The 62,421-nt window shown below is 41.0% G+C and overlaps 2 protein-coding genes and 2 long non-coding RNA genes across 7 annotated transcripts in view; 1 reads left to right on the plus strand and 3 right to left on the minus strand.

Annotated features, from left to right (window-relative positions):
• Positions 1-329: 329 nt before the first annotated feature.
• LOC118560469 lies at positions 330-2,162 on the minus strand. Its single transcript, XR_004929373.1, has 3 exons — positions 2,075-2,162; positions 980-1,107; positions 330-503 (listed from the first exon to the last, which is right to left on the minus strand). It is a non-coding gene; the product is annotated as an uncharacterized LOC118560469 (long non-coding RNA).
• A 1,011-nt stretch (positions 2,163-3,173) lies between these two features.
• On the minus strand, positions 3,174-3,680 carry LOC118560471. The gene is made up of 3 exons (XR_004929375.1): positions 3,640-3,680; positions 3,364-3,457; positions 3,174-3,210 (listed from the first exon to the last, which is right to left on the minus strand). It is a non-coding gene; the product is annotated as an uncharacterized LOC118560471 (long non-coding RNA).
• A 6,921-nt stretch (positions 3,681-10,601) lies between these two features.
• LOC118560425 (NLR family CARD domain-containing protein 3-like) lies at positions 10,602-41,422 on the minus strand (the record flags this gene model as incomplete). The annotated part of the gene is given in 8 exon segments (XM_036131413.1): positions 10,602-11,107; positions 11,256-11,302; positions 35,963-36,136; positions 38,614-38,787; positions 39,032-40,206; positions 40,208-40,827; positions 40,971-41,199; positions 41,351-41,422. Coding segments are annotated over 8 exon segments (2,997 nt in total), but the record flags the coding sequence as incomplete, so codon positions are not given.
• Positions 41,423-57,241: 15,819 nt separating this feature from the next.
• LOC118560437 (kinesin-like protein KIF20B) overlaps positions 57,242-62,421 on the plus strand; it is an 8,322-nt gene continuing 3,142 nt past the window's right edge. For 2 of the 4 annotated variants that reach the window (XM_036131425.1, XM_036131426.1), the window contains exons 1-5: positions 58,777-59,378; positions 60,449-60,561; positions 60,636-60,791; positions 60,870-61,099; positions 61,196-61,280. In XM_036131425.1, coding sequence (XP_035987318.1) covers positions 59,216-59,378; positions 60,449-60,561; positions 60,636-60,791; positions 60,870-61,099; positions 61,196-61,253 — 720 coding nt within the window. In that variant the 5' untranslated portion in view covers positions 58,777-59,215 and the 3' untranslated portion in view covers positions 61,254-61,280. Of the gene's footprint in view, positions 57,403-58,776; positions 59,379-60,448; positions 60,562-60,635; positions 60,792-60,869; positions 61,100-61,195; positions 61,281-62,122 lie in introns of those variants that run through there. The other 2 variants (XR_004929313.1, XR_004929312.1) reach the window with 2 other exon arrangements.

A 62,421-nucleotide genomic window follows, 5' to 3' on the forward strand; every position in this document is an offset into this window, starting at 1 on the left:
ATTGATCTAGACTTTTAGCGCTATGTTTATTATGGAGATGTTTTCTAAAGCCTGAAAAAGTCCAAAATCTCTGGTGGCATCCACTCTGGTCACACATCAATTGAAACTTCTTACCAGGATAAAAGGCATGGAAAACTTTGAGATGACGGATCAACACTTGAACGGTAAAAAAACTAGACTTGCAAACAAAGCATCTGAACATCTGTTTAGTTAAGGAGCTTAGCTCTTAGATCCTTGACTCTGGGAGTTTCGTGAGAATGACCTACATCAATGTTGTAGATGGTGGTCTGCACAAACGTGTACATGCCATCTAAGGCCTGGTCGTAGGAGATGCCGAAAACATAATGTGCTTTGAAAAGTTCATCAAAGGCTGACAGGGAAGACTTGCCCTTGCAGGGAATGAGATGACCATCCAATGCAATGTAGAACTCGTGGATGTGCTTTCTTGACGTCCCAACTGCCAGGATGTAGGGCTGCCTCTGCTGGTTTGGACCAGAGTGCTCCTGAAGGTTGCAACATGACTGTAAGATAACAATAAACTGAAATTCATCTACACTGAACAATACATTTTGATGGATAAGACACACTCTGATAGAAACCTTTGATGGCACAGTTAGCTTCCCATGCAGAATAGCATGTTATAAGGCAACCAAGGTTTTTGTACCACGGTCACACAAAGAGAAAGAATTAAACAGAGAGGTCATCAATGTTGGTTACCTTATCACATATCCCTGCAAACTCCAATACGTTGGCAAGACAAACAGACAACTAAAAATAAGAATGAATGAGCTCAAGACTGCAGTCAAAAGAGGTTAACCCCACTCTCTATTCGCTATGCACTTCAAGGAGGCAAAACATAAATTATCAGACTTAAAATTCTGTGGAGGTGACATTAAAAAGAAACCGATCAATAATCTGGGGGGTTACACAATTGCCTTTTGACAATGGCTATTGCCATGGGAGATCAGGACACACTGACCTTATGAAATTTGACTACATGGTCCACAGCTTCTCGGGTACTGATCTTTACAGCTCCCTTCTTTCCACTTGGAGGTGGTGGCAGTAGGTAGACCAACAGTAGCAGTGAGGCCATGTCACTATCCCAACCTGAGGAGGCAGAAGCACCTGCTTTAAGTATGATATACACCTGAACAAAACCTTTGAAACTACATCAATATTAAAACTCTTTTCAATAACAATACTAGTTCTGCAACTAACAATTTTTTTGATAATCGATTAACCTGTCAATTATTAATCAATTGGTTGGATTAAAAGGCCTGTATTTTATCAGGGAAATTTTATTCTGCACAATGCTCTCCTTCAAACATTGTGCAAACTGAATCTAATGAAAACGCTAGTAAATTAATCTATGTGGACTATACATTGTGAAAAATATTCTTCGTGGACTATACATTATGAGGTGTGTGGTTGAATGTTCTACAGTAACATATATTACATTTTCTGTATTACAGTAAACAGTATTATTATTCAGTAAATGTATGAGATTTTTAACATTTATATACAATTACATAATCTCATTACAGTTACTGCTCTCATAAAAAACAATTAGTTTTGTTTCATGTAGAGTTTAAAGATAAATATAAAATCAAACAACATATTTGATCAAAATTAGTATTTTAGTCAAGGGTCATTGCTCTTCCATTCCGACCACCGTTTGATTGATGCACAGACTTGCGCTTATTCAGTGAAGTTTACCGAAGACTAGATTACTGTCAGGACTTTGCGTAAAATGCTGAGGAAAACACACCTCGAAACACATAAAACATCACACAGTGCAATTTTCCCACAGCAGCAAATTCTGCGATCTCTGCTCTGTTTTTCAGATGCTTTTTATGCATAGAAATGCGTTTTTCACCATTGTGAAGTAACATCACTGACTGGGATTTTCCACAGTGACGTCACAGACCAAACTAATCGATAATGAAATTCTTTTTTGATTATTTTCACTATCGATTTCATTGATTTGTTGTTGCAGCCCTAAAAAATATATTTGTCTACACAGCCATTTGTCGACATTTGAAAGATACACACCAGATTCATGTCAATTATTTACCTGGGACCTCGTCATCCTCTTCAGTGTTCTCCTCTGCAGACTGGATAAGGTGGTCAAGCAGGGGTGTCTTGCTGATGTTCTTGGCTTGCTGTGTTACTTTGGCTTTCAGTAAATCCCATTTCTCAAGGAGTTTTGATGAAGTCTCAACTCCAAACAACAGGTCAAAGTCTTGCATCACCTAAGGGAAGGAAGCAAGCATATGTGTATTGATGATGGTGGTATAGTGGTAGTGGTTTTTATCGTTGAACAGCTGTTCTTGGCATTGCAAAAAAAATGTGCTTACAAAAAAAACTTACCAGGCCTTTTGTGTCTAGAAACCCTGGGAACACAGTAAGCACTGTGCTGCATTGCTCAGAATCATGGATCAACTTTTGCCTGTGCTGGAAGGTTTCTCTCATTTTCATGAAGATCTGTTTGTTGTCTGTGCTGTGTTTCAGTAAAGATATGGCCTCACGACACTGGTCTCCCTCCAACTGCTGCACTTTAGTCACTTCTCTCTCTAAGTTTGGTCCGCTGCTGCCTATAGTGCGAGAGCTCCTTCTCCTACCCCCATTGGTACCGCCATTGCTGAGTTCTCGCTGTGTGTTTTTAATCTTCCAGGCAATGTAGCCTAGCCTCGTGAGACCATCATGATCTCGCGAGCTTTCAAGGTTTCACTCGCAGATCAGTCTGGCTACTCTCCGTTAAAGAAAATTTGGAGCCGTTCACCAAACGAACGTCCAATCAGCGTTGGCTTTGAGGCGGGTTGAGGTGTGACGCAACGAGAAACGCGACAGTTCAGTCTAAAGAACATGGCGGCTTCAGCCGATGAAACTAGCGTTAGCGTGGCTATCGAGCAAGTTTTATCGGCATTACAGAGTATTTCTTTGCTGAGCTAACGAGCCTTTACCTGCAGCAGCAAGAGTAGCTTGGCTTGTGGTTGTGTTTTCGTCGTCGCTCTGTTACGAGCGACGACGAATCTGATTGGTTCATTTGGCCCGTCTATCACCAACATAGGCCAATCAGCTAACCAGTATTTTCGCCCCTCCCCAAAATTACTTCAACGGAAGGTTTCCAGATGGATATGCGGAGCAAATCTATCTGGCGGAGTCAGGTTAAATGTAGCCCTCATTGCTGTCTATGTCAAAAAAGTGTTCCTAAAGACAGTTTCAACAAAGATGGAAATGTATAAAAAAATAGTTTCAGCATGAATTAATAGAGATCTTTGGAAAAGAAGAGTGAGACTTCTAAAATGCACCAGAACATTATTCATTTGTTTATTAAGATTAAGATTTTAAATATGTACTCACATAGCCTTTTTTGGAGTAGGGATCTTTTAGAGAGGGGAACAGTGTTACTATCCCCAATGCATACTGTGCTCTTTTATCCATAGGGGGAGCACGTCTGTGGAATAAATGTTATGTATTAAAACCAACACACCGGAAAATCTATGATCTGTGCAAGGCCACAGCTCAATGGCCACAGTTGTCATTTAATGAGCTTTTTGATTACAACTACCATATATGCAATTGAATACTATGAATATACACTTTACCAAATCATGCACCATAAAGCATTTTACTTACCCATACTTTTCAAACATTTCAGCAACAACGATGCTGACGAGATCATGGCGTGCTCGGTCCTTCATCTCTCCTGTCATTGCATAGTTTTTACATGAGTTTTGGTAGCGTAATGTGGCCAGACTTTAAGCAGTTTAGGCCATGATACAATAACTACTAGATGGCAAGACTGACTGTTTTTTGAGAGGTACTCGGGGCAACAGTCTTACCGGCTAATCCATTTTATCTCAAATGTAGTTTTTCACATCCTAATGTGAACACTGAACAGATAAGAGATAAGGTTAGAAATATGCAAAGAGGTACTTTAACAGAGAAAGCTCAAATCAAGACATTGGTGAGAAGCTACTGTTTTGGTTTTGTGATAGCAAATAAATTACAATGTTAACACATTGGTATTGTAATAGGGCTGTCGCGATAACCGCAATATTGCATTACCGCGCTACTGACAAGCCAACTGCAGAGGAATGCAAGTAATCCCAGCAATCGCGATATTCGCGTGATTTCTTTTTTCATAAGGCAATACCTTTCTTGTTTCGAAATTCATGCATGTGTATTGAATGTTAAATGTGTTAAAAAGGATAATGAGACTGTTTTCATCATGGTGATTTGTAGAGGCTTCGTAGATTTGCACTTAAGCCTAAACAGTGAATGAGATTGATCGATTGAGCGCGTGCGATGACCTGCATCTGTCTTTTAGATCAAGTCATACAGATCCTGTGAAAAGGTTGCAGGAAAGCCAAATATGTTGTGTCATCCTTTTAATCGTTTAAGGGCATTTACCATGAATGGCATCAGCAACATCGCTGGTCAGCATCCACAGCGCGAGGAAGCCACGGAAAACAAAAATCAGAGAGTCACGCATTAAATCGCATCAGCTTCAGCGTTACCCATGCGACGCATTGCTGGTCAGCTGAGCCTTGAAAAGTGAAGCTCAAAGTTAAAAATAATTAACACCTTGTGTTACTATCTTTTAATGAATCAGCATTTTTGAGGGGTTATAATGACTCATTCAAAGACAGTGTGTTCCCATTGTAACTGTGGGCTGAGTGACAGCTTTTCAATGCGCAGAGACGCTGATAGATCCGGTTACATTGGTTACTAAAATGTACTCGTTTTTGTGCATGCTTACCACATCGTAACACTTATTTATAGGCCTATAGCAACAAATAAATCAAACATAAATAAAGAAATGGCGACACTCAAAATTACCCCAAGGGAAAATCCATCACCGCGACAGCCCTATATTGTAACCCTGCAATGTACATTGTAATTGTACAACCACTTACCAGAAACTGAAAGAACATCAACAATGGTCCACAGGATGTCTGCTTTTTCCTCCAGGATGTCGCTGAAGACCTCTTCGTCAACCTCTGTTCCACTGTCATCCAGCACATACATGTTTGTCTCAGTTGGTATGCTGAACTTCTCTTTAGCTTTGAGTACAGAAAAAGTTGTTTAAAAATGCAACAAAGTTGGAGAACAATAATGTTTTTTAGCACTATTTCTATCGTAATGGGCAAAGCTACAGTAGACTAGCATGGTGCTAAGAATAAAATTTCATATAAACATACATCTAAACCAGTGGTTGTGTAACTGTGCGTTCACACCAGACACGAATAGCGTGTCAAATTTGCGCCAACCACGTCTAGTTATACGCTTGACCACTTTGTGTCCATTTGCGTGTCAAGAGCGAAATTGACACGCGTAAAAACAAAAGTTTGAGGTGAAATTTATGCACGTCAGAGGCAAGAGTTTCGAAACCCCTTGGCGGCCATCTTTTTTAGATGTTTATCATTAGCATTAACTGAGAGAGTCACCGCTCGTATATGCTCTGGAGAGCAGAAACAGCTGCATAGGGGACATTGTTGCTGTACTCGGGTCCACCAGACCCTCTGGAGGATTTCAGGAGTTTCACAATTTGCTCCAGGAGCTAGGTTTGGTGGACCTAATGGTGAGGACGCTGACGAGGACAGCGTAGGCCATATAAGGCCTCCTCGTCGAGTGGTCACTGCCTGACGAGCCTGCGCTCTACAGCCCGGCGCAAGGTTCACCCTCGCCCGCACCCACCTAATCTATGATTTATTTTTGTTTTGATAATAAATGGAGCCAGCCTCCAAATGAAACCTGTCCTGTGCACCATAATTTATTACTCTATTTTAATTTTCATATTTTAATTATAAGACTATAAGCTATTAATTATAATAGCTTTCAGTTTAATTCACATTTTCATTTTTAATCATGAACTTACAGGATATAGGAGCATATAGGCTAGATTATGCAGTTTGTAATATATGAAGAGTTCATAGTCAGTGTTTGTACAAATTTTGATTATCTTTTCAATTTTTAAGCACTTTTCAAGCATTTTTAAGGTCCCTAAATCCATTTTTCAAGCAGCAACACAATTAAAGAATATAAATAGTATAAACAGCACCCCTTTAGAAAACTACAAGTTAAAATATTAGAATCTTCAATGAAAATACAACTTATGTATATTAAATCACTCTTTGGATATTTCTTAAAAATGTGGTTATATCTTTGTATATTTGTTGTCGGTTGAGTTTTTTGTAGATGGTTGGAATAATAATAATGATAAAAATTAGTATAATACATGAATATCTTCCTTAAATACCTTAAAATATTATTTTAATAAATAAACATTATTAAGAGTGTTTAAGTGTTATCAATAGACTATTTAACAGAATCTAAACATATTCAGCCAACACTGGCTTGTTTCATTCATTCTTTTTAGTGGCAGCTCTATTAGTATGTATTTACACAGCAAGACATGATGCACAGATCTATATTGTCATATCAGATTTTCTTTGTCACGCCCGTTGCTATGGTTACTATCACGAATATTTACAGAACTCACTCTGGTAAACGTGGTGGTCACTCCCGAAAGTTTAATCTTCTAAGCATCATGAAAAACTAAACTTTCGATTGCATACAATGCTGCAGACGTTACAAATTTAAACTTTTACTTTTGTAAAAAGAAACCAGAGTGCTCACACAAACGTGCACGATGGAAAGACCCTCTCCTCAACATTACAACTATATATATTGATTCGATATGAATTAATGTTTTTAAGGAATTCATTCAAATTCATAATTGTATTTCTATCTTTGTCTCCAATTACCTTTCGAATGGCTGGTGAAGGTTGATTCTCCCATAGCGCTCACATCACATTTATCATCTTCTGGTCAGTTATCGATAAAATGACAGCAAGCAACATTTCTTAATGTAGCTAGGCCTAGATGTTTGCGCGCCAGTCGAATACACAAGGCGCCAAATACATGGAATTACACGAGATGTGCATCGTAACAGAGGCTGCCTCACAAAATTAAACAAAAAATAATGATTACCAGCCAGTTTTATTTATATTTTTAGTTACATCTGACGTCCTGAAGAAATAAATTAAAATCAGGCATTTTCCAAACTTTCTAGACTTTGTAGGAACCCTGATTCGACCTTCAGATGTTTCCATCACTGCTAAAAAAAAATCTGTCAATGACTCGGTTTACACCACCTCTAATCTAAACTTAAATTATAAAGAGAACGAAGTGAAGAATGCCATAAACATTAACTTACCCTCAGTGGTGACTTCCAGGCCAAGGAAGAGGCAGTGGAGAAGATGTCAACCCGGTCAAAGAGGGCCTTCATTCCAGACTGTGAAGAGGAAGAAGTTGAAGAAGCCAATGACCAACAAGGGGCAGTAAGTGGCCATGTTACCGGACAAACCAGAATGTTACCAAATGTATATAAACAGACAAATGGAGTTCTCACCCACTTTGTCACACTCTCCCTGAGAAATGCTGGATATGATGCTCCATTGAGTTTGATGTACTTCTTCTTTCCTTGATACTGCACTTTGAAAAGCATTGCTGTAGTTTTCCTCACAGATTACTACAACATAAAAATGCAATTGGTTTATTGAACATGCACGATTCCAAATGTAGTGCAAATAAACTCAGACTCTATCATTTCAGGGAATCTCTAACTTAACATTAACTTCCAAGGCTAGCTAACGCAGTGTTTCCCCCAGCTAAGGTGAGGCGGTGAGTTGTGGGAGGGGGGGGCACAGGCTTTGCGTGGACGACGTTTTGCCTGTTTTTTCCCTCCAATTCACTATATGCACGCGTGAAAGCAACAACAAAAAAACGCGTATTAATGTCAAATACAAATGCAAGCACATCGAGTTAGGTTCGTTTTTTTTTTTTTTTTTTTTTTTGAAATGTTGGCGAGGCGTTAGCGCGAGTTTCGCCAAGATAGCGCTGCGGGAAACACTGGCTAACGTAAGTCAATTTTGCACAAGGCTGCGGTAGCTATGAGTGCTGAAAAAAAAAACAGTTTTACTAGATTTAACATTCGCAATTACTTTAGCTACCTTTGGTATAGTAAGTTAGCTAGTTAAACTACTTCTACACTGGCGTTTTTAGTGATTTAGTTATGAGAATTAAAACAAGAAGACAAACAGGAATATTCGGCATGATTCACTTGGTGGTTTCTTACCTACAGTCCCGCGGAATCAAAATGTCGGTTTCGGATGTCCGTTGAAAACTGGTGTCCGAGGCTGCGTCATGATTCAACCAATGACAACGCATAGTCGACCTGATGACGTATCGAAACCTAAACTCATATGCGGACGGGAAAGTAACGACTCTCAAAGAGTTCATCATCCCACCATTCACACTACAACAGTTCCACATCAGCACTAAACCAATATACTAACACTTGAGAGCGTTTCTGGTGAAACCTGACAAGTGTACTTTAAGCCCAGTTTACTCCAAAGTGTATGAATTATACTCTGGTCATCAAAACTCTGTGATTTTAACACTCTGACATTTGCTGTGTACTATGAAGAAAAAGAGAGAGAGCAAAAAGTTAAAAGCTGAAATGACGACAGTCATTTCAATGTAATACAATGCAAAACTGGAGAGCAGTAGACTGAAGAACAGTAGAAATCAGTAGAGTGAGAAAATTAGACCCTGATGTCCTCCAGCAGCCTAGGCCTATCACAGCACAACTATAGAGATAGCTCAGGGTAACATGAGCTCTCTAACTATAAGCTTTGTCAAAAAGGAAAGTTTTAACATTAGTCTTAAAAATAGACAGGGTGTCTGCCTCACGGACCAAAACTGGGAGTTGGTTCCACAGGAGAGGAGCCTGATAGCTAAAGGATCTGCCTCCCATTCTACTTTTAGAGACTCTAGGAACCACCAGCAGACCTGCAGTCTGAGAGCGAAGTGCTCTGTTAGGAACATACGGGGTAATCAGAGCTCTGATATATGATGGAGCTTGATTATTAAGGGCTTTATACGTTAGAAGGAGAATTTTAAATTCTATTCTTGATTTAACAGGAAGCCAATGAAGGGAAGCTAAAATTGGAAAAATATGATCCCTCTTGTTGATTTTCATCAGAACTCTTGCCGCAGCATTTTGAATCAGCTGAAGACTTCGAACTGCATTTTGTGGACTTACTGATAGTAAAGAATTACAATAGTCCAGCCTTGAAGTAACAAATGCATGCACTAGTTTTTCAGCATCACTCCTGGACAGAATGTTTCTAATTTTGGCGATAGTTGGTTACAGAAAGATTTATCTATTTTTGGACGTATTCTACTCAAAAATTCCTTTCAATTCAATTCAGTTTTATTTTAATAGTGCCAATTCATGAAACATATCATCTCAAGGCACTTTACAAAGTCAAATTCAATCATATTATACAGATTGGTCAAAAATGTCTCATTTTCACCTTTATAGACATAAATTACCTGACACAGCCGACCAATAGGAGACAAAGACACTTAACCTGAATTGCTGCTGGCGGTGGTCAGATGTGTGGCAGCCTGGCCTTTGTCAGTCTGGCCCAGGGCTAACAGGTACCTGAAGCTGAAAATGTGGGACTGTCCCTTTAAGAGGAGCAGCAGGACGCCGTGCACGCTGCGGCTCTGTGTGCGCGTTCACACGTTTCCTGTGTAAAACTAAAAGTCCAGAATAGGAAGAAGTTGTGATGTGGAAATGTTCCATGTGGTTCTGTTGTTGGTGTTGGTTCAGCTTCTGGTTTGGTGCCGCAGGAGTTTAGCTAGAAAAGGAAAAACTGGTCTTCAGTCTGTCCAAGTCAGCAGTTTGGAAGTAAAGAAGCTGATTTTAGTCCCAGACTGTCAGCGTCGGCTCTTCTTTCATTCTCAATGTGTTTTCAAGGTTTGGAAAGATGGAGCAGAAATATCATTTCATCATTGCTTTGAGTTTCTGCTGCTGATTTATTCAACTAAAGAACAAAATCTGTCATTTAAAACATCTCAGAAAGAAGATGGAAATGTTTTACTGTAAATTAAGACTTTTTAAAAGTCAGTGTTGATAGAAAAAAATCTGTTTTATTGAAACAAGCGTCAGAGTTTTATTGAAATATTGAAAATTGATCAGAGGAACAGAAGAGAATGAGCCCCAAATAAATCAAACACAGGAGAAGAAAATCAGTTTATTACTCATTAAAACACATGAAGTAGAACTGCAGCAAATAAACAAAAGGAAGATTTAACATCTAAATGTAAAAAGTGTTTAGAAAAATAGGAGCCGACAGAAACAGATAATGTCCAGAGATTGAGAAAAACTGGCCAACATTTCAATGAAATCTGAGTGATGGATGAAAGTAAAAAACCAAGTGAGAAAGTCAACATGCTGATATTCAGAGTGAAGCTTTGACTGGAAACAGGCAGAAAAACAACATGTGGATCCTGGAATAATCCCAGCTTCCATCTTTAAAGGACTGGAAGAGGAAGAAGTTTCCAAGGAATCATTTAGAAGAGTTTCACAAAGAAACAGATTGAATCCATGAATGTGAAAACGTGTTTCTGAGTGAAAGAGACAGACATGAACAGACTGAACTATCTGTTCTACAGGGAGAGGCTTTCTCTGACAGGAGGAGACTCTTTAGACTCAATCAGCACAGAAACACTAAGGAACCAGAACTGGACCAGAACCCAAAGCCAGGAAGCAGAGGTTCAGTGAATGTGGTGTTGAAGGTGTGGAGGTGGATCAGTGAGTCAGAGGAGACTCTGTAGAAGGACAGAATACCAGCAGGACAGTCCACATACACTGCTACTCTTTTGGAGACGGAGGAGGAGGAGGAGATGAATGTTTGTCTTTTATTGTGCCAGACAGAGTAACCATCATCAGAGCAGTTCAGACCCCAGGAATGATCATTCCATCCAAACACACAGTCTTCAATGTCTCCTTTCCTCCTGATTCTTCTGTAACTCACTGATATAAAAACCTCTCCTCTCCACTCGACCTCCCAGTAACAGCGACCAGTCAGACCAGTTCTACACAGCAGCTGAGACCAGTAATCAAATCTGTCTGGATGATCAGGATATGACTGAAGCTCCTTCACATATTTCACCTTCCTGTTGTCTTTAGACAGTTTCAGGTATCTGTTCACTGTGTTTGTGTCGATTTTGAGTTGACAGGAATCTGATGGAGAGAACAAAGACAATCCAGCTGCAGTTATTGATCATTTATTGACACTTTGATGATGACTCCTGAATGAGTGATGGACAGTTTGAAGATGGTTGAATGTGAGCTGCTTTGTTGTCATGAATCAAATGAAAAACACACTTACACTTCCTCAGACCTGGTGTCAACCATCGGACTCCAGCAGGCTCCACCCTGAAAGGAGGAGGGGGGGTCAGACCATCAGTCTCTTTCAGCAGCAAACATGGACATTACATGTCTCTCAGACACACATTGTCCTCCACTGAGAAAGGACCAGTCCAACATTTGGACACGTCCACTTGTTGTAAAAATCCAGAGAAAGAAAGAAGAGCTGAGAGCAGACAGACACCTGGGCTCTGATGATGATGATGATGATGATGATGATGATGATGATGATGATGATGATGATGAAACATTACAACCTGCAGTGGATTTAGTGTCGCTGTGGGAAATTCACGTGCTCTGTGCTGCAGCGCTCTGATTGGCTGAGATCAGAAATGGAGCAGGTTTTAAAAGAGAAGGGCCGACCTCTTCATGAACTAAGTGACCCTCTGTGGCTGGCAGACCTGGCATCTTTAGTTGATCTTACACATCGTCTGAATACACTGAACAAGAAGCTACAAGGCAAAGAACAGCTGGTGCCACACCTATATGCACACCTGAAAGCCTTCTGGGTAAAGCTCCGCCTCTTTGAGACACAACTACGAGGCTTTAATGCTGCACACTTCCCTGCTCTGTCTGAAATCACGTCTGCTTTTCCAAAGGCCGACCTTTCTGCTAAAAAGGAGAAATATGTGTCTGTGATTGCATCTCTGCTGACAGAATTCAACCAGCGTCTCCAAGACTTTTCTGTCATTGAAAAACAAATCCAGCTGTTCTCCACCTCCTTCCTGGTGGATGCAGAAGAAGTGGAAGAGAGTCTGCAGTTAGAACTGATTGAAATGCAATGTGATGATTCTCTGCAGAGTCAACATCAGCTTCTCTCCCTCCCTGAATTCTTTCAGAGTTTGGATAATGCCAAGTTTCCTCTGATCAGACGCCACGCAGAAACAATGATGAGCCTGTTGGGCTCAACATCCAGATGTGCACAAAGATTTTCTCTGTTAAATCAGAACAAAAGCAGACTGAGAAGCAGAATGACTGACAGCATCTCTGTGAAGTCCTTTGTGTCTCAACCACCAAACTTTCTGCTGACATGTCAGCCATCCTTCAATCAAAGGACAGCATCACTGCTCCCACTGCCTGCAATGTTCTTCACATTATAGCTGACTTAGAAATACACACAGTATTCATGTGGCAATATGGCACCTCTAATGTGGCCCTTTGGTTAGTTTTCTGGATTTGGCCCTCACTAAAAAAGTTTGGACACCCCTGGTATAAAGTGTTAATGTTCCCCCTTTTATTTAGGAAGATAAAAAAGGTGAATAAATAAATCTACTTTAGGACCTTTAAATGAAATAAAGACAAGTAACAAGTGCTTCTCTGCATAAAACACTAAAATAAAAACACTCAGGGTGTTAATCTAAAATCACAGTTCAATAATATTTGCTTAAATGCTTATTAATTAAAGCTAAAGCCAGCAAACACCAAGCTAACCCTACGTTGCAGGCCTGTTTCCATGCTTGTGAATATGGAGACCAAACTCAGTGGTTGCTTCACTCAAAGAGCAAATAATAAACTAAAAAGGTCCCTTGTGCCAGATGAATAATAATCCTAACAGAAACGCTCTGCTCCGTTTAGTCATCCTCTCCTGTGGAAAAAACTCAGCTCCCACAGTCACGGCTCTGACTCCAATACTAGGCCACCTGCTGTATAAGTTTTGTTTTTATTAATTCTGCATTATTTTAACTACATGCTCTGTGTTTCTGTGCCTCAACGCTCTTACTGCTCCTCTCTCCTCCCTTCCCTCAGACCCAGGTGCTTTTATCAGCGGCCAGCCTTCAAAACGTGAATCTCTACGTTTAATGTCCTTCCACTCGTACCAAAATGTCCCAATTAAAGTAAATAGGAGAGTCAGTAGCTGTGTTTCATGCTATTTTGTTAGGTTAGAACCAGCGGTGCTTCAATGGAATGCTGCCTTGCTCGTTAATTCAGGTGAGCATAATTACGTTAAATGTAATTTAGGTGTGGACTTTTAAGGGTCATTTTAAGGAACTTGTAACATCAGGGGCTTCAGCTCAGACCCAATATTCCTCCTCTTCCCTCTAAAGGACCCTTTACACTATTTATTTATGCATTTTTCCCACTGTTTATTCCTCACGTGCAGAGCACCAATGGGGGTAAAATCTGCCCACCTCACCGCCTCAAACTAATATCATTAGTATAAATTATGCTGATACCAGACGTTACCAATAAAAGTGTTTTTTTCTACCGTCACTTAGGAACCAGAGAGACGCAGAGCTTGAAAATCTGCACCTTTACTCATCAACTCTGGGGTTGCCATGCATAAAAAGTGCTATATTTCCTGTAGGATTCCCCAATAAAGACTATTAGTGGGCTAAAAGCGAAGCAGAAAGTCATTATTCCGTCCGCTCTGACCACAAACAAAACGCTCAGATAACAACTTAAAACTGAGCCTTCAGCTTGGTAATTATGCACCAGAGCGCCCTGAGGAGAGCAATAGAGGAGATTTGTCTGGTCAGAGCAGAGACTGAGATGAGAAACCTGTCGCTGTGAAAGGTGATGATGGTTATAAACTGTAACTAGAAGTTCATGGAGCTGAAAAGAGGGAAACATCGGCAGCTGGATCAGCATAAAGACGCAGCATGAACCCCTGAGTGCTTTAAGTGTTCCTGCTGAGGGGAAAATGTCAGACCATACAGGCTTGATGAAACTCAGCCTGATTCACCAATGAGGTTATAGATCTACATTGATAAACAAACCCATAGATCAATGTGTAACAGTGTAATAATACGGTCAATAAAATAAAGCCTCCCCTTGGAATAGGTAAAGATAACTACGTCAACGTCAAACTGAACTCATGTCAACAGGAGACGTCAACTGAAATAATAATAATAAAAAAAAATACGCTGAATTTAACAGACGTCATCATATTCCATATTGTGATTTACTTTTTAGGTTAATTATACACAATTTAAACCTGTTGCTATTTTAACAACCATGTTCTCAAGCATTCTCAATGTGAACAATGAGGACGCGCCTTTGATGTGCAAAGCTGTTCTATGTTGGGTTGTAGAGAAGAAAGAAACAGCAGCAAGTCATCCTGCATTTATAGCCTTGACCGGTATTAGTTTTTGATCAGGGTGAGAGCGGAAAACCCACATTCACACATGTAAGTGGAGGTGAAGGGCATCAGGACTCATGGCTTTGGTGGACACATGGGGAAACTCGCTCTCAACACTCAACCAGAATTGTGTAATCGTCATTTCCACCAGTCTCTATTTTAAGTCCAGATTTGAGCTGAGCTCAACAAGAGCCTCCTCCTCTTGGATGCTCAGTTCATCACGGACTGTGGGTGGGAAAGAGAAGGGGTTTCTGACCCACTGGTTTTCCAGTGGCTCCTCTCCAAAATACTCTCAGAACTGATCATGCAGCCCGTTCAGATGCTGATGACCAGTTTCACAGAGTTGAGCGGCAGCGCTGTCTTATATTTCTTAGCGCCTCCCCTGCAACTCTTTGGTGCCCCCTAGGGGAGGAGCGCCTCACCTATTGAAAACCGCTGATCTAGGCTACATGGTCCTGATCCAAGCTAGATGAGTTCTGAATGGATCTGAGGCTTCAAAGCAGCTTTTAAAGCCAACATATCACCAGAACCCAGTTCTGCATTGTTGGGTCTCACCTCAGACGGTCAGAGGGACCAGCAAAGTTCTACCTCTTCAATCTGCTGCTCACTGCAGCCTTGAAATGCAGATCAACTGATTGGTTGAAGGCAGAACCTCCATCCTACAACTGGTGGTGCTGAAAGTTTGGGCCAGGTACCAAATGGAGAGAAGAACCAACCTGACCAGACTTTAAATAAATGTATTCTATAGGCGCTGGGAACCTGCAGTAATGTTACTGATGCAATAAAACTAAAGGTAGTAATTAGTAATTGGATCATTGTTAGATGGATGGATATTCCATGTGCATTAAAGTCACCACATATTACTGATTATCTCCACCTTTATTCTGCATTAACTGATTCACATCTAACTTTATACAAGGATTATAATAGTTAAATATAGTTAATTTAACCTTATTTCTTATTCTCTCTATTACTACATATTCTAGATCAGTTCCTCTACTTATTTCTCTGCAAGTTAGATGATCTTTTCTAAATGTTGAACATCCTCCTCCTGTTTCTTCCTGTCACTGAAACATCGTCACTTATTCAGAAAACTAGTTACATTTTTCTTTTTGCATCTTTTAAATGTTATTCTGACATTTGTTTTTGGAGCTCAGAGTCCTGCAGGCTGGAAGTCCTCTCACCATCACCATCATTTCCACCTCAGTGTCTGTTCTAACATCAGGTTTCTTAGTTCATTTTTACACTGCCAGAATCTGGATCCTCTACTCCACTTGTAATGATCATTTCTAAAATTAATGTCAGTCTCACTATGGTGGTGATCACAGGGTGAGCTCTGGTTAAATGCCTGGATGACCCCAGATCCAATGACCAGGCCAAGTGATGCTTTCTGCTTTCTTTAATAAGCAGATTTAGGTCTCTGCATGTGTGTGGTTCTACAAACTATAATAAACTAATGAAAACACAAATTATAATCTGATGTTATCACAACTCTCATAATAGTAGATCACACAAATCATTACAGCCACATGCTGTCTAGTAAACCTAACAGGCCTTTATTTGGAGCCCAAACTAGATCTGGGAACAAATGAAAACTGTTTTATGTTCTTCAATCACTGATAATGTGGAGATTAATCAAACAAGGCAACTAAACATGATCAGAATCACCAACTGAAGGGAAAAAGTTAGCTTAGTTAGCCATATCTGCTGTCAGCTAAATGAGCTGATAGAAAAGATCCAGAACAATAAACATACAAAACAAATTATTCTGATAGGACAAAAAAACAAAACTCAGCAGTCTTAAGGACACACACGGTCAGGAAATACCACAGACTGCTTCTAAAACTCAGCTTGTAAAGATTCTCACTGCTTCCAGAAACACCATTTTTACATCTCTTCTAACATGACTCAAAACGCCTGGGGGAACAGACTATTTTGGAAAATGTTATTGATGTATGTAACTCTGATCAAATTTGGTCTGGATGCACCTGCATAACTTTCCTGTGATAAAGAAGCTCACATGCTCATCTAATTCTGAGCTTTCACACCAACAACAATAACTTCTTTGAATATTTTTGCTTGCTGTTTATATCCATATTTATACAGTTTAAGCCTGGAAAAAGGTTTTAACCTTCCAGGTCATTCCAGTCTTACACTTTGCTTGTAATTGTGTAGGAGCTTAATACCCTTGAAAGAGACTGTTTAGCAACTGTTTAGTAACTCTTTCACATTTCACTGTTTTATTTTTGGTTCATGGTGAGTCATATTGATTTTTATTTGATTTTTACGATTTATTCCCTTTAGATCCGCCTTTGATCTATTCAGTTTTGGCCGTGGGAAAGACACCGTCTCAATAGGATAATGGGTGGGTAACAGTACAGAAGCTGCAGAGAGGAGTGTTAAACTACGGCTCAGCTTCCTGGTCTGGTCCCTGGGTTGTCAGCATTTGGGTGACATTAGAGGACAGAGACATTCAAATGCTTCTCGCCTTTGAATTAAATAACTCACAAAGACACAGATGCATCTTTTCTCTTGATTAAAAATTTGTGGTGTGCTTACTTAATTGAAAATTATTAATATTCACTAAAAGAGCATCATGCTGAGCCTGCCAGGATTTGCATTATCATCTTGAATCTTCCCACTGTGGGACGCTGCATTAAACTATTCCTAATTAACCATTAGATTTATTTAAATAAACTGCAATTATTCTGACTTCAAGTGATAAGAGGAGTAGGAGAGGGATGGCTGGGATTTAATTGAGGAGGTTTTGATTTATGATATGAGGTCATAAATCAGCCCAAACTTTGTCATAAAGTACCTCTATACCGTTATCCCTCCATACCTGAGAGCTTCCAGTCTCCAGTGTGGATCCTTTTGTCCAGCCGACAGCAGCTTCACTCCTGAGTCTCCTGGATGATTATAGCTCAGGTCCAACTCTTTCAGGTGGGAGGGGTTGGAGCTCAGAGCTGATTTCAGAGAAACACAGCCTTCCTCTGAGACCAGACAGCCTGACAAGCTGCAGACACACAATTCAACACATGATGTTAACATGAGAACGTAGTGCTCAAGAAGGTGCTGATTAGCTGGTTTTAATTAAAATAAACTAGAAATCAAACTGTATTTAGTTCTGTGGGTAATAAAAAGTAACGTCTGACATATTCAACCAGATGAATCCTGACTAGAGCTTCACTGGGTTGGAAACTGCAAACTGACACAAACTCTGCAGAAGATTCTGGCTTTAAGCAAACTTTAAACTGGACCTAAAATACCAAAGATACTGGTGGTCCCAGTAGAACCATTGTTCTGGAGTCTAGATCGCTTTAATATCATTGATGGAGCCAAGAATTGAAGCTGAAATAAAGAATAAAGCAGTGGTTTGGATCAGTGGCATTAGCAGTGAATGGTGAGCACATATTTCACACTTGCAGCATCAGCAGAATGTCTTTGAGAAATCTCCCATCTGAAGTCAGATCCAGTCTTTCAGTGCGCTCTCTTTATTAACCTTTTCCCCATATTTTCCCACTTACTGCATCCCATTCTCTTGTTGTCTCATCACTAGTTTCCCTGTCAGTCTGGGCTCTGGCCTGCATGTGTTTGGGATGTGCTGAATCAACTCTGCCGGATGTGATGACCAGGAAACTGAGACATGGAAAGGACAAACTATCTACCACTCATGTTCTGCTTTATTGTGGGAAACTGAGAGATAATTATATTATTTCTCTCACAAAGAAATTCAAGCCCAAAGCAACTTCACCTTCAAAAACATTGGGTCCTGGTTTTTGGGGTAGTTGAGCAGTCGTGGTGTTGCCTGTGCACAAATAATCTTTTTCTTTTGATTCTTTGTCAGGTTATGGTGGAGCAGGTAGTGACTATATGTGATACATTAAGAACTAATCTGATTGTGTTTAAATTAAATACTTAATTTAGTCATTTTGGGGATTAATGCATTTTTAACAAACAACTAAATGTCTTTCTTAACGTATAATGTATATACTTCCAGCGGCACCCTGACGGCTGCAGCTGCTACGTCTCCCGACAACCTGTAAGCATTTCTACAAAAATATGCCGCCTAGAACGCTACAAACTATACAATTGCTCTCGATTGTTTACGCTACTTCGGAGTGCTTCAGGCACAAGTCCCAGAGGCCCACAATGCAGCGGACTCGCCAAGCAGCACACACCAGAGGAGGAGCGAGCGAAGGCGGTGTGACCGGCGGTGGAAGCGCAGCTGTCGAGGTGGGCTAACAGCTAAGCTAAAAGCTAACCCCTACAAACTGCCGCTTCCATCTGTCTTGCTCTCCAACGTCCGCTCACTGGACAACGAAATAGATCATCTACAACTTGAACTCTCTTCAAAGAGTGAGTTGAGTAACTGCTGCGCTTTCATCCTGACGGTGACATGGCTTACTTCATCGATACCGGATGACGGCGTTAGCCTGGAGGAGCTAGCTACATTTTGCGCCGACAGCGGTAAGACCCGAGGGGGTGGGCTGTGTGTTTACATCAACAACAAATGGTGTAAAAATGCCAGATCTGTCACTAGCTTTTGCTCTCCGGACATCAAGCTTTTGACTGTGAACTGCAGACCTTTCTACCTGCCCAGGGAGTTTACTGTTGTTAGCATCACTGCTGTTTATGTTCCTCCCAGCACTCCCAGGATCTTTTCCACGATGCCAGCCACACCAGGAGCACGTGGCAAGGCATATGGACGATTACAGATTACAACACACCCTCCCCCCAGTTGGGTGAAGTTGATGCTGACTTCCTCAATGGACTAAATAACTTCTTTGGGAGGTTTGAGGCACTAAACAGCACTCCAGCAGTGAAAGCTGTTCCCCATCAGGAAGAGGAGCTACTCTGCCTTGACACAGCCGACGAGTAGAGTCTAAGGAGAGTCAACCTGCAGAAGACCCCAACAACATATCAGGGTGGGTGTTCAGAGAGTGTGCAGGTCAGCTGGCTGGTGTCCGGCTTGTTGCTCTGACTCCCATCATGATGAAGTGCTTTGAAAGGCTGGTAAAGGAACACATCGTCTCCAGTCTCCCCCCCAACATTTGACCCTTTCCAGTTTGCCTACCGGCGGAACCGCTCCACTGCGGACGCCATCTCCTCTGCTCTTCACCTGAGCCTGGCACACCTGGAGGAGGAGAACACCCATGTGCGGATGCTGTTCCTGGACTTCAGTTCAGCGTTTAACACCATCATCCCACAGCATCTGGTAGGAAAACTGGAACATCTGGACTTCAGCACAACCCTTCGCAACTGGCTGCTAGACTTCCTCACCAACAGACCTCAGCCAGTCCAGGTCGGTCAGAACACCTGTGATGTCATCACCCTCAGCACGGGCTCCCCTCAGGGCTGCGTCCTGAGCCCCCTGCTGTTCACCCTGATGACAGACGACTGCGTCCCCAGGTTCACCACCAATCACATCGTGAAGTTTGCTGACTACACAAGTGGGCCTGATCAGAGACGACAACGACCAGGACTACAGAGAGAAAGTGGAGCAGCTGGTGGGCTGGTGCAGAGACCTAACAGCTTGACCTTCATCGACTTCAGGAAGAACCGGCCTTGCCACGCTCCACTGCTCATCAACAGCTCAGCTGTGGAGGTGGTCAGCAGCACCGAATTCCTGGGGGTGAAGAGGGAACAGAAGCGCTTGTACTTCCTGCAGAGGACAAGGAGAGCCCACCTGCCCCCGCCCATCCTCACAACCTTCTACAGAAGCACCATAGAGAGCATTCTGACCAGCTGTCTCTCTGTGTGGTGTGGAGGCTGCAGCGCCTCCGACTGGTAGAACATGAGGAGAGTGGTGAGGACAGCAGAAGGGATCATCGGGGCTCCTCTTCCCTGCAATAAGGACATTTCATCCCATCGCTGTGTGTCCTGAGCCCCTAACAGCATCAGAGATCCCTCACACCCCCACCATAAACTGTTCTCCCTGCTGCCTTCTGGAAAAAGGTTCTGCAACACCTTTTCCCTGCTGCTATCAGGCTGTTGAACTGTTGAACTCTAACTCAACTCTGCACCACACTTGCATCATTATTTTGCACTACCAACTTTTTATAATCCATTTAAATAGTACACAACACAACGCTTTGGATACACTCTGTACATACAAAATGACAATACAGTTTGTCTAAGTCTAATGAGATCTGGGGCTGTTCCAGGGCTTCAGACCATTTTGGTAGAATAACAGCTTTTTATTTTCTCTTGCTTTTTCTGCTTCCAGCTCTGCTTTGATAGCTCTGCTTCATCTTTCTCTGTTCTCATCTCTCCTGCTGCTCAGTCAGCACACTGCATTCTGGGATCTTTATGTGCTGCGACAGAATAATCCATTTTAGTAAATGGAAAGGGGAGCAGAAGTTGATGATGCATTATGTTACATTTTTGTTACTTTTGTGATTGTAAATCTTAATTATTTTATTCAAACCTTTTTAACTGTTTTGGCATGGATGTACTTGGACTAATTTTAAAGACTCAACTTATTTATTATCTTATTTAAATGAACCTCCGGTGGCACAGAGGTTTGGGAGTTCGTCCTGGAATTAGCGGGTTGTTGGTTCAATCCCCCGCTCTTTTGGTCTCTGTCGTTGTATCCTTGGCAAGACACTTCACCCACATTGCCTGCTGGCGGTGGTCAGAGGGCCTGATGGTGCTGGTGCATGGCAGCCTGGCCTCTGTCAGTCTGCCCCAGGGCAGCTGTAGCTACTAACATAACTCACCACTGTCAGGGTGTGAATGTGTGTGTGAATGACTGAACTGTAGTGTAAAGCGCTTTGGAGGTTGTCAAGAACAGTTAAAGTGCTATACAAGTACAATCCATTTATTTATGTAATTTATTCACACCATGAATTTATTGCTCTTTTAACAAAAGGCAGGACAATTATTATTATTATTATTATTATTATTATTATTATTTTTTTTTTTAATGCATTAAAACAGAAAACTCTAAAAGTTCCAGGGCTTCAGACCATTTTGGTAGAATAACAGCGTTTTCTTTTCTCTTGCTTTTTCTGCTTCCAGCTCTGCTTTGATAGCTCTGCTTCATCTTTCTCTGTTCTCATCTCTCCTGCTGCTCAATCAGCGCACTGCATTCTGGGATCTTTATGTGCTGAAACAGAATAGTCCATTTTAGTAAATGGAAAGGGGAGCAGAAGTTGATGATGCATTATGTTACATTTTTGTTACTTTTGTGATTGTAAATCTTAATTATTTTATTCAAAACACATAAATAATTAATGGGTAGTGTTAAATGGCTGGGTAACCAGCGGGTCCCCTTACTGGTGGGGGCCCAGGTGGTTGTTTTCAGCTTCTCTGCATTGAAGTAACGTATAGTTGTTTGTAGATGAATAATATAACAGAATCAGAATGTTTATTATTGTGATTGTACATCATGTTCCAAACATGTACAACGAGAATAAAGCCAGCTCCAACCAGTGCGCAAATATCAAAATGTCAGATAATCAAAAATATATACAATATACAGTAGTGTTATGTACATTGCAGATATAATATATGTTGCTGTATAGATTGTTAACTATGTGTGTAAATATCTCACATTGTAGAACAGAAGTATTGTATAGTGTCAAAATTGCATCATGATTAGTGTAAATAAACTTATATTTCCATCATGTTTTTAACAGGTAATGGACATAAATCTGGTTTCAACAGGATGGAGAACTTTGTACCTGAGAGTTTCCAGTCTGCAGTTTGGACTCTCCAGTCCAGCAGAGAGAAGCTTCACTCCTGAATCCTGCAGGTTGTTGTTACTCAGGTCCAGTTCTCTGAGACTGGAGGACTGGGAGCTGAGAACTGAGGACAGAGCTTCACAGCTTCTCTCTGAGAGGTTACAGCCACTCAGTCTGAGGAGACAGGGAGAAAAATCTGATGTTAAACAATTCATCAGAAATATTGTTAATTTAATATAATGTATTTAAATTTTAAATACATTAAAATACATTAAATACATTAAATTTAAATTTTTTTGTGTAGTATACTTTTCGTATATTTCTGTGTTTTTAAAAATTGTTTTTCAAAGCGACTTTGTGTGTCCAAAAAGAACAATATAAGTTTGATGCATTATTATTATTATTATTATTAATAATGCTGCGCCGATGCCATTTTTTCGCCCCGATACCCGATACCTGGCCACTTTTCAGTATTGGAATGAAAACATCCTAGTGCCATAAACCCCATTTCCACTACCCTTGTTAAACCGATCCATGCTGAGCTCGGTCCGAGCTTGGATCAGTTAACCAAGCCAAGCTTGGTTCTGACGACCGTTTACACATCACGCTATCTCGGTTCCTTGGTTTCCTCACCTCCTAGTGGCGATCTGTGGTACTGCTGCTCTCTCGGTTTGAAGGAGGGAATCAAGCAAATAAAAATGGCGGCGCCCGTAACATTCAGGCAGTTATGCTTGGTGAAACGTCGTTGTTTGCGGAGAGTCAGGCGAAGACGGCAACTTTTGGTGAATTTACTTGACAGAGTCGGCTTTTGGGAAGTGGATAAGACAAACGAACGTCTAATAAGGATTTACAGACGCAGGAAACAACGACAGACGCTGAGGTTCATCACGCTGCTAAGCAGAACTAGAATCGTTCAACTTCTGAAGAAGTTGAAGAAGGCGCCCGCCTGGTGGTGCGCGTAACCATCAAAGGCAAAGCTTCCGAGTTCCTTGGTCGTAGGCTCTTATTGTTGGGGATTTTAAATCAAATCTTCTGAGTGTGAAAAGGATTTGTCTTCGTCAAAACCAGCCGACAGGAGAAGATCTGCATCCAAGCAGCGTGGAAAATTGGTGTTATTAAAACATGATTAAATACTTCAATGTGGCATGAAAAAATTAAATATGTGAATAAAAATGTTAAAGGCATTACAAACTACTAAAGGAAGTACAAACTCTGTGAAGCAGAAGTTGGTGAGACCAACTCTCACCAAAGGCCATGGGTCAGATTGGCCTCCTTTAGCAACTAAGCCTGACCAAATCTGGGCCCAGAACTCAACATTTGACCAAAATGGTGTGTAGTGCCATTTCCCACAGGTGGGTGGTGCTCTATAGCCCAAATTATTTCTTCTGGAGATTTTTGTCTAAAGGATGTACAAACTCTGAAGCAGAAGTTGGTGAGACCTTCCTAGAGCTACGTCCGATTAGCAACATGCTAAGCGTTAGCCTCTAACATGGTTGTGTCCAGTATCACCGGGTGATTGTACTCTGTTAGTTTGGTCAAAATCCTGTACTGGGAAGTTCCTCAAAAAGGCTGCCAATACTTAATGTCACCAAAGCTCACCAAAGGCTATGGGTCAGATCGGCCTCCTTTAGCAACTAAGTAATAGTTGTTAAAGGAGTAGTAATAATCCTCCCAGCATTAAGTCCAAGAATGTCCTATAACAAACACAGAAGCTTTTTTATAAGCAGCAGAAGCAACAAACACCACATGCAAAAATGTTAACCAGAAACTGTCTTCTTAGTGGTCGACAAAATCCACGTTTCCAGAGGGATGGATCCACTGTTTCTTTTTTAATCTGTCTAGTGAGGTGAAATATATTGACTGTTCCATATATGTATAGATATTTGCTGTTCCATATATACATACATACATGCATACATACATGAATACATACATATAATACAACAATACATAAAATACTTTAATGTTTTCTTAAAACTTCTGAATACAAAATAAATTAAACAAGTTCCTTTATGATCATTCATTTATATTAGTGGTTCAAGTTATTTAATTGTTACTTGTAAAAAAAAAAAAAAAACATTTTGGGCCACCCCCCATTGCACCAGTGGGCCCAAGCGGCCCCTTAGTACGCCTATGGCTGGACCGGCCCTGGCTGGCTGTCTTCAGCACGGAAAAGTCAACTGCAGCTTACTTGCTCAATTTGGGGAGGGTTTGGGGTTGTTGCCGGTCTGAGGTGATTTGCGAAAAATCTATAAAATCGTACACCAATGATGGTTACAGTTCCTGAATCCAGACGAAAAGACCTACGTTTTGATGTATAATTTGCACATAGAGGGAAAACAATGCACGAAAACCCCGGATCAAAACAATAACAATGAACTGGTCTATTTTCCAAGACGGCGACGACTGGTGCTCTGTACGAAGCAGAGAGTGATGAAGTACTTAGTGACAGTGATGGAAGCTCCGTGGAGCTATCATCTTCTGATAGCGATATGGATTTTTTATTAGAGTTTCTTGACAGAAACCGGACTTTTGACGGAATCCAGCCGTCCCTATTTCCAGGGCAAACTCTGTCGGGTCCTACAGTATATATGTATACGCGCGTGTGTGTGTGTGTGCGCACGCTCCGCCGCAGCACGGCTTTACCGGAGCTGCGTGAAGCTGACACCCCACTCACAGAAAAAACTCAGTTAAATAGACGGAATCGTTAGTGCGTAATCGTTCGTTTGTGCACGTTTGTGCCGTTAAAATTAGCGTTTGTGCTGTTTTGGTTTTGAAGATGTTAAGGTTTATGCTCTGATTTATGTTTTTATTTCACAGATTTGTAAAAGGAAGTAATGTATCAATTGGTTTTGTCACATGGTGTGGTTAATAAAAAGCCGAGTTCAGGTGGGTCGGGTATGCCCCGCCCCTCCTCTCTCAGAGCACAAACGCAACCAAAGTGTGGAGTCCTGTTTCTGATGCCGAAATCTATCTTCTGGATAACGGGTCTAGCTGCTGTGTAGCCACTACTGTCAACAGAAGATATTAAAGCATATTTGTTAAGTTCATCTAGAGTTCACCATCCCCCCATTTTGCTTGGAATCCAACCAAGCTGGTCAACTTCTTTAGTGCTTCGTTTGTGCCGTTAAAATTAGCGTTTATGCTGCTTTGGTTTCGCAGATAATATAAGTTTTAATTTCGGCCGGTGACGTCACCACAGGCCGCCGCTGCAAAATAAAGCGCTACATTGTTATTCCTTTGCTGGTGCTGAACTGGAGCCAAAGCAAGCCAGAGTGGTCAACTTCTTTAGTGCTTTGTGCATGTTTGTGCCGTTAAAATTAACGTTTGTGCTACTTTGGTTTCGGAGATATTATGAATTTTAATTTCAGCCGATGACGTCATCCCAGACCGCCGCTTCAAAATAAAGTGCTACGTTTTTTTTTTCTTTGCTGGTGCTGAGCTGGATCCAAAGCAAACCACAGTGGGCTACTTTTTCAGTGCTTTGTTTGTGCAACAACAACCTTGGAATAAAATAAAATAAAGTTTTCATTAAGATTTGCAGCCCAATAGTTTTTGGGGAGCGTTAAGTTTTTAATATTTTGTGCTGAGCTCAATACACAACAAACCAAATTGGTCTATATTTTTAGGCATTTCTAATTCAATATATATGCTTTATACTTTCAGCTGATAACACAGTCAATATATTCATAGTTGAACAATATTTCCCACTTCATGCATAAAGCCAATAAAAAGTGGAATGGTCCTTCAGCCTAATTAAAGGTTTAGCTTAGGTGGACAAAGGAACGTTTTAGGAGATCATTCCTTACAGTGTTGTTATACTTTATAGGCTGACCAGTGTGATTTATTTGTTGCAGTTTTTCTGTTATTGATTTTAGTTTGGGTATGTTTTCTGCGTTATATAAGCCTGTATACTTTAATTGCCCTTTTGTTAGGTGCAGACACCCCCAAATCTCCCTATAAGGGTTTGCTATTCTAATTAAGTCAGAGGAGTAATGAACTATGACTGCTAAGATCAACTATAAACAAGTTACTGTTTGAAAATGTTATAAACATTATACTCTAGAAGAAAAATAAACCCTTCTGATTAGTGTAACGCTTCTAACTTAACGCAATATATAGGACCACTATATTACCAGAGTTATCAGAGCTAGAATTGGCAACGACCAGTATTTAGATGAAGGAAAAGACAATAACATTTATTATGACACACAAGAAAAGATATTGAACCACAATAGAAAAATGTATAACCCCTTAAAGTCAGTCGCGTAAAGTCAGTCAGTAACAAAATGTTCAATATCATAAAGTTTAACCCCAAAGTTCAATATTTCGATCCCAGAGTTCAATGTTTCAATCCCAAAGTTCAATATTTCAAACCCAAAGTTCAATGTTTCTGTATCAATGTCCATGTATCCTTTAATTCCTCGAAAAAAGGAAAAAAGGTAGAAAAATGCAAAAATATCTTCGTACGTACTTTTGTAAAAAAAGGAAAAAAAAATTAAACAAGTCCTTACTAATCACTACCCGGGTAGGAAATTAGTGATGTGTATCTCAGTCTTATCAGTAATCCAGATCAGATTGCGTCCAGGCCACAGGTAGGCGGACACACACACTGGTCACAGTCCTTGGGATAGGCGGACACACACAATGGTCACAGTCCTTGGGATGGCTCGCCGTATCTCTCTCTCTCTCAATCGTGGCAGAAGATGCACAATAACAAAAAAAAACAATCTGCACACGGCAGTATAAAATACCTCATTAGTGCCATGCAGGATCGTTTCACTTCATACCATAAGTATTAACATTCAACTCAAATATCATTTCTCTGTATAATATAAATCATGTACTGAACAACTGTGCAATACAGTACCAGTTCAGCAAAATGACAGTGTGTCATTTGTATCTCCAGTTAACATGCATGTACATTCACAGTTAACCAAATACAATATCAACAGTAAGCCATTAGTACCTTACTATGTGTATACCACATCATTTTATATTCAAAACATCATTACAATGGCAAGGCAAGGCAAGGCAAGGCAAATTTATTTATATAGCACAATTCAGTACAAGACAATACAAAGTGCTTTACATGATTAAGATATACCAAAATAATAAAATGTAGATAGAAAATTGAATAAAAGCAAGTAGGGATAGAATATAGTAACAAAAAAGAACATTAAAAACAGTAAAACTGTTTAACTAGAACAGTCAAAGGCAATTTTAAACAGATGTGTTTTTAATCTTGATTTAAAAGAACTCAGGCTTTCCGCACTTTTACAGTTTTCTGGAAGTTTGTTCCAGATAAGCGGAGCATAGGAACTAAATGCTGCTTCTCCTTGTTTAGTTCTGGTTCTAGGTATGCAGAGTAGGCTGGAGCCAGAAGACCTTAGTGGTCTGGAGGGTTGATACACTGATAACAAGTCTGTGATGTATTTAGGTGCTAAGCCATTTAAGGATTTATAGACTAACAGAAGTATTTTAAAGTCTATTCTCTGAGATACAGGGAGCCAGTGTAAGGACTTTAGAACTGGGGTTATGTGCTCTACTTTCTTAGTCTTGGTGAGGACGCGGGCAGCCGCGTTCTGGATCAGCTGCAGCTGTCTGACCCACTTTTTAGGAAGTCCTGTGAAAACACCGTTGCAGTAATCAATTCTACTAAATATAAACGCATGGATTAGTTTTTCCAGATCCTGCTGAGACATCAGTCCTTTAATCCTAGAAATGTTCCTCAGGTGATAAAAAGCCGACCTTGTAATTGTCTTTAGATGCTTTTGAAGGTTCAGGTCTGAGTCCATCACTACTCCCAGATTTCGGGCCTGATTGGTGGTTTTTAGCTGAAGCAACTGAAGCTGTGTACTAACTTTTGATCTCTCCTCTATTGGTCCAAAGATTATTACTTCAGTTTTGTTTTTATTCAATTGGAGAAAATTTTGGCACATCCATGCATTGATTTCTTCTAGGCATTTACTCAGTGCCTGAATTGGTTCATAGTCACCTGGTGACATGGTGATGTAAAGCTGTGTGTCGTCTGCATAGTTATGATAGCTGATGTTGTTGTTTTTTATTATCTGGGCTAGAGGGAGCATGTAGATATTGAATAGGAGGGGACCCAGGATGGACCCTTGGGGAACCCCACATGTGATTTTTGTCATCTCTGATGTAAAGTTACCTACTGATACAAAAAATTCCCTGTCCTTTAAGTAGGATTTAAACCAGTTGAGAGCTGTACCAGAGAGACCGACCCAGTTTTCCAGGCGTTCTAACAGGATGGAGTGATCGACTGTATCAAATGCTGCACTGAGGTCCAATAGAACCAGCACGGTGGTTCTTCCACAGTCTGTATTTATATGGATGTCATTAAACACCTTGATAAGGGCGGTCTCTGTACTGTGGTGAGCACGGAAACCTGACTGGAAAACGTCAAAGCAGCTGGTCGTTGTTAAGAAGGAGTTTAATTGTTGAAATACAACTTTTTCAATGATCTTACTGATAAAAGGGAGGTTTGAGATGGGCCTGTAGTTCTGGAGTAGAAGTTTGTCTAAATTGTTCTTTTTCAGCAGTGGTTTGATAATTGCTGTTTTTAGGGACTGGGGAAAAACTCCTGACAGAAGGGACGCGTTTATTATCTGAGTCAAATCAGACGCTATGACAGGTAAAACTTTTTTAAAGAAAGCTGCGGGGAGAACATCAAGGCAGCAGGAGGAGGAACTTAACTGCTGAATTATCTGCTCTAAGCTTTTGGAGTTTATTTGGCTGAATTGGGACATTTGGTCAAAATCAATTCTGGTAGGAGACAACGTTGGTACTGAACTTAGTATGGATGTACAAACAGATCCTCTAATCTTTTGGATTTTTTCAGTAAAGAAGTTTGCAAATTCATTGCAGGCCCTGGTGGAGTGGAGTTCTGAAGCCACGGACACAGGAGGATTTGTTAACCTGTCAACTGTGGAAAATAAGACACGAGCATTATTAATGTTTTTCTTAATGATCTCAGAGAAGAAAGATTCTCTTGCATTTTTCAGTTGTAAGTTATATCTATAAAGTCTCTCTTTATAGATGTCATAGTGAACCTGGAGTGTATTCTTTCTCCACCTGCGTTCAGCTTTTCGACATTCCCTTTTTTCACTTCTAACTGCTGGAGCATTTCTCCAAGGAGATTTTTTCTTCCCGGAAACAACTTTCACTTTAACTGGAGCAATGCAGTTAATGATGTCTGAGACTTTAGACTGAAAGTTATCTACTAGCTCATCTACTGAGTTGCAGCCCAAGGTTGAAGTAGCAGAGTAAGCTTGAATAAAAGTTTCAGTGGGATTGTCCTTAAAGGTGCGTTTTCTTACGATGTCCCTTTGGCTAAATGAGTCACTGGTAATGATACATTCAAAGGTAACGGAGAAGTGATCGGATAAGGCAACATCAGTTACATTGACCTGTGAAATGTTTAGACCTTTAGTGATGATTAAGTCTAAAATATGTCCCTGTTTGTGTGTTGGCTGTTTAACATTCTGAGTTAAACCAAAGTTTCTAAGTGTGTCACACAGTTCTTTTGCACTTCTGTCTTCAGGGTTGTCAACGTGAAAGTTGAAGTCTCCCACAATAATTAAACAGTCATAATCGACACATATCACAGACAAGAGGTCACTAAAATCCTTAAAAAAGTTTGATGTGGACTTAGGAGTCCTGTAAACATTCAGAAACATAGTTCGTACCGGGCTCTTTACCTTGAGAGCCAAATGTTCAAAAGAGTCAAATTTTCCCAAAAACACCTTTTTACACTTTAGTGAATCATTAAACAATGTTGCTACTCCTCCACCTTTCCTTTGCTGTCTGCTCTCACAAAGGAAATTGTAGTTTGGAGGTGTTGACTCCAGCAGTATTACTTCTTCATTAGATTCATGTAACCATGTTTCTGTTAAAAACATAACATCAAGATTGTTGTCAATAATAAAGTCATTAATTAAAAGGGATTTTCCTGACAGAGATCTAATGTTTAATAAACCTAGTTTATATGATTTGGTGGTTGATGATGTCTCTGTGGCAGGTTGCATCTGACAGTTAATGACTTTCAAGTATTTGTTCCTGTTTATCCTTTTGTTTTTCTTTTTTCTGCCACGAATCATCACAGATATTCCGTAATTCCCGGGAAAAGACCCAAGCTGATTCTCGAAACTGTCTTGTCTGATAAACGTGCAGCGAGGGCCCGCTGTGTATCACAGCGAAGTAATCTGAAGGTCTTGAGGACAGGCATGTTCCGTGATACGTAGAGGAGGATCTGGGGCTCTGCGGCCTTTGGAAGATGCTGGTTTAGTCACAGAGCTGTGGCTATATGGAGAGGATGTCATCTGTAGGCCAATCTTAAATACTTTGTTCATGTTGGGAGAAAATTCCAGAAAAGGAACCTCTGGGCTTTGTGGAGAGGAAGGCGAGGCGGGTGTAGTCCGGACCGGTGTTCGTGACGATGGATTTTCTTGGTCCTCTCGTTGTCCTGCTGAGATCTGGGATGAATCCTCCTGTAGCTCTGACGAAGCCTCTTTCTGTGTCATCTTTCTGGCCATGTTTATCTTGGCTTGTTCGGGCTGCACTGGGCTTATCTTTTGTTTAGGCACTGGATGTACTGTGTTTTGGGACAAAGCTGATGACGTATGGTTCACAGAATAGAAGATGTTTGAAATCAGCCGTTTTGCACCTGACCTATTTAGAGAGAAGCCATCTCTGTTGAACAGATGTCTTCTTTCCCAGAAGATGTTAAAGTTGTCTATGAAGGTTACAGTTGTTTGTTTGCATGTTTTTTCCAGCCATTTGTTTAACATCAGAATTCTGGAAAAAATCTCATCTCCACAGTAAACGGGCGAGTGAGGGCCGCTAAGAAACACCTTGACATTAAGGCCATGAACTAGGTTCAACAAACGAATGTAATCCTCTTTCAATACTTCTGATTTTCTTATCCGGGTGATGTCGCCCAGGGCTTCAGCTTGTATTATGAGTTTTTCCAAGGTCGGGCGTTCTTTCAAGATCCTCTGAAGGTTGTCTGATATTTCAGACACCAGGCCAAAGTTCGAAGGGTTATAAATCAACACCTCTGTGTTTTTCTTGTTACAGAAATGTTTAATCCCCCTTACAGATCCATTGCATAATATCAGGGTCCTTGGCCCTGTGGCATGTCCTTTCTGTGATGTCTTAGAACGAAAATCGTTGACATACCTCTGATTGTTGTCGTGATCCTCCCTGGTCACATTTTGGAGCGGAGCGAATCTGTTTCGTAATGGAATTCCTGCATTTCCAGCAGGTTTACTCCTATCATTTGTTTTGAGAACAGCCCGTTGTTGTTTCATTTGTCCTGGGACATCTCTCTGTAGTCTCGGCCAGTTTTCTTTGTCTGGGTGCGGGGTTCGTTTATCCTTTGGTCTTGCACCAAGAGTGATCCAGGGATTCTCATTTTCCTCCGGGTACTGTTTGTTCGCCGAGTCGCTGGGTTGGTGGTCACCATTCAGAATCACAGGCAAGGTTGTTTCATTTCCACGCGTGGCGTTTACATCATAATTCACTTCGAGTCGACAGATTTTCAGTTCCATAACAGCTATCTTCTGTAAAAGCTTGTCAAAGTCCATTGTGGTGAAGGTAGGCATCCTTTGAATCGGGTGGTTCTCCTTCATATCCGCTTCATGTTGAAGTCTTTCCATAAGAGCATTTTTCCTGAGAACTGCCTCCTCTGGGCTGTTGTAAAGAGGCATCTTGTGTGGATTAGCTGAAAACTAAAAGAGTCCACACGGGGAAAAAATCAAAATCAAAAATAAATCACAGAAATTAAATAAAATAAAATAACTAAATCCAACTTTCTGTAATTTTGGTTAAGAGATAAAAAGGAGATAAAAAGGGGAGGAAAATGCAAGCAAGCAGGGAGCAGAGAAAAGAGCGTCCGAGTAGGATGGCCTGAAGCCTGAAAACATTAGCCCTATAGAGTAACATCGTAGCTTAAGAATTGTCTGCACGCGCTCCTACACCGTGTCACAGCATGCAGGCATGCTCACGCAGGGTGCACGTGATCAGAAAAGAAAGCGCCCTTTTAAACTAACACGGCGGGTTTAAAACAATAACATTCATTTTCAATATATCTCCGACTGGTTTTTTTACCGCTATATACATCAAATTAGTTTGTTTTACCTCAAAAGTAAAAAGAAGCTAACCAACGCCTAACACACTGGCTTGCTTAACAGAAACACACACACTCACCGGAGATTCGATGATTTAAGACACAAACGATCTTCAGGAATAATAATCCAACCAGAAACGTCTTCTTGAAAAAGTTAAACAAAGATTTAGTTAAAAAATAACGGTGAAGTGTCGGAACGTTGATAAATTTTAATATTTCTTTCACTCGCAATATCTCTATGAGCTTCAGGAAAAAAGAAACGCAGCTGTGGACTCTTCTTCTATGTGCACTGCACTTGTTCACATGCAGAACAGCGACCCCTAATGGACAGGGGGCAACACTACAACTACATTCAATAACCCAGTGCAATTTATGTGGGTTACATTAGGAAAAATAGACTTTATGAAAACAGTTGAACATTCTAATAAATGAAATGCCTTTTTTGGTGGCTCACTTGACATTGCTATCTAAAGTAAAGTTCTTTAAATGAGACAAAATAAATCGTAATATTTATTCAGGAATAAAGTACAAAACAATATAACACACATTTTACAATTGCAGCTTAAACAACTTGCATGATAAAAGAAAAATATAAAATTAATAACTGCTTTCTTGAGAAAAGACCAAACGGTAGATCTGACCACATCTTTTTACACAAATGAGGAACATCATTAAGGACGCCAGCCATCCTGCACAGAGACTGTTCCAGCCTCTCCCCTCAGTCAGGAAACTAAAAAACAAACAAAAACATGTTTCCCAAGAGATCTTTGCCAATAAGCAGGAATATATAAATCATTTTATAAGAATGCTGTGGGGGGGGGGGGGTGGCTCGGTAGATTAATTATTCTTTCAACTAGCAGTTTTTGAGTATGACTAAAATTCGAGGCAGTGAAGGAGGGTAACTGATAAGTGATGGCTGATGGTGGAGAGCTTGCAGGCCTGGCTTCGGTGGAGAAGCAGCAAACAACTGTGGCAGGAAATGTGACTTTCATTTCAATGCAATGCAATGCAAAACTGGAGAACAGTAGAAATCACTAGAGTGAGAAAAACTGGCCCTGATGTCCTCCAGTAGGATGTCCCTGAACTCTCGTTAAATTACAAAGTTTACAATAATAAGGAGAGCCAGCGAAATGCTTGAGGCAGGATTTGACAGGAAAAGGAGGAGATTAAGTATTAATATAAAACAAATTAATAAACAATACATAAAATACTTTAATGTTTTCTTAAAACGTCTGAATACAAACTGTCCCAAAACATGTCAAATAAATTCCTTTATCATCATTCATTTATACCAGTTGTTCAAGTTATTTATTTGTTACTTGCAAAAAAAAAAAATATTATTGTAAATTAGAAATGTCCCATGCTCCTGAATGCACCATAGCTTTCTGACGCTCGGGAATGCATCACACTGGTCTGAGAACGCAGCGCGGAGTAGAGGCACGTTTCTGCTTAAGACAAAGCTTTGCCGTTTGTAAAACTCATGTCGGCTGGCACGGTTTATTGTTCTGTGTGAATGACAAGAGACCACAACAAATGAGGCTGCTAATGAGCCAACAGCCAACAGGAGAAGGTCTGCATCGAAGCAGCATGGAAAATTGGTGTTATTAAAACATGATTAAATACTTCAATGTAGCATGAAAAAATAAAATATGTGAATAAAAAAGTTAAAGGCATGAGGTGAACTGTATTGATTTAAATTGAAAAATCGTTTTTTAAAGCCAAAGGGAAATGAAATATTGGGTGAAAATGTAATTCTCTAAAATTGGCACAGCTTGGATTCGAACTTACGATCTTCTGCTTCGCAGCCCGACACCTAACCCACTCGACCAAAACACCAGTGTCGTGCTCAGCCGTGCATTATTGAGAGGTAATTTGTGTTAAGAAGTGTTTTTTGCGAATTTTGTTCCAACTGTAAGTTGAAACGGCATCAAGTACAAAAAGCCCTGATCGCGGCGTCGAGACGCATGTTTTGATATATAGTTTGTGGGGGTACAGCCAACGGTTCGGGCTGTATTAACGGTGACGGAAGATTAATAAACAAAGAAACCCTTATTAGGTGCATAACATAAGGCCTCCGCCATGCATTTTCAATGCATAGGCGGGCGCCTAATCATCACTGGAAACCGTGTCACAATAGGGAAGCTAGTATTTTTATGAATGTTTGAAATGTCAGCTGATCGCACAGAGATGACGCGGTCTGCTCATGCGCTCTTTGTTATTAGAGAACCGGGCCAGAGAAAAACCGGGCCGAGCCCACACACGGAACCGGTCTGCATTTAGCGCGGTCCGGTTGTGTCTAGCTCGGTTCAGTTCAGTTTGTGTTCCATTTACACTCGATAGTTATCTCGGTAACTGAGCTCTGACTGGTCTCGGCACGGTTAAAAAGGGGTAGTGTAAATGGGGTAAATGACTCGATGCCATCTTCTGGGGTATATAATATGTTAAACTCTGGCCTATAATGGCTAAATAACTTGTCATGACGCTCTGATTTTTACACAATGTATAAACTAATGTGTAAATAAATACCTGTTTTCATGCCGATATATTTTTTCACCTTTTCAACAAAGATAGACATGGTATTATGCAAATACAAAAAAATTTATAAAAATTAAATTTCAATAAAGTCATGTTTTGTTTTTTGTAAAAAAAAAAAGAAATTCACTCTCTCACACACATCTGAGCTTTCACACCAACAACAATAACTTCTTTGAATATTTTTGCTTGCTGTTTATATCCATATTCAAACAGTTTAAGCATGGAAAAAGGTTTTAAATTTGCAGGTGATTCCAGTCTTACACTTTGCTTGTAACTGTGCAGGAGCTTAATACCCTTGAAAGAGACTGTTTAGCAACTGTTTAGTAACTCCAGGTACTTCGTTTGGCACCGTGATTCAGCCTTAGTTTGTAAAATACAGAGACAACTAATTAATAAGCATTAAAGTACGGTTTATGGGTTGGGTTTCTGCAATGTTACCTTCTGAACCAATCTCTGCACTGCCTACTACTTTCAGCAGTTATCACACTTTATTGCAACAGTAAGCTGCAGAAAATACGGGCAGAGTTGCTCTCTCTGCGTTTACGCCCTCGGCTCCTATGGCGGAGGGATATTTAGTGCAAGCAGGTCTCTTAATAACCAATGTTTCGTCACTTATTTTAGAGCCCAAATAAGCGATTTCACTTTCAGAAACATGCCCAAAAAACACACAACCCCCGACTCATTAAATTTACAAGTGACTTTAGAAAAAAGAAGCCCAAAGTATCATGAAATAAACAGTCTTGGCAACAGTGAGCAGGTCTGTTTTGCTACAGTCTCTAGCAACCTTGAAACTACGGAAAGCGCCGAGGGTAAAACAAACACAGTCCAGAGAGCGCGGCGGGTAATTACATAATTACAAAACATTAGGGAACGGTGTGTGTGTTTTGACACGAGATTAATGGCGACAAAAAAAAAATTGTCGGCGTTATGGTCTAACAAAGTTAACGTGTTAATAACATGCTAAAACTGACATCCCTAATTCTAACACATTCTGATGGGATGGGCGTCCTGAATATATTTCATTCTTCAAAGTGATCACAAAATAAAACCTTTGAGAATCACTCCTATACGGTGTGTCCTATACTGTGTCTAGTTTGTATTTATGGGAAAAAAGGTCAGACGAAAGTTAATAAATCTGTCACTGAACTAACATTTCCATCATGTTTTAACAGGTAATGGACATAAATCTGGTTTTAACAGGATGGAGAACTTTGTACCTGAGAGTTTCCAGTCTGCAGTTTGGACTCTCCAGTCCAGCAGAGAGAAGCTTCACTCCTGAATCCTGGAGGTTGTTGTTACTCAGGTCCAGTTCTCTGAGACTGGAGGACTGGGAGCTGAGAACTGAGGACAGAGCTTCACAGCTTCTCTCTGAGAGGTTACAGCCACTCAGTCTGAGGAGACAGGGAGAAAAATCTGCTATTAAACAATTCATCAGAAATATTGTTAATTTAATATAATTTATTTAAATTTTAAATGGATTCTGAGTAATCATCAGATCAATGGCTTTTGGGGAGCAGAATTTTGCTGCTGCCACCCCAAACCATCAAGAACTCAGACTCATTACAGAACTACAAATCCCACATTTTTAAACTTGCTTTTGTGTAGTATACTTTTCGTATATTTCTGTGTTTTTAAAAATTGTTTTTCAAAGCGACTTTGTGTGTCCAAAAAGAATAATATAAGTTTGATGCATTATTATTATTATTATTATTATTATTATTATTATTATTAATGTTGAGCCAATGCCATGTTTTTGCCCCGATACCCAATACCTGGCCACTTTTCAGTATTGGAATGAAAACATCCTAGTGCCATAAACCCCATTTCCACTACCCTTGTTAAACCGATCCATGCTGCGCTCGGTCCGAGCTTGAATCAATTAACCAAGTCAAGCTTGGTTTTGACGACCGTTTACACATCATACTATCTCTGTTCCTTGGTTTCCTCGCCTCCTAGTGGCGATCTGTGGTACTACTGCTCCCTCGGTTTGAAGGAGGGAATCAAGCAAATAAAAATGGCGGCGCCCGTAACATTCAGGCAGTTATGCTTGGTGAAACGTCGTTGTTTGCGGAGAGTCAGGCGAAGACGGCAACTTTTGGTGAATTTACTTGACAGAGTCGGCTTTTGGGAAGTGGATAAGACAAACGAACGTCTAATAAGGATTTACAGACACAGGAAACAACGACAGACGCTGAGGTTCATCACGCTGCTAAGCAGAATCATCACTGGAAACCGTGTCACAGTAGGGAAGCTAGTATTTTTATGAATGTTTGAAATGTCAGCTGATCGCACGGAGATGACGCGGTCTGCTCATGCGCTCTTTGTTATTAGAGAACCGGGCCAGAGAAAAACCGGGCCGAGCCCACACATGGAACCGGTCTGCATTTAGAGCAGTCCGGTTGTGTCTAGCTCGGTTCAGTTCAGTTTGTGTTCCATTTACACTCGATAGTTATCTCGGTAACTGAGCTCTGACTGGTCTCGGCACGGTTAAAAAGGGGTAGTGTAAACGGGGTAAATGACTCGATGCCATCTTCTGGGGTATATAATATGTTAAACTCTGGCCTATAATGGCTAAATAACTTGTCATGACGCTCTGATTTTTACACAATGTATAAACTAATGTGTAAATAAATACCTGTTTTCATGCCGATATATTTTTTCACCTTTTCAACAAAGATAGACATGGTATTATGCATATACATAAAAATTAATAAAAATTACATTTCAATAAAGTCATGTTTTGTTTTTTGTAAAAAAAAAAAAAAAAAGAAATTCACTCTCTCACACACATCTGAGCTTTCACACCAACAACAATAACTTCTTTGAATATTTTTGCTCGCTGTTTATATCCATATTCAAACAGTTTAAGCCTGGAAAAAGGTTTTAAATTTCCAGGTCATTCCAGTCTTACACTTTGCTTGTAACTGTGCAGGAGCTTAATACCCTTGAAAGAGACTGTTTAGCAACTGTTTAGTAACTCCAGGTACTTCGTTTGGCACCGTGATTCAGCCTTAGTTTGTAAAATACAGAGACAACTATTTAATAAGCATTAAAGTATGGTTTATGGGTAAGGTTTCTGCAATGTTACCTTCAGAACCAATCTCTGCACCGCCTAATCTACTTTCAGCAGTTATCACACTTTATTGCAACAGTAAACTGCAGAAAATACGGGCAGAGTTGCTCTCTCTGCGTTTACTCCCTCGGCTCCAATGGCGGAGGGATATTTAGTGCAAGCAGGTCTCTTAATAACCAATGTTTCGTCACTTATTTTAGAGCCCAAATAAGCGATTTCACTTTCAGAAACATGCCCAAAAAACACACTACCCCCGACTCATTAAATTTACAAGTGACTTTAGAAAAAAGAAGCCCAAAGTATCATGAAATAAGCAGTCTTGGCAACAGTGAGCGGGTCTGTTTTGCTACAGTCTCTAGCAACCTTGAAACTACGGAAAGCGCCGAGGGTAAAACAAACACAGTCCAGAGAGCGCGGCGGGTAATTACATAATTACAAAACATTAGGGAACGGTGTGCGTGTGTTGACACGAGATTAATGGCGACAAAAAAAGTAAAATTTGTCGGCGTTATAGTCTAACAAAGGTAACGTGTGAATAACGTGCTAAAACTGACAGCCCTAATTCTAACACATTCTGATGGGATGGGCGTCCTGAATATATTTCATTCTTCAAAGTGTTCACAAAATAAAACCTTTGAGAATCACTCCTATACGGTTAATCTCTGCCTGGTTTCTATTCATAGGGAATAAAGGTCAGACAAAAGTTAACAAATCTATCACTGAACTAACATCTCCATCATGTTTTAGCAGGTAATGGACAGAAATCTGGTTTCAACAGGATGGAGAACTTTGTACCTGAGAGTTTCCAGTCTGCAGTTTGGACTCTCCAGTCCAGCAGAGAGAAGCTTCACTCCTGAATCCTGCAGGTTGTTGTTACTCAGGTCCAGTTCTCTGAGACTGGAGGACTGGGAGCTGAGAACTGAGGACAGAGCTTCACAGCTTCTCTCTGAGAGGTTACAGCCACTCAGTCTGAGGAGACAGGGAGAAAAATCTGCTATTAAACAATTCATCAGAAATATTGTTGATTTCTTTACAGTCACCAATGTTCTCCTTGGAAAGATTGATGGATCTGTCTGATTTTACACGTCTTTATGTTGCCTTTTGTTGTGAACTGGTTCATTATAAATAAACTGAAGCAACATGAATCAATATTTACCTCATTAGCAGATTTCTCACTATCAGAAATAAAAGCAGCAACAATCTGTGTCCTTACAGAGCTTTGTTGGAGGCTTTAACCACTGGCAGCAGCCTCAGGAGAACCTCCTCTGAAGCAGAGTATTTCTTCAGGTCAAACACATCCAGATCTTCTGCTGATGACACTAAGATGAAACCCAGAGCTGACCACTGAGCAGGAGACAGTTTATCTGTGGAGAGACTTCCTGAACTCAGAGACTGTTGGATCTCCTCCACTAGAGAACGATCATTCAGTTCATTCAGACAGTGGAACAGATTGATGCTTTTCTCTGCAGACACATTCTCACTGATCTTCTCCTTGATGTACTGAACTGTTTCCTGATTGGTCTGTGAGCTACTTCCTGTCTGTGTCAGCAGACCTTGTAGGAGTCTCTGATTGGTCTGCAGTGAAAGTCCCAGGAGGAACCGGAGGAACAAGTCCAGGTGTCCATTTGGACTCTGTAAGGCCTGATCAACAGCTGTCTGGTGAAGAGACTTTGGTTTAGGTTTCTTAGAAAATAAAGACTTCTTAGATGTTTGTGTTTCTTCCATCAGGTTGACACCAGAGTTGATGAAGGTCAGATGAACATGAAGAGCAGCCAGAAACTCCTGAACACTCAGATGGATGAAGCAGAACACCTTGTCCTGGTACAGCCCTCCTCTCTCCTCTCTAAAGATCTGTGTGAACACTCCTGAGTACACTGAGGCTGCTCTGATATCGATGCCACACTCTGTCAGGTCTGATTCATAGAAGATCAGGTTTCCTTTCTGCAGCTGATCAAAAGCCAGTTTTCCCAGAGACTCAATCATCTTCCTGCTCTCTGGACTCCAGTGTGGATCTGTTTCAGCTCCTCCATCATACTTGACCTTCTTCACTTTGGTCTGAACCACCAGGAAGTGGATGTACATCTCAGTCAGGGTGCTGGGCAGCTCTCCTCCCTCTCTGGTCTCCAACACGTCCTCCAGAACCGTAGCAGTGATCCAGCAGAAGACTGGGATGTGGCACATGATGTGGAGGCTTCTTGATGTCTTCATGTGGGAGATGATCCTCCTGGCCTGCTCCTCATCTCTGAATCTCTTCCTGAAGTACTCCTCCTTCTGTGGGTCAGTGAACCCTCTGACCTCTGTCACCATGCCAACACACTCAGGAGGGATCTGATTGGCTGCTGCAGGTCGTGTGGTTATCCAGAGGCGAGCAGAGGGAAGCAGTTTCCCCCCTGATGAGGTTTGTCAGCAGAACATCCACTGAGGTGGACTCTGTAGCATCAGTCAGGATCTCCTGGTTCTGGAAGTCCAGAGGAAGTCGACTCTCATCCAGACCATCAAAGATGAACAGAACCTGGAAGTGTTCAAAGCTGCAGATTCCTTTGGTTTCAGTAAAGAAGTGATGAACAAGGTCCACCAAGCTGAACTTTTTCTCTTTCAGCACATTCAGCTCTCTGAAGGTGAATGGAAATATGAAGTGGATGTTCTGGTGGGCTTTGTCTTCAGCCCAGTCCAGAGTGAACTTCTGGGTTAAGACTGTTTTCCCAATGCCAGCCACTCCCTTTGTCATCACTGTTCTGATTGGTTGATCTCTTCCAGGTGGGACTTTAAAGATGTCTTCTTGTCTGATGGTTGTTTCTGGTCTGTGTGGTTTCCTGGATGCTGTTTCAATCTGTCTGACCTCATGTTCCTCATTGACCTCTCCAGTCCCTCCCTCTGTGATGTAGAGCTCTGTGTAGATCTGGTTCAGAAGGGTTGGACTTCCTGCTTTAGCGATCCCCTCAAACACACACTGGAACTTCTCCTTTAGACCAGATTTAAGTTGATGTTGACAAACTGCAGCAAGTTGTTCTAAATGAACACAAAAAGTGAAATCAGGAAGGAAACCAAATGATCTTCTGAAGATGATGTGAATAAATGTGATTCCATCTCTTCAGACATCAGTAAATGTGTGATTTATCCATCAGGTTAAATCTTTGTAGAAATCCTCTTACTGCTCTGCAGACGGTCAGCCAGCTCCTCCTGCTTCATCCTCCTCAGGAAGTTCAGAGTGATCTTCATCAGTGCCTCTCTGCTACTCCTCCTCTGCTCTTCATCCTCACCTTCCAACACCTCCTCATCATCTCTCTGACTCTCTGAGCAGTCTGGGTCATCTGGACTCAGAACCTTCTGGATCTTCTTCAGCTCCTTCTTCACAAAAGTGACAATGTTGTCCTCCAGCAGCTGGAACAGAATAATATATGAAGGACACATCAGACTGAGATCATGGATCCAAACATCAGAACCATGTTGGACAGACTGACAGTCCACAAAGTCCAGCATGGAGACGACTGAACAGAACCGATGTAAAAGTAGTTTTTGTACATGTACAGACCATAAATATGGAGTCCAGCTGGGTTTGATGCTGCCGGGCAGACGGACCTCTGGGAACCTCTGAGTTCTGCTGGTCCACTCTGTGGAGGAACCAGAACAATTAGGAAGGAAGGAAATATTCATCCAGCAGTTTTCACAGATGAAATCACCAAGAGTTTCACAGTAAAAGTCCTTAAAACAGAAAAACTGAGAATCAAATGAACGAGATACAAATAAGTTGAAAAGAGGAAGATGAGATAAAAGGATGAAGACCAGAACCACCCAGTAGACATTTTAAAAAGTGGGTCTTGAACTGGGACTTCAAACTGTCCACACTGTCAGCAGATCTGATGCTGGTGGGGACAGTGACCCAGAGCTTGGAGACAGTGGAGGTGAAGGTTCTGTCCACACAGGTCTTCAGGACAGTGTGTGGGACATCCAGCAGCTTCTGATGACTAGATCTGAGGTGGTGTGGACCTGGAGGAGGTCTGAGATATGTGGCTGTGTGTCCATGTAAGGTTCTGTCCTGGATGTGATGGTGAGTATTTTAAAATGGATCCTGTAGGTCCCTGGAAGCCAGTGAGCTCACATTATATCTGTGCACACACAGACAATCAGAAGGTAAAGGTCCATGAAGAACATCTGGATGTGAGCAGAGAACCAGAGGATCCAGGTAGCTGGAGATGTTTAATGTTCCTGCTGATCCACTAAGAACTAGCAGAACCTCTGATGGTCCACTTCAGCTCAGCTTGGTTCCACCAACCACATGATGAAGCTTTCCTTCCCTGCTGAACTGCTCTCACAACGCACACAGGAACCAAGTCTTGATGGGTCAGACTGGCTCTACCAGCTATTTCCCAGCGGGTCGTGGAAATGTGATCCACTGTTAGTCTGACATGGAGCCAGGAAGCAGCAGAACCTCCTGATCAGCATCAACACTCCAGACATGAAGACATGAAGGTGTTTTCATCAGAACAGGGCAGCTGATTTCTGGAGATAACGGATCAAACCTCTGTCTGCAAATAGAACTGGAACATCTGAGAGCTCACTGGGAGGAACTGGGTTTCTGTTCTTGGCTCTTAAAGAAATGGAACGGGTCATTTCCAGAACCTCAGACCCCGACTGAGGAGACCGGTCCATACTAGGGGTGGTGATTGGCTAAAATATCACAACATGATTCTTTGCAGTGAAATCAGGATTTTATTAGTTTCCCAAAGTAACAATAAAGCTGTTGAAGAAAAATCTAGAGAAGCATTTAGACCAGAGCATTTCTGACACATTTTAATGAGTTGCTGCAGTTCTGCTAACTTGACTGAAGCTCAACTGAAATGTAATAAATCCATTGAGATCTTTAAGAGCTGAAGAACAGCTGCAGCTCTAAACTCCTGTGAGGGAACAACACCAAGTCTCTGGTTCTGATCCCAGTGATTGTTCCAGCTCCAGCTGAGAAGAACTGAAACTCTTCAGTCACTAAAACTGAGGAAGACTTTCAGATACGATGACAAAACGGTCCAGGAACAAAGAAAGAAAGTCCAGTTGGTTCCATGTTGGATTTGATTCAATCACTATGAATATGGGAGAGGGACTAAAGAGTCCAGTTAGCTCATTAACATGGAACAGAACCAATCAGAGTGAGCTCCAGTCCAAACTAAATCTTTGACTTTAAGCAGAGAAAAGTGTTTAATGATGGCGACTAATCAATGAGGCCCAAAAGCAAACAGATCAGAGCTGTTAAACATGATGTAGCAGCATCCAGGACGCCTCCAACAACATCCATTCTTTCCACTTTCACTGCTGTGGTTCTGGAGAACATCCAACACACACCGCTTCACATATGAACATAGAAATGTGGGGAAAAGAGCTGAGCTCACGTTAAACACATGTTGGAATAAAAACATTTCAGACTGACTCAGTTTCCACAGTTACAGCAGTTAGAAACAGCTCACCTCTCTGAGGATGCAGGTCCAGGAGATTTGAAGTTAATGATGTAATCCTTTGACCTGTCGCTCTTAAAGGACACACAGCTGGGTTCTGGTTCTGGTTGATGTTTATGTGTCAGTGTCTTAGGAATCCTGTCAGAAGAAAATGCAATTTAACACATTTTGTAGAGTTTTGTTTAAAAACTTCTTAAAATATAAGTTATAAAAATGAGTCTGATGAATTCTGACAGAAACATTATAACAATAACGACTCCATGATGATTGTCTATTTAGGTTTGATGCAGAAGAACGCTGGATAAAAACTGGAATTTATACCAGAGATTCTGGTACATTTAAACTGATATACCTGAGACCCATGTGTGACCCAGTCACTACCTATATACAGGGACCAGCTGGTTCTGTTGTTCTGGGTCGTATTTAAACAGAAAATAAATGTAAAGATTCTTCCATAAATGTCTGATCAGCCGTCCTTCTTTTTAGGATGAATAATGTTGAACACATGTTGGTCATCTAGGTCCAGGAAATGTTCTGGAAGTTGGTGAGTTTTTCCAGATGTGTCCTGCTGGAACCCAGAGCTCTAAACAACAGGCTGGTGTCACTCAGCTGGTTCTGCAACACTGACTTGCTGTTTGTCAGAACCCACTGGTACCATGCTGAGCTGCTCTGTTCAGTCTGGATGAAGCAGCAAAGAGGAACAGCAGCAGCTTCAGGACCACTTGGTCTCTTCTGGCCTGATATAGTGAGAACGCTGTGTGAAAAGGGCTCTGGACACTTAGAGATGCTGATCTCACCTCTGAGCGTGGCTCTGGCTCTTAGCTTCCCCACACAGAGTGGTTTTAGAGGGAGGGACTCCCTCCTCTCTGTCCTCACACTGATCCATGCTGCTGAATTCACATCCACATCAGCTCACACACACTTTCTACCTTCACCTGCAGAGGAAACACAAATCATTCATCTGCACATCAACTCTGATCATCCTTTACATCATTAGTGCTGGAAAAAGATCAGCTGCTCCTCCTCTGATTGGCTCTTCTTCTCTGCTTCATATCAGTGTCAGTTGAATGCAGTCAGACAGCAGTGAGAGGCAGAGGAAGCTGCCATCAGCTGCTGTACTTCTACTATCAGTCCACTAGATGGAGCCATGGAGCAACATTTCATCCACTGATACTGATTCACTCTGACTGAACATCAGCAACTATTTTATTTCACAATCATCAAACTCTACAAGTGGATTATCTGCTGCATCAAAGCTGAACTACTTAATAATCTGACAGAATTAAACACATTTTAACATCGATGTCATTTTATTTTGAAAATACTCACAGGAAGCAGCAGGAAGCTGTTGTGTCTGACTTTAATGGGAGACCAGAGTTTGATTCCAGGAAATAAAAACATGAAGCAGTTTGTTGAGTGCAGAAAACAAAGAAACATCAGCTGTTCATCATGTTGTTTGGTTCCAGTTTATCAATAATCTAATAATCCTGTAGATTAGTCTTCAGACAGCAGAGATGAAACTTTGTGCTGAAATCAGAAGTGAACATGTTCTCCAGACATCAGAGAGCAGAAACAAAGAGGAAAGTTCCTCAAGACAAAGTTCTGGTAGGAAACAAAGCAAACTTACAGTTTGTTCAGACGGTCCAAAGTGCTGAAGAACAAGATCTGAACAACAGACTGGGACCAAACAGAACCACCGTAGAACCAGACTGGGTGCCTCACCTGAACAGGTGAGTTCAAACTGAAAGTAACTGAGGAACGTTGCATAACTGCTGACGTCACAGCTTACCTGGTTTGTAGTTTTGAAAATGTTTCCTGATGATGATTTTCTGCTCCAAACAGAGCAGGGTTCATGATATATCTACCTTTTCTAAATCTGCTTTGAAATATTCTTTTGTTATTCATTCATTTATCATTCTCTCCATCACTTCACATACATGAGAAGTTAAAGCTGTGGATCTATAACTTCCTGGATCAGATCTCTTTTTCCCTGTTTTCAGGATTGGTCCAATGATCGCTGCTTTCCAAGCTTTAGGTAAATTACCTTCTTCCCAGCTTCTGTTATTCCAATAAAACCGGGTTAGATGATTTACTGAACTGACTGATCATAATGGAGATGATTTGATCTTTACTTGGAGAAGAGTTTATTTTCCTGAGAGATTTCTTCAGTTCTGATGGTATGTAAACACAGATTAATTTGTCCAAAACTAACATTTCACAACCCAGAAAAAAAGCAAAACAAAATTAAAACAGGAATAGATAATAAACAATATTTGAGACCAATCTATGGCTTCAAGAACACAAGATATAGACTGAAAACAGCATAGTTGGAACAGGAACTAAGCTTTTAATACTTTGAACAGTTCTTTTAACAAAAACTTGTAACCTTTCATATTCAATAAATTCTGAAAGTTTAGATTTTTCTTTAACTATCTAAAAGCTTTATTTCAAGATTTTATAACGTCACAATCATTTGTCCACCAGTAATGTTTTTTTCCTACATTTACTTTTTTTGCTTTGGATGGATTGTCGTGTTGCACCTAAAATGGCTTCACAGATATAAACATTTAAAGAATCAAGATCCAAGTCAAGATTAATCTTTTGCATTTCTTCATGACTAATTATTTTCTATTTTCTCAATCAGCACATTGAAATATTGATCTTTCTACACCTTTATTATCATATCGTCCTATCTCTTAACTCACTTCACTAGTATTGGATATTGATCACGTTGTATGGTTGATTCTCTGAAATCTTTCTAACTGCCAATGTTTTCATATATGAGACTGAGGTCTATAGATGATTCAGATCCATTTCTGATCTTAAGTCTGGTACCACTTCCATCATTAAAGTTCCTAAAATCATTTATTTCTACCACCACCTCTCATTACCAAACCACAGTGACTGTAAGCATTAAAATTTCCACAACAATTTACTTTTCCTTCTACATTTTCCATCAGTCAATCGCAAATGTTGCTGGAACAAAAATAATTAAGTTTTTAGTGGAGATCACTCTGGTGGTGAAAAGATAAACTGCATGATGTCTGATTATTAAACCCATTTGCTGCGTTTGTAAATGATCCAAACATGTCAGTGATGGTAAAAAGTGAGCAGAACCACAGTCAGTTCTAAGCTTTCATTTATCAGGACATGAATAAAAGATCATCTGTTCCTCAGCAGCTCTTAAAATGAGGGAAATACAACAGCAGCACAGATTCCATTGGGTCATTATTTAGTGAACAGAACCAGAAGCAGAACCCTGAAGCAGTGAGTGAAAAACTAAGTCCATCCTTTCTGCTTCCACAGCAGGTCAGAGGATCAGTAGCTGCAAGGAGCTGCTGATCACATGACAATCTGCACTTTAACCATTTTTAGCCCTTTAACACTAAACAACAATTAGTTGATGCTTTGGTGGAATTATGGCATCAAAACAGAAACAGAAAAACAAGATAAAAACCAAGAATCGGGGGCGCTTGTGAGCACCTGATGGAGTAGACACATTTTTCCTGAGCTCCTCTCCATGTTATAGAATAACTCGGTATTTAATTAAAAATTCACCAGTTTACCCGACCTCTTGTTAATTTAACCTTAGACTAAAATCGAGGAGATGCGAAAAACGAAGACTGAGCGTGGAAAACAGCAGGATAAGAGCCCTGTCGAGACTAGAACGCCTGCATCGCTGAGGTTATCACTAGCACCAGAACGTGCCATGGCAGATCTCGAGACTAGCAAGGACACTAAGGCGGAGTCGAGCAGCATTCTTCTGGCAATAGAAAGTATGAACAAGACGATGACTGATCGATTTGATTCATTAGAGGCAACGCTAGCATCTACTCAAGCATCTTTGGTGAGTCTGGAAAACCGTATGGCAGAAATTGAAGAAGCTAACTCCAACTACGACCACCACCTCTCACAAGTTGAACAAGTCTGCGTGAAAATGCGGGCGGAAAACCAAGCACTCTGTTCAAAAGTAATTGACCTGGAGGCTCGCTCTAGGCGTCAGAATATAAAAATTGTTGGTCTGCCCGAAAAGATAGAGAAAAGAAGCCCTGTTGAATTTCTGGAGAAGTTTATCCCTGAACTGCTAGGCGCTAGCAATTTTTCCAGCCCTGTTGTTGTGGATCAAGCACACCGTCTAGGGGGACTATCTTCGGAGGAAAAAGCACGACCGCGTGTGATGATAGCTCGGATTCATCACTTCCAAATCAAGGAGAAAATACTAAAGCTTTCTCGTCAACAATTCCCCCTGACATACAACGAGGCGGCGATCCATTTCTTCCCCGATTTGCCAGTGGAGGTGATTAAACAGCGCCAGGCTTTTGAAGATGTCCGAAAGAGGTTTAAGGAGGCAGGCGCAAGGGTCGGCTTCATCTACCCAGCTCGACTCCGGGTCGCTTTGGGGAACTCAGAGCAAGTATTTTCTTCATTACAAGAAGCCGAGGTGTTTGCAGGGACTTTGTCTTGAACATTGCATGCGCTTGGGATGGCGTATATTATCTGGTATGTGACTTTGTTTTCTGCCAGTACGCTGGTCGGGACATTCTCATGACCGTGGTTTAAATTTACTTGTGTTTTTTTTTTTTTTTTTTTTGCATATTTGGAGAGAGAGCATAGGGCTCTTTTTGTTAGCTTAGCTAAACCAGTCTTTCCTATGGTCCGGCAGCCTCTATGCCTGTTTGAGGAGAGCGTGTTCTCACTTTGTTTGGGAAAGTGGGACGGGGGGAGGGAGGGTAAGTTCTTAGGTGTGTGTTCTTTATTTTTCTGTTTTCCTCTGTGCTGCTATCAGTGTTGTTTAAGGGCGTCACATTTTTGCATTACTGTACTTAGATATGCATCTTTCTTCAAGAGGTGGTGGCATCACCTTTACTAGTTGGAATGTCCGTGGATTGGGACATGCCATTAAGAGGGCAAAAGTCTTCTCTCATTTAAAATCCTTAGCGGCAGACATTATATTCCTACAGGAAACTCATATTAAGCCCACAAGAGCAAACTTGCTTAGGTGCAGCTGGGTAAATCAAATTTTTTAGTCTACATTCTCCATTAAAGCTAGAGGAGTGGCTATTATGATTAGCAAGACTATTCCATTTAGGCATATTTCCACCGTGTGTGATCCTAATGGAAGATATATTCTGGTGACAGGCTACATTTACTCATATCATGTCACACTTTTAAACATATATGGTCTCAATTTTGAAGACCCACATTTTTTCATTAAGGTCTTTAATTTACTGCCCACTCTCTCAGACACACATGTGATTATAGGTGGTGACTTGAATTGTGTGCTTGACAATTTTTTGGATAGATCAGCCCAAACAAACCAGTTGCCCTCTGCTGCCTCCACAACCTTGAATAATTTAAAGCTATCCACACATCTAGTTGACATATGGAGGCTTCAGCACCCCACTGTCATGGTTTAAGTTGTCTGGCTCCTCTTGTTTTGTAGTTCACCCAGCTCTCCCTCCCACAGCCGTTAGTCACACCTACTCTAATTAGTTTTCATTCCCGTCACCTGTCAGGCTCCCTTTATAAACTCACCTCTGTTGTCTCCTCGTCACTGGCTCGTAGTGTTTGTTGCTCTCCTTCGTGTCTGCCTGCACCTGTTCCCCTGTCTTGGTTCCCGGTCCGTCAAGTTTTGGTTTTGTTGGCTGCGCTGCTGGCTTCAGTCTCTCCGTCTTCGTCTTGGTCTCGTCCCTGGTCCTGCAGCAGCCCAGCTCCTCTCTGTCTCGTGGACTCTGTACCTGCCAGTCAGCTCCTGCATCATTCACCTCCGTCTGGTAACAACTCTGGTTCGTCATGTCACTACCATCCACCTGCAATGAACTCTCTTAAATCCTACTATGTGTGTGTGTGCTGTGTCCGGGTTCACCCTCGACAAAATCATGACACCCACACATAGGGATTATTCTTTTTTTCTCACAGAGACACACATCTTTCTCTAGAATCGATTATTTTTTGCTTGACTCCAATTTGATATCAAATGTAATCTCCACCACACATCATAATATTTTAATTTCCGATCACTCTCCCATATCATTGGTACTTGACCTCAACCATAACAAACAGCAATATAGTTTCCATCCCTCACTTCTCTCCGACTCCTCGTTTACTCAGTTCATTTCTTGTAGAATCTCAGATTTTCTGGAAACAAACGATAACCTAGAGGTTACAGACTCCACCTTATGGGAAGCTTTTAAGGCTGTGACTAGAGGGCACATCATCTCTTTTGAAAGCTCAATGAGAAAATAAAAGAAAAAACGTCTTTTAGAAATTGAAAAAGATCTAACACAACTAGAAACTGCCTATAAATCTTCTGCTAACTCCACCACCTTACAGAATATTCTTAAACTGAAGTATGAATATAATGACATTTTGTCTGCTCAGGTACAGGACCAACTGTTTAGACTGAAACAAAAACAATTTGAACTAGGGGACAAGCTCCAGAAGTTATTGGCCCGACAACTGAGAAGTTTGCAGGCTAGGAGAGCTATACATAAAATCAAATCAAAATCTGGGGACATTATCACTGACCCCAGCAATATAAACAAGCGCTTCAGGGAATATTATCAACAGTTATATACATCTAAAGCTGGGGGGGATGCCTCTGTGTGGCTGGAGAATCTGAATCTCCCTAAATTGAGTGACACAGCCTGTTAGGCACTTAATGCTGACATCACCACCCAAGAGATTCTAAGATCATCTGATTCTAAGATAATTTTTACAACAGAATGATGCTAAAAGTGCCAGTAATATTTAATTCTAAATCAATATTTTTTCATTATGTTGGAAACTATGATTTTTTTTTTTTACATCATCATCCACAAATATCAACATCCCATCCATTCAATTTTTTCACACCTCAAAATAGACATAAAATGGCGTTTCTTTAACAATGACAACATATTTCCTACAGTAGATCTTTATCACAAATTATAACTTGTCTTTTTTTCAAAACCCACTCAACTTTTGTGGCTCTGAACGAGTTTAATTCAAGTGGACCGTAGGCAAAACGGCTCTTTAGACTGTAAACGTTGCAGACCCCTGTTCTAGATGCTATAAAGTCACAAAAGTGATGGCTAATAGGTTAAACAAACATATTGCCTCCATTATCCATGCTGACCAAACGGGTTTCATTCCTGGAAGGTTTTCCTTTTTTAATGTTAGAAGACTAATGAACAAAATGTACCATGACTATAAGAAGGATCAGAAGGTGGCTGTGCTCTGCTTAGACGCAGAGAAAGCTTTTGATCAGATTGAGTGGGCATACATGTGGAGGGTGTTGGAGGACTTTGAATTTGGTAGCCGTTTTATTTCATGGATTAAAATTCTATATACCCAGCCTTCTTCTTCCATTCTAACAAATCAACAGAGGTCAGATCCATTTCCATTACATCGTGGAACGCTGTCCCCTCAGCCCTCTCCTGTTTGCGATTGGTATTGAACCTCTTGCTATTGGTATTAGGCAACACAGCTCTCTCAAACCTATTCGTTTAGGTGATGTGGACCACCATCTATCTTTATATGCAGATGATGTGGCTATCTTTATGTCACAGCCTGAGCAGTCTATCCCCATTCTGTTAGACCTTTATAAAGTCATTTGGTGAGGTTTCTGGGAACACAATTAACTGGCAATAAAGTGAATTTCTGCCGCTTGGGGATAACCATAAAGCGGAATTTCTGCATAAACTCCCATTTAAAGTTACAGACAAATTGAAGTATCTTGGAGTAACCTTACCAAAAGATCCTAAATTCATATTTAAACTGAATTTTCATGAAAAGGTAGAAAGATTAAAAGAAGATATTGGCAGGTGGCGCACACTCCCGCTTTCTATGGTGGGTCGTATAAATGCTATCAAGATCGTCTCACTGGCTAGATTCTTATATCTCTTTCCTAACAAAATCATTTTTTAAACTACTAGACTCAATAGTCATGCCTTTTGTCTGGAGTTTTAAAGCTCATAGAATCTCCAAAGCTCATTTACAAAAACCCAGAGAGAAGGGGGGATTTGGGTTACCGTGCTTTCAGCATTATTATTGGGCAGCAAATCTTAGAGCTCTTGCCTATTGGCGTGAAGGCTACAGCCTGGAAATTTCAACGACCACCCCTGCGTGGGTGGCCATTGAAAAGAAAGATGTTAAAGGCAGTTCACTTCCAGCTCTACTTTTCTTAACACCTGTACTGTCTGTAAAGACTAAAGTAAATAACCGAATAGTTCTTAATTGTTTGAAAATATGGCAGCCAATTAAGAGGTACTGCAAGCTGCCTAGCACATCTGTGCATGCTCCACTGTGTCATAACCATGCATTCCCCCCCCCCCCTCACTCTCAGATGCAACTTTTTGTAGTTGGAGGCTAAAAGGCATAGTAGTTTTGAAAGATCTGTACATTGACAAACATTTTGCCGCATTTACTCAACTAAAAGACAAGTTTTCCTTGCCGTCAATACACTTCTTTAGATATCTTCAAGTTAGAAACTATGTCCGCCAAAACCTGCCTAACCTTGAATCCCTCCCTGAGGAAAGCAGGGTTTACAGTCTTTTGCTTGGCCCACCAGATTCAAAACACTTGATCTCAGATTTTGTCAAGATATTTTCTGAACAGCTGAACTATGCCACCCACTCTTTGAAGAAAGCTTGGGAAGAGGAACTGGGACTCCAGATTAATGATATTGTTTAGGAGGAGAGTCTAGGTAGAATCCAACACTGTTCTATTAATGCCAGACATCATTTAATCCAGTTTAAGGTCATGCACAGACTTCATTATTCAAAAACTAAATTACATAGAATATACCCTACTGTTTCCCCTTTGTGTGATCGATGTAAGTTAGCTGATGGTTCTCTAACCCACCTCTTTTGGACATGTCCAAAACTGTATGACTTCTGGTGTGGAGTATTCCATTGGTTTTCTGAAATGTATGGTTGTGTGCTCAAGCCCGAGCTAGAGGTGGCACTGTTTGGCTACTCCCTGTCTCTATTGACTCACAGTCCTCTTGTACAGCACACCATTATGTATGGAATGTTAATTGCAAAGAGACTGATTTTAAGGCTTTGGAAGTCAGAAGCAGTGCCACTCTTCAAGACGTGGCTAACAGATCTTGCCTCTGTATTACACATGGAGAAAATCCGATATGCCATGACGGACAGTCTTAAAAAATTCTACAAGATTTGGCAGCCATTCTTGGACCATCTTGCTCAATTTGATGGAGATCTTGAACGATTTTGAGACTCATAACGAGCCATTCACCTCTTCCTTGATAAATTCTGTTTTGATTTAAAGTACCAGTGATGCAACAGTACATGTCATGATCTTGAGTAATACGCCCTGTACTTCTTTGTTGTTTTGTGTCTGTTGATCTATTTGTTTTTCTCCTCTTTTCTTTTCTTATTATATAGACATGTGTTACTCCTAATTTATGTTCCATTGTACTAAACTACTTGGAAAACTCTTAATAAACATATTGTTAAAAAAAAAAAGAATCCACTAAAAATACAAACCAACACCAAATAATGATAAAAATCCATCAAAGTAACAAAGTAAACTGTAGTCCTTAATATCAGCACACTGCTGCTGCTAAAATGAGCCGTTGTTCTAATGCAGATTATTACTAGAGCTCCTAGAGAATTATTTCTCCTTATTTTAGTGCTGCTGAGCAGAGTGTCGACAGTCTCTGGTTAAAATCAGCATCAGCTGAGGATGTTCTGAAGATCCAGGTTGAAACCCTGATTTCATTTCAAACCATCAAAGTGAATTTAAAGTCAGAGTCAGAGAAAAGAGCAGAGAGGAGGCAGCTTGGTCCAAACTCCTTCTTTCCACCTGCAGCTGTTTTCCAGCTGTTCTCCACAGGTGGAGGCTGGATGTTTGGGAGGAGAGAAGCGGCACATTAAAGCTCCAGATGTTCACAGCTGGATTCTTCCCACAGCAGCTGGAACAATTGCACAGATGAAATGATTGAGTCCTGAAAAATGGGATGTTTGGATGTGATCAGGTCTGCAGATGCCACTGACTGGGATTTGTGAAGAAAATGTCTCTCAGAGCTGTGAAGAGCTGTGCTTCTTTAGAGGGAAAGCTCTGAAATCTTCACTCCTCCCATCCAGTGGTGTTCAGGTGGGCTCAATGGAGCGCACCCAGCAGGACTTGATCTGAATCAACTCCATTTGATTTCTAAGCACAAAGAAAAAGCCTCTAACAGTTCTGTGTGTATTGATGGAAAATGGCTTTTAGTAAAAAGCTCCAAGTGTGGATCAGATTTCTGAGCTTCAGCAGCAACCAGAACTGTTGCTTAAAGCTGAAGTTAGAAGTCAGAGAAAAGCTGCAAAAGAAAATCAAAGCAGCGACTCAGACGTTCTTTCCTTCCATGAAGCTCATTGATTGTTGGCAACACATCACACACAGCACAGTAGAAACATGAAGCTTCTGCTTTTAAAAGCAACTCATGGCTTTCATCTTTTCAGCTTTTAGTGCAACACAAACATCTGGACTAAAACTGATGTGAGAGCAGCTTCTGGTTCCTGAACAACGGCTCTGGAACGTTGATTTCTGCACTTTTCCAGCATCTGGAACATTCCAGCTCCACAGTTCACATGTTAGCTTGCTGTCAATGTTGCTAGTAAACCTTTAGGACGTGTTCAGTGGACAATTTGGATTCAGCTTGACAGGAGAACACCTCCAGATGTTACTCAACACATTTCATTAAGATATGATGTGGAATTTCACATTTAAAGCTCATCAACATGTGACTTTACAATTCTATTGATCAAAACTGCTGAGGTTTACATTGCCACACTATGTACATACTAATTACACAGAACATAAAACAAGGTCCAGAAAAAAGCTGAACTAGAAACAGGTAAGTATAAAATGTTGAAATGATGAAGAACATTTCCATAGTTTGCTGCCACAGAACTTTGGTTCCAACAACACAATAGACGGTTCCAGCTGGATTCCCTCAGAGCTTTCAGGACATCTTCTTGTCAGCCTAGGCACGGCTCATGGAACCATCTGCCACACGTGTCCCTGGATCTGCACAACAACTTACACAATATACACATTAGGGGACAAGGAGGTGGCTTTTGCTGGCTTCATACTATCTTTTCATCGTCACATTTGGTTATTGAACAACTACAGAACGGGTCAAGCTATGTTCCAGAAAATGAGTTTTTATCAAATCAATAAACGATTAAAATCTGGGAGTCAGCCCCAGGTAAGATGGCCGCCACATCAGCTCAGCTACTGGGAAGCTTAATGAAATGAACTCAAAGAATTTCACATGTATTGTTTTCTAGATTTCTGTGGAGGTAAATGTTCTTCATCCAAACACTGACTTCTACAGCCAATCACTTTACTACCTTTGGAACACAGAGAAATGACTTTTAAAAGTCACAGCTGCTTCTTTGATGAAGTTATCTCAGTAATATGTTCATAGGAAACTCTCCTGAAGTAATCCCTGGGGATTTTCCCTCACCACATCATCATTATCATCATTATCTTTTTACAGTGTATTCTAAATACTGATATATCTATAACAATGGCACATAAAACATGGGAACACAAATCGCTTCATTTCAGATATTCCACTAAAACAGTACATCCAATAACCAATTAAAGGTAATATTATTATTTTTTCATTTTAAAAGCCTTGATGATCTGCTTTCCCTCAGTGACTGTTAGACCTGTATTTTTACTTTATGCTCTAAAACTAAGTCAGTTCACAGATTCACAACGTTCTGAATAAGCATTGTTACTGAGGTACAGGTATACAAATGACTAAATAATTACAAATGCTAATGCGAGTGAGCAATCAGGCCTTCATCTGACTTAGTAGCTGACTAAGCTGGCATTTAGTTACCTGCAGACAATCTGAAAGCCGTCTACTGTTTTCATGTTGCAGATCCTGCTGAGGATTAGCTGAATATAGCATGATCACACGTCCATTATGGCACCATGAAATGCTCCACATGCTGAGGATTCAGTTACTAAACGGCAGAAAATCAGCACCAAACAATGCATTTACTCAGCCAGTTTGTAACTGGAGGCTCTGGCTGCTTTTACCATAGAACACAAGGAGCAGTTGTTCCATGAATCAAAGTCTACAATGGCAGAAAATAGGTAACATCACCTTTATGGTTCCATGTGTTCCATCTACTAAGATCAGCTCCATGTTCAGAGGTCACACTACCACATCTTCATAGAAAACAAGCTTCCATCCTTTTCTGTTGCTGCTATGTGTTAAACTACAGGATCATTGTTATCTGTGAACATCCAGATCATATTTATAATGAAGCAATGCAGTTTGCAGACAATCCCAATGGAGTGTGACAGAGTTTGTGAAAACCAAATGATCTGCTGAAGCTAGATGTGGCCAGCAAGGCAACAGGGGTGCAGGTACGCTGTTTTTCTCTGCCCACATCATCCAACCTATTGCTGGGACATTTACAGTAAAGCTTAACACTTCAGGGCCAACCTAAAAACCTGCCTTTGTTACACATGCAGAGAATCTTTATTACTACATATAGACCAACATTTGAAGCTCTGCTCATTTTGAAGAAGATTCTTGACATTCTTTGGAAGAGTTAAATGTGACAGTGATGTGTGTTTGAAATGTGAAATAAATGCAGTTTATGTAAATAGTAAATGGTTTCATATTTATGAAGGTGTGCTGTGAATCCTTGAATAAATAGCTTTTTACCTCTTGGTGCACCTTTTAAATTCTTTCTTGTCTGGGCCATCTTTTCAACTACCTTAGTGATTTCAACCAGATGTTGACAGTGAACACCTCATGCGTATACGGAGCTCTAGAATGATTCCAGTTGCTTTATGTCGTTGCCGTTGCTCTCTCTAGCTGCCCTTTTGTCTTCTAATGCTCCAGTTTAGTTCAACTCTGGCTAGATTTCACCGTGTTAACTCCAAACTTGTTGCAGTCCGCCCTCATCATTCTTCCTTCAGCCAAGATGCGGCTGACACTCATGTTTGTGTGGAAGCAGAATAATAATCAAATAATAAGAAGAAGCTGCTGCATATGTCTCTATGCTTGCATCCAAAGCCTTGAGTGAAGGCGTATCATGAAGGGGAGAAGTTGCCAGGTTCCATATTTCATAAACTGTTTCTGTTGGGACTCAACCGGATGGCGTAATGCCCAAAGCTTCTGACCACAGATGTGCTTAATGCCACAATTTCTGCCATGCAGTGAGAGGCGTTTTAGTACCAAATGTTTCCCTCCTACATGCACTCTGGACTGGAAACACTGAGAGCTACTTTTTAGGATCTGATTGAATGTGACTTTGTAAAGAGCCTTGAGATGACGTGTTGTGAACTGGCGCTATAGAAATAAAATCTAATTGAAGTGAAAACATTTTAGTGTGGTTATTGTGGAGCATTACCTGATCACTGCTTGTTCCACAGGCTAAAAAACATTCTTTGGGGATTTAACAGGACATGAAGTTTCTTTTTCTTTGTCTCTATGTAACTATAAATGTCATCAAATAGTCGGCTTTTATCACTTCCATGCGTTTCATATTCCACATGACATAAATGTCTTAATGTGGGCGTGGCCAGCAGATTTTGTAGCATCTCCCTAAACAGAGTTTAGACACTGAAACAAGGTTTACCACTTTGCAATAAACTCTAGTTGCATATTCTATATATTAGCTCTGCATGGCAACATTTAGCCCTAAAATCCCTGCCTGGTCCTACCTGATGCCGTCAGTATTTGTTCACCCAGAGCAACTCTTTCCTTTTCCATGTTCTTTTTGATGTAGAAAAGCTGATGGCTGGAATATTTGGAAAAGCTTTCCTCACTTCCCTTGTGATCTAAAAAAAAGGCAGAATATTCATTTTGTATTCTTTGTAATATTCAATAGTTTGTTTCTGTTGTAGTTCCATATTTCTGCCAGCAGGGAGCGTATTCACAACTACAAGCTCTACGCGCTTCTTCTTTTGTCTTTTTTCTCTTTGCACTGATGCCGTTACTGCAGTTTAGAGAGAGTTAGAACAGGAGGCGTCAATATAACTAGTTACTAAGTAAATACTGATTAAAACTGTGTTATATCTTGAGTTATTGATCATAAGAGATTATCTGCACCTGCCAGGAGGGTTTCTGGTTGCGGGACATCACCGTGTTGTTGTGTTTTGTCGAGTGAAAACTGCGGTGAGTAATGATGATTAGCGCTTAGCATAGCATGCTAACTACTGCTGATTCTGGCTGATTGCTCACTGATTTCATGGAGAAAGTATCTTTGTTATATTGTTATGCTTGGAGACGATGTTTAAAACCAGCTGGAGACAGATGAAGGTATATCAGTGAATTAAGGATGTAAAAAAATGTGTTTTGTGTAAATTATCTGTTAATTGAGCTATTGCTGCTTGTGATTTGTACTATTACTATATGCCAACTAATGCTATAGAGTTAAGCGAGCTGGTTTTATGAGCTAAAACAAGAAACAATGTGCTTTTGAGTTATTGAGAGACAGTAATTTAATGAATGATTAACAAACATGATTGAAATGTGATTTAAAATAATTCATATACACCATTTTGTGTGTGTGGGCTGTTAAAAAATTAATTTTATAGCTTTATGTGATACTTTGTTAACTTGAATAAAATAAAGAGGATAAATACTGAACAGTTGATTTGGGTAAATGTATAAAAAGAGAGAGAGATTAATGTAAAAGCTGCTGCTCTATGCAGGTTGTTTTTTTTGTATCAGTCGGTTTTGAGGAACGTGGAGCAGGTTTACGGCTTACATGCGTGGAGGGTGTGACGTCAGAGGGCAGCTTCATCGTGCATCTGGAGAAAGCACATCTATGACATCATACAGATAAGAAAACAAAATCACACTACTCGGGTAGATGAACACTTGATAACAGACAAGACAAGGACACTGACTAATCTGGACGGTTGACTTTACCGGACTGGTTTATTATTTTGGGCCCATTTCATTTGCACTTTGAACAATATTACAATTTTTTTCCCGAATTGTGAATTTGTTCTGTTGTTGTTTATTTATGAGGTTGCTGATGGTAAATCTCAAGTTGATTTCTGGGATTGATGACGAAATATAAATTCAGTCAGTTGCTGAACTATTTCAGTTGGTGAATTTAAAGAGTCTTTGTGTAATAAATGATAAAAGGGGAACAAGGACCTCCAGAAACACTCAGCACTGTGTTCCAGGCTTCCAGCAGTGTTGCCAGATCTGCTTAATATCAGCGACTTTGAGCTTTTAAACCTTTTAAAAGGTAGAGGGCATAGAGCTGGTTGCTTGTTTCTGGCCGCCCACACTCTCTGTTTCTTTCTAAAGAGCAGCAGCCCGGGCCCTGAGGAATATGTTCTTTTATTAAGCTTCCTCTACCGTGTAAAAGTCTTTTATCCTGAACTAAAGCAGCCATCCCCTCACACACGCAGCGCTGCACATGTTTCTCATGCGTCGTGTTTGCAGCATCTTCTGTCTGCAGACGCGTGACACAGACAGGCAGCTGTTTGCTAGCAGTTAGCGTTAGCTTCCTTAAACGTCCCTATTTATCAGCAGCTTAACGATAGAGGAGCTGATATTTTAGTCAGTGAGGCTCTGTTAGCTTCAGTGACGATACTAAAGACTTTGTTCCTGATCTCATCAGCTAGTCTGAGAAACGAGACACGGCGGCTCATCTGGTGCCGTTTAAATGTGTTTCTGCTGTTTGTCATGGTTTTCATTTTTCTGCTCATCTCCACCTTTATACTCTGAAGCGTTTCCTTAACCTGTCAGATCTCCTACATAAACCAACTGTTACTTTTGACTTCAACATGTCAGTCAAGGTATTTCTACAGTTTGGAAGCAAATAAAAGAATCAGGAGCCGTTTGTGTTAGTATGATTTAACATAAAGGTCAGAATCATTGTTTCCTGTGGAGTCCCTCAGCTCTGCAGAGGATTTTATTTCCTCTAAGTGTGATTTCTCTCCCTCGGGACGACCAGAGTGAAGTCTGGATGAGAGCTGGTTCACCGTGTCTCTGTTCATCTGCAGAGCTGGAGGCCAAGCAGCGGGTGATGGAGGACATGCGTCTGGCCCTGACTGAGCAGGAGGAGACCCAGGAGCAGATGGAGCAGGTCCTGGAGGAGAAGATGGCGCTCCTCCAGGAGCTCTCTGCTGGTGAGGCACCAAAGACACAAAGCTTCACCATCAGATTAAATGATCAGGTTGGATCGTTGTTATGGGTTCAGTCAATTAATCCGATCATAATAATAATAATACGATCTGACATGCGCAGTTATCAGGTTTCCCTAAAAAAACACAGAAGAAGAACTTCAATCTTTGCTGAGTCTTCTGAGCGCCGAGACCGGACTTGTACGAGGTTCTAATGGTTGAAACGTTACTGAGTAAAGCAACATTTTTTAGCTCTTTTATTGTGTCGAACAGGAAGGTTGCATCAAAACCTCACCATCGCAGAAATACGTCACTTTTACGTCGGGTCCACTCTCGTCAGTCTGCCTCATCCAGACTAACTTGATCCTGACAAGTTTATGTGAACGTTGATCGGATTATCAGTCTGAATAAACCACCGGATTACAATTTCATTCTGATTGAGGCAAATCCGATCATAATATTACGATTGGCTGTTTGTTCTGATTACTTTTGTCCATTTAAACGTAGCTACTGTCAACAAGGAGGTCTGATCCTTTTCTGCAATGAGGGACTCAGACCTTCATCTTCATCAGCTTCATCGGCTGTTCAGCCAAACATGACAGTCATAAAAATACACATAAAAGTCGACTCTGACCATAAACACTCAGAAATCTTCTTTATTTATGTAATGCTGAATTTTTTAGCATCATTTAAAGGCGCTAACCTAAATTCTGCTCTGGTCCGATTTAAAGTTCAGTTTAACTAGTTTAACCAGATTTTTGAGGCACGTCGTAAAACCACGACTAAAATGTTTTCTGCATCCGTCCCCGTTTCTGCTGCCGAGCAGCGCATCAGGAGTCACGCCTGTAGACGTTGTCTGCTTCAGATTCAAGACGTTTCCTTTTGAACCAGAGGAAACCTCTGCTCCATAAATTCCAACAATTTACAGTTTGTCAGCAAACACACCCGACCTCGAGATTTTACCGCGGTCGGAGCTGAAAAGTCGATAAGATAGTTTAAGGTTGTGGAAAACTGGAGAACAGTCAGTGAGAGCGGCAGGAGGTCTGAGGAGTTAAAGCGGTTCTGTGTGGTTCCAGAGGTAAACAGGCTGAAGGAGAAGGTGCTGCAGCAGAACCAGGGAGCCGGCGGGCCCTCAGAGGACCTGGACCTGGCCAAGGATGAAGCTTCACGAGCTCAGGAGAGCTTAAAGGTAGAACCAGATGTTTTCTGATGTGGACCAGATCAGTTCAGTCACATCATGAAACTGAAGATGTTTTCCTGCAGATCCTGACAGAGAAGAGCCAGGCTGAACGCAGGAGGTGGCAGGAGGAGAAGCTGTCTCTGATTGGTCAAGCCAAAGAGGCAGAAGACAAGAGGAACCAGGAAATGAGGAAGTTTGCAGAAGACCGAGAGCGCTACTGCCGCCAGCAGAGCCTCTTAGTAAGAGGAGCAGGAGACCAGGAGCTGGCCCAACAGCCGAGGGGCCCAACAGTAACCCGTTTGCTCCTGCCTCCTCAGGAGTCCAAGCTGCTGGAGAAGGAGGCGGCCATGGAGAGCTGGAGGAAGGAGAGGGACGCCCTGGTTGCTGCCCTGGAGGTGCAGCTGCAGAAGCTGCTGTCCAGCCAAGCAGAGAAAGACAAAGTCATCAAGGAGCTGAGTGAGCAGAGCTCAAAGCAGCCAGCAGAGGTCAGTGTGGCGCCACCGCTTCCTTCCTCCTACGTCCTGCTGTCTCCCGATCTACGAGCAAAGTAAGCCCACTCCAGCCAATCGCTGCGCGCCCTCTGCCGGCGCTCGGCCAATCACCTGCCCACTGGTGGGCTTACATTTGACCAATCGCCTTCCAGCACCCGGATCCCTCATAAGCGCTCGGAGGAAGACGCTCCGCAGTCATCTTTACGTTGACAACTGTCTGGACTACTTTGGCGAGCGGTAAGTTTAAAATATACATGAATATTCTCTCTTTGTTTATTACAAATACCGAGCATGCTGCAAAGACGGCAGATTGATACGAACTCTTTCTGTTACCGTCTCGGTTTTAGCCGTTGTGTCTGTCGCTAGCTTGTACAGCGACCGTCCCGCTTTTTTCATACAGTAATAATAATATTTTACATGAATGTGATCAAGTTTGCATCTTGATCACACTTGATCGCGCTGTGCTGCTGCTGTAATAATGCGCGCTTCGCGGAGGTTGTGCGCGCCGGCCGCCCCGCTTAGCGCTATTCAGATTACAGTTATGATCATCACTTTATGAATGATCATAAATGCGGGCTCCTTTGATTTTTGTCTACCTCCCGCCAAGAAAATAAATAGAAATTACACTTGGTATTATAGCAACTACATTATACGAACAAGTAACACGATTATATTAACAAGTGTTGATTAATTTTTGATAGAATTATTATTAATATCCCAATTTAATTAATTTTACTTAATTCTCGCCTAAAATAGCGCGGTTTTAAATATAATATTGTTACTGCAACACCAACAAGTCTTATTTTTGTCTTTAATACATTTATTGCAAAAAAGTTTATTATAAAATATTTTTTAAATTCCCGCCTAAAACAATGCACTTTATTTGCAGTATAGTACAATATTTGATACCTGGTGATGCTTTATAGCATCAGTAAATGGTAAATAAATGCTGCTGCTCATTTGTAAGTTCTTTAAATACTGATTGTAAAAATTGACATAAAAATCCAGAGTAATGATCGTGCAATATTTCAAATGATATTTCTACCAGTCACATTGTGCTTATGCTGCTCTCCTTTTAGATCATGTATGCGTATCCCGTGTTGCGTAAAACTCCTCAGGGTCGACTCCTGATGGGCCGACTGAGGAGGCAAATAGGAGTACGGTGGTGGTGGCCGGGAGGGCCCGGCGTAAGGAGGAGGTTCTGGCCGAGGCCGCTGCCTTTGTGAGGCAGAACGGAGGGGATCCTGGTGACCAGTTCCTGGATCTGGCTCATTGTAAGATCCAGTTTGGAAAACACCAGAACCAGAGGTTCCGCTGGCTGCTGGAGAACTCCCTGGGTTACGCGGTGTAGCTGGTCAGCAGCATCACGGGGGAGGAG

This window comes from Fundulus heteroclitus, unplaced genomic scaffold (assembly GCF_011125445.2).
Source record: "Fundulus heteroclitus isolate FHET01 unplaced genomic scaffold, MU-UCD_Fhet_4.1 scaffold_43, whole genome shotgun sequence".
In the NCBI taxonomy this organism is placed as follows: Eukaryota; Metazoa; Chordata; class Actinopteri; order Cyprinodontiformes; family Fundulidae; genus Fundulus; species Fundulus heteroclitus.